Here is a 72089-nt window from a genome sequence, read left to right as displayed (position 1 = left end):
AATTTGGTTGTGAGACAACTATTACCACCGTTTTTTCTCTTGGCAGAGAAATGACAGAAATGCACTGTGGGAGAGCTTCTCTCTCAGCCTATTCTTTTGCCCTTTGTCCCACTGTGCTCCCTCCCAATCCTGTTTGGACATTATTTGTACTGTTTCTGAGAAGAGGATTCAGAAGTGTCCCAACTAATGAGAACATTTTGTCAGGGTATCTACTTCCCTGTGTGCCATGACTGAAGAGACAGAGGGAAGGAACAATACACAATACCCCTGTATTTCACCATGGTGAACCGCAGAGTAAATTTAGCCCCTTGTAATATAGCAAGGGTGCTATGGCTTGAATATTTGTATCCCCCCCTACCCCACTCCCCAAATTCATATAGTGTAATCCTAACCCCCAAAGGTGGTGGTAATAGGAGGTGGTGGGTGTGTGTGTGTGATTAGATTAGATTAGATTACGAGGGTGGGGCCCTCATGAATGGGATTAGTGGTGCTATAAAAGAGATCCCCCGGAGCTCCTTCTGCTCTGTGAGGACACAACGAGAAGTCTGCGACCTGTGATTTTACCCAACCTTGCTGGCACCCTGATTGGACTTGCAGCCTCCAGAACTGTGAGCAATAAATTTCTGTTGCTTATAAGCTACCCAGCTGTGGTATTTTGTTATAGCAGCCCAAATGGACTAAGACAAAGGGTTCCTAACCTGGAGTCCTAACACACATTGAGTGTGTATATGAGTATATTTTCCTGGAGAGAGGACACATAGCTTGTATTACCTATTTATTCATTTAACAATATTTGTTATTATTTTTTATCTATTGAGGGCCTACTCTATAACCTCAGGCTCCAGGTTAGATGCTGGTAATGGAAACCAGAATAGCTTTTGCTCTCTTGTAGCTTATAGGCTGATGATGGAGACTGACATCAATCAAAGAATCACACAGATGGCTGTACAATTGCAACTGTGAAAGTGCTGTCAAGGAATGGTACCAGTTCTATGAGAACATGTAATGGGGGAAATTAGCTGGTTAAAGGGAGTTGGGAGGCTTCTTGAGGAAGTGTTTCATCCTTTCAAACAAATAGCTCCTACTATGTGCCAAGCACTGTTCCTGCTCTGGTGATTCAGCAGTGAAGAAAACAAGCCCCTGCACTCATAGAGCTCACATTCTGGTGGAGAAGACAGTCAATGGACACATACTATGTGTGGAAGAATGGTTGCTATTTACCGAATTGGAGAAGATTGTGGGTGGAGCACTTCTGGGGAGGAAGATCAGGAGTTTTATTTTGGACATCTTAAATTTGAGATGCCAGTTCAATGTCTAAGAGGAGATGTCAGATAGGAGTTGGATAAAGGAGACTGGGATTCAGGGGAGATGTTCAGGCTGGGAATATGAAATGGGGAGACCTCAGTTAATAGACGGTATTTAAAGGCACAGGACTTAGTAAGATCACTGAGAGAATGAGTGAAGACAGAGAAGAAGTAGGGGGACATAGCTCTGGGAGCTTTTATGTTTACAGGTCAGGAGATGAAGAGACACCAGAAGGAGGACAGAGGGAGGGGTTGGTCAGGGAGGGAAGAGAAGACAAGGAAAGCTCGGAGAAGAAAGTGATTCAGCAGGGAGAGAGGGCTCTGACACATCACATGTTGATGATCAGTTCAGTAAGCTGAGGACTGAGATGACCGTTGGCTTCGGCAGTGTCTTCAGAGGTCTTCAGAGCAAGTTCAGAGGAGTGATGGGGATGAAAGCCTACTTGAAATGGTTCAGGAGGGAAAGGGAAGAAGGAGGCAGAGTGGTATGGTAAAAGGAACAGAGAAGTGGGGCAGTACTGGAGGGGGACGTGGGTCAAGGGGGACAGCTCTGAACCTGGCCATCACCCAGTTCTTCCTTTATAATGAACAAATTTACCATTTCTAGCCCTCCAGAGAGACTTCTAGGGACATCAAAGACCTGTCCTCCAGGCCCGTTGTTCTCATGCAGGGCAAACACTGCTCCGTTCTTGACTAGATGCATCCCTTGGTTCATGCAGCCTTCCTCAGCATTGACATGGAAGAAAGAAAGCTGGATACCCCCAGAGGTATAGTCATCTCTTGGTACCTGTGGGGGATTGGTTCCAGGATCCCCCACGGATACCACGCTCCATGGTTGCTCAAGTACCTTATGTAAAATGGGACAATGCAGTCGGCCCTCAGTAACCATGGGTTCCATATCAGTGGACTCAACCAACCATGGATGGAAAACTGCAGATTGAAATCCACAGATGCGGAACCTGTGGATAGCGGGCCGGCTGTATTTCATCAATGCAATTCCTATCAAATTACCAATGGCATTCTTCACAGAACTAAAACCAAAAAAAATCTTAAAATTTGTATGGAGACATAAAAGACCCCGAATAGCCAAAGCAATCTTGAGGAAAAAAAAATGGAGCTGGAGGGATCAGGCTCCATTACTTCAGACTGTACTACAAAGCTACAGTAATCAAGACAGTATGGTACGGGCACAAAAACAGAAATATAGATCAGTGGAACAGGATAGAAAGCCCAGGGATAAACCCACGCACCTGTGGTCAACTAATCTATGACAAAGGAGGCAAGAATATACAATGGAGAAAAGACAGTCTCTTCAATAAGTGGTGCTGGGAAAACTGGACAGCTACATGTAAAAGAATGAAATTAGAACACTCCCTAACACCATTTGTAAAAATAAACTCAAAATGGATTAAAGACCTGTATGTAAGGCCAGACACTATAAAACTCTTAGAGGAAAACAGGAAGAACCCTCTCTGACATACATTACAGCGAGATCTTTTTTGACCCATTTTCTAGAGTAATGGAAATAAAAATAAGCAAATGGGACCTAATGAAACTTAAAAGCTTTTGCACAGCAAAGGAAACCATAAGATGAAAAGACAAACCTCAGAATGGGAGAAAATATTTGTGAACGAATCACTGGACAAAGGATTAATCTTCAAAATTTACAAGCAGCTTATGCAGCTCAATATCAAAAAAACAACCCAATCCAAAAATGGGCAGAAGACCTAAATATACATTTCTCCAAAGAAGATATACAGATGGCCAACAAACACATGAAAGGATGCTCAACATCACTAATCATTAGAGAAATGCAAATCAAAACTACAATGAGGTATCACCTCACTCCGGTCAGAATGGCCATCATCAAAAAATCTACAAACAGCAAATGCTGGAGAGGATGTGGAGAAAAGGGAACCCTCTTGCACTGTTGGTGGGAATGTGAATTGATATAGCTACTATGGAGAACAGTATGGAGGTTCCTTAAAAAACTAAAAATAGAATTACCATATGACCCAGCAATCCCGCTACTGGTCATATATCCAGAGAAAACCATAACTTAAAAAGACACATGCACCCCAGTGTTCATTGCGGCACTATTTACAATAGCCAGGTCATGGAAGCAACCTAAATGCCCATTGACAGGCGAATGGATAAAGATGTGGTACATATATACAATGGAATATTACTCAGCCTTAAAAAATGGGTCATTTGTAGAGATGCAGATGGACCTAGAGGCTGTCATACAGAGTGAAGTAAGTCAGAGAAAAATGTATCGTCTATTAACGCATATATGTGGAATTTAGAAAAATGGTACAGGTGAACCTGTTTGCAAGGCAGAAATAGAGACACAGACGTAGAGAACAAATGTATGGACACCAAGCGGGGAAAGGGGGCGGGATGAATTGAGAGATTGGGATTGACATATATACACTAGTATGTATAAAATAGATGACTAATGAGAATCCGCTGTATAGCACAGGGAACTCCACTTTGCTGTACGGTGGAAACTAACACAACATTGTGAAACGACTATACCCCAATTAAAAAATAAATAAAAATAACTTAAGGAAAAAAAAAAAGTGCACAGATGTGGAACCGGTGGAGAGCGGGCCGGCTGTGTTTCATCCGGGTCGTGGAGAAGCCTTGCCACAACCACTAATAGGCTCCCTGCTTTTTTCCTTGTCCCCTTCCCACCTTTCAGTGTTTTTTGCACAAAGCAGCCAGAGTGATCTTTTAAAAATGTAAACCAGATCATCTCACTTCCCTTCTTTAAAACCACCAGCACCACCACTTCACACTGGCTTCAACATGTACTTAAGGTAAAATCCGCTGTTCTTACTCTGGCCCACAAGGCCCTGCGTGGTCTGAATTGGCTGCCTCTGTGATTCCAGCTCCACCACTCCCAGCCATTCCCCGTCCTGCCTCTCCTGTGAGGTTTCTGTCTCTGAGCAGGATGAACTCATTCCTTCCTTAAGGACCTCACATTCCATTTGCTCTGATTTGACCCTTTCCCCCCATATTTTTTCTTGGCTGTTAGCTCCCTGACAGGTCAACTAATCCTTCCCTGCTCATGTGTCGGAAGCTGCCTGCCCCAGTCAGCGTCAGGCTACTTCACCACTTTTTTCCTTCATAGCAATTATCACTATCTGAAATGATTTTGTGTATTTATTTGTGTAAAGTCTGTTTTCAATTTCTTTTCACTAGCCTGGGAGCTCTCTCTGCCTTGCCTAGTACAGTGTCTGCCACAGTGTAGGCACTCAACAAACGTGCCTCAAATATTTAGTGAAGAAACAATTCCTGTTACTGCAGGGGTCTGGAAGGTCAGGTCTCCTCCCATCCCCCGCAGGATCTCTGGGTAATGCTGGAAAAGTGCTGCTAAATTCTTGCTCTTTGCATTTTCCCCTTTGACTGGATTCTGTTCTTTTTTCAGATTATACTGTCCTTTTGCAAACAGTACTGTTTAGAAAAGGTATATAATTCTCGTTTAGGTTGTACTGTCCTTTTTCTTTAGCAGTCTCGCAGGCCTCCACTCCAAGCCCTACTATTCTTTCACCTTTTGGTCTAGAAAGCACATTACAGATGACTTCCAGAGATAGCAGAGATTATCACGAGTTGATTGAATCATTGTCACTGTCACACTCTTGGTGGGTTCCTCACTCTAGTCACCTGTTGCAAACATATATTGAAAGCACCTTGTCCTGTGTGTCTCGTCGTGACAGTTGGGGATCACATTACTTTTTCCTTCTTTCTTCTAAGCTGACCACATAGCCTGGCATCAGAGAATTAACTATTTCTTTCACCCTCTCAGTCCAAGGAGAGCATGGCTTTCACCATGAGCTATGGCAGGCATCTGTTAGAGCCAGGCTTTTAATAACATCCATTTGTTATCAAGGGAGCAGTTGTAGCAGAATTTCACTTAGAGTCAGTAGGCAGTCTTTCCTGTGGTTTCCATGGGGATCTGGTATTTTAGAGCAATTTCTGGGAAGAACATTGGAAAGAAATTGAGGGGCAAAATGTTAATAACGTTACTGTTCTGGCACACACCATTTCTAGAACCACGGGCAATGGATGAGTCACTTCCCACCCAAGGCCCACAGGGTGCAGAGCTGCGTGTGACCTCCTCGGGGCCAGGTGTGGAGGAGACCTAGTGCCTGCACTCAGAATACAGGAAAAATCAGATTTGAGTCCTTAGTCCCCATTGTAGCTGTGCTTTTGTTAGTCACTTGCTGTGTGACCTTGAGGAAGTCACTTAACCTCTCTGGGCCTTCATTGCTTCACTTAAGAAAGAGTTGAGGCTCAGATGAGATTGTGTGTGTGTGTCTGAGAGAGGGAGAGGGAATTTTTCATAACCCTGAAGGTAACATGTTTTTGAATAGCTAACACTTACTGTGTGCCTAGTAGGTGCTAGATAGGCCTTCTAAGTCCTGTATGTGTATTAACCCATTTAATCCTTAAAACAACAATGTAAGGTAGATAACTGTTACTTTCCCCATGTTGCAGATGGGGAAACCAAGGCACAGTGAGTTAAAGTAACTTACCCAAAGCCACATAGCTAGTGAGTGGCAGAGGCAAGATTTGAATCCAGATAATCCCACGTTAGGACCAGGCTGCCATCATCTTTACCCAGTTCCCAGTTCACCTCCACATTCTGTAAGCAAATTCCAGTCGCTAGAGAGGTGTTCTCTATCGTGGGGCAGGAATGGGGCATCCAGTTTCCCCGTGGCCTGGGCAAAGTGTCTTTCAAAGCTATCTACCTGAATTAACCAATTTTGTAGTTACTGCAAACAATGTTTATCAATTAATTTCAAACTTTTTGAGCTTAAGATTTGTTGGAGAGTTTGTTAAAAATAAAAAAAAGGCAGATGCTCAGAACCCTCCCTGAGGGATGCTGATTCAGTAAGCATACCAGTCAGGCTTCAGTTGCAGGTAACAGAAGTCACTCTTGCTGCTTGAAGCTGAAAAGGATTTGATTCAGAGTCACAGAGAAGGGAAACAAACATTTGGAGAGCAGGGTCATTGGGTGTAGCAGCCAGAGATGCTTCACTACTCTCCCTTGGTGCCTGGACCCATGAATTCTGGCAGCACCGTCATGGCTTACTGCATTCTTGAGGACAGGACCTCAATATCACCAGGTGGTGTCTCCCAGCTGGTACTGTGCCTCAGCCTTCGATAGGTCATTTATTCTACCATCCAAAAGATCACCTACTTCTGGGTTATGGGGAGCGTTGTAAAACCGGAGAATCCTGGGGGCACCACTTCATTGACTTACTTCTTTTGCTGTAAATGGATTCGTGATTAGAAGTAATGTTGGCTTTGAGTAAGTCACTTTAACTCACTGTACTTACTTACATGAATCTCCAATGCCACATTCCAGAGGCTGTGACATTCCATTTCATAGTTTCCTATAATCTGACAGTGGTTGTATTTCCAGATAAATACTTTAGTTAATAGTCATCCTGCTTGTTCCTGATGCTATTGAATGTCAAGAGAACTTATATATCACAGGGATTTTTATTTCAAAATTTGGAACCCAAGATGTACTTCTTAAATATCTAAGGCATTAGGCTTTTTTTTTTTTAATTAAAAAAATTTTTTTAAATTTTTGGCTGTGTTGGGTCTTCGTTGCTGCCCGCGGGCTTTCTCTAGTTGTAGCGAGCGGGGGCTACTCTTCATTGAGGTGCGCAGGCTTCTCATTGCGATGGCTTCTCTTGTGGAGCACAGGCTCCAGGTGTGAGGGCTTCAGTAGCTGTGGCTCGTGGGCTCTAGAGCACAGGCTCAGTTGTTCTGGCGCCCGGGCTGAGTTGCTCCGCGGCATGTGGGATCTTCCCAGACCAGGGCTCGAACCCATGTCCCCTGCATTGGCAGGCGGATTCTTAACTACTGCGCCACCAGGGAAGCCCCTCATTAGGCATTTTTAAGTAAACAAAATTACAAAGAAGTGTTGCTGAACTTGATTACATAATTACCTCATTACGGGAAATAATTATTTTGGTCAGTTCTGAACAATATTAATCCTTACAGGAATTAAACCAGAATAAAGTATATACTTGGACTCTTTACTGAGTATTGAAGGAGAAGCCAGGACTTGTTTTATATGATTACCTCAGGGTGAAACAAAAAAGATATTTAGTGCATCCTTTAAAAAAAAAATGTCATTTTAAAGTGACCCTTTCGCTTTCCCATCCTCTTAGCTCTGTCACTTAAATGATGTTGGCACTTATTAAACTTCTAGGCATCTTGGAAATTTTCAAAAATAAAAAAATCAATTTGTTTCAAACTCTGGAAGGCAATCCAGATAATTTATTTGTAAAAATGACCTATGCGCATACCTTTGGCTTAGTAATTCCCCTTCTAGGAATTTATCTTACAGATATACTGTACATATGTAAGATGATGGATAAACAAGGTTACTCAGTGTAACAACAAAACATTGGAAACCACCTACCAGCTCACCCACTGGGGACTGATGAAATGAATTATAATATAGCTGTGGAAGAAAACATTATGAAGCTATGAAAACAAATGAGTAAGGTTATGTTTCTTAAGCTGAGTAGTGGTGTTTTTATTCTTTATCTTAAGCTTATGTTATATTCTTTTGCCTGTATTAGATATTTAGTAAAATTTAAAAAGCAAGTGAAAAAGTGTGTATTAAAAGAGAAAAAATATGTATTTGTGCAGAATATCTGAAAGAATATCCAACATCCAAAACAAACCGGTAATGTTAGTGGCCTCTGGACAGGAGAACTGGGTGGCTGGTGTCAGAGGAGGGAGGGAAACTTCATCGTATATCCCTTTGTGTTTTTAAGAGTCGTGAGCCCCGTGAATATATTACTCATTAAAAATAAAAAATATATAAACCACACCTTCCCTCACTCACACATTTACCCACATGACTAGTTTTTTAAAAAACAAACACAGCTTTTAACAGATAAAGCCTCAGGTGCTCTCTGTAGTGAAAGCTGCATCGACCAGCAGCACAAAAAGCCGGGATGTGTGACACACACAGAAATTGCCGGCAGTATTCACATGACGAGAGACTGAGGAACGAGGAAGAATTCCCCAAATTGTTTTTCTTTTATACTGCTCTTAGCCTTTTGTCCAGCGGTTCTAACCTTTGATTTGACTGCTGTGAGTAAAGGTGAGACCTTTAAATGACTGGCTGACAAGCTGTTTGTGCACTGGTGAGGGGTGTTTCGGTGCCTTATATGGCTTTGAGCTGCAGTTTGGGTGCAGGAAGGCTCAGGAAGCTTGAGCTCATGCAGAGAGAAAACCTTCTTAGTAGATGTCTCTTGATTTCTCTTAAGAATCTTAAAATTACCCCTTGCGGGAACCCATAATGATAGCCAACATTTATTGGGCACTCATTTTGTAGCAGGCACTGGTCAAAGTTACTGATTGTGTATAAAATGATTAATCCTTGGACTTCTCTGGTGGCACAGTGGTTAAGAATCCGCCTGCTAATGCAGGGGACACGGGTTTGAGCCCTGGTCGGGGAAGATCCCACATGCTGCGGAGCAACTAAGCCCGTGCGCCACAACTACTGAGCCTGTGTGCCTAGAGCCCACGAGCCACAACTACTGAGCCCACGTGCCACAACTACTGAAGCCCACGTGCTTAGAGCCCGTGCTCCACAACAAGAGAAGCCACTGCAATGAGAAGCCCACGCACCACAACAGTAGCCCCCGCTCACCACAACTAGAGAAAGCCCACGTGCAGCAACGAAGACCCAACACAGCCAAAATTAAATAAAGAAAGAAATTTATATTAAAAAAAATTAATCCTTACAACAGCCTTATGAAGTAGGGATTATTATTATCTCTGTTTCTCAGATGAGGAAACAGGCGTGGACAATGTTTCCAAAGGAGCACAGTTACTACTCAGACGAACGTGATCTGAACCTGGGTCTGACGCCAAAATTACTACCTCCTAAGGTGACAGTCCAGTCACATTGGAATAAATCCAAAGGTGAAATTAGGGCATTGCTTCTCAAGCTGGTCTCTGGACTGAGATGCTGGGTGGATTATAGAAGTGAGAGCCTAGGGAAGTGATGGGGTGGCCTGTCTTTGGAATGTGGGGTGTCTTTACTGCATGAGAGCCTCGAACCTCAAGATGAGATTCAGGGCTTAATCTTGTAGGAAAAAAAGGGGCCACGGGGACAAGCTGTTAAACAGGGGAGAGATGTGGGGAAACTAGCATTTTGTAGGGTGTCCTTGAACTGTGATTGTCAGGTGGGGGCTGGCAGAGGGGAGACCAGAGGGAAGAGGCCTCCGCATGCAAACAGATGGGGGTCAGGACTATGGAGACCGTCATGGAAATGGGAGGAAGGATGGGTCTGGGAGATTTTGTTTTGAGGATTTGGTCAGGCTCACAGCAGCTGAAGGTTGATGAGGAAGCAAGGAGATAAGTGCATGCTTAAGATGCCCTATCATGCAGGGGTGCGTAGAGGAGATGCTTCATCGTACTTTTACATTCGGGTGCGTTTAATGCATCTGCCACATACTCTGCTCAGGGCTTCCCGAGTCTCGCATTTGTCCGCCACAACAGTTCTTCTAGAAGGTGTAGCAGATGCTGTCAATCCCTCCCTCCCCTATAGTGCCCATCTCCCCTTACTCTTCCTCACCCGAGTGAAGCCCTTGTGCGTCCGTGAAGGGCTTTCCCTGGTCCTAATGCACTTGGCCCTGGCTCAGGCAGGCTGGAAGCAGGCAGGACTTAACACGCCCGGAGCAGCCTTCAACTGCTGATGTGCTGGAGCTGGTGGATAAATGCTTCTGCTTTTTTTCTCCTCAAAGGGTAGAGCTCTGAGTGGGGTGCTGCACCCTCTCCCAGGGGTCGCCAGCAGGGTCGAGCCCCCGCTACCCACTCAACACCTGCTCAGCAACCTGCTTCCTTGCCTCTCCTGACTCACTTCCCCACTCCTTGCTGGTGCTTCCTGGGATCCCCCGTCTCAAGGTCTGCTTTGGGGGAACCCAGCCTAAGGCAGTTGACAGATGATACTAGCTAGGCCCAGAGAGGTTATTTCACTTCTTCAAGCTTACAAATCCAGTCTGTAGGAAATCTAGGATTTTAATTCAGCTCTCCTAAACCCAGTGGGCTCCTGATGTTATTTTCTGCTAACCATGTTTTGTATCTGCTGTAACAACTCCCTGAGTCTTTTTACATGTCTGGCTTTCCTACTAGAGTCTGGCCAGTTAGACTCCAGTATAAACTAATAAAAGGCAGAAACTATGATCCCGATCATTTTGTAACCAAGATCAACAAGAACAGTGTCTTTCACAGATAGATGCTCAGTGAGGATTTGTTGAAAGGAAGAGATGGAGCAAGAGGAAGGAGGAGGCAAAGGCAGTTGGGTGCATGACACTGAAGCGAGGATGAGAGTCTCCAGGCGTCTTGGTCTGGGGCCTGAGGGTGACTTGCCTCGAAGGAGACCATGGTGAGAGGGTCAAAAGCAGAAGACCCAGAGGAGGCACAGCGGTGAGCAGAAAAATTGGTGGAGAACTAAAAAAATACTTTTTCTGGAAATCACTTATGAGGAAAGATAAACCTAACGAAATAGTCCTTTTCAGTGCATGTAAGGGGAGTTTCTTTTTTTTAATTTATTTTTTGTTTTTAATATGAGATGAGTAATCTTAGCTTTGTAGGAAAATCATAAGATGGGTTCTCACCCAAGAGTAAATTCTACAAATGAGATACTCCAGTGCAGTATTTTTCAAACTGTGCTTTACAAGGCAGTAGGACTTCTAAGGATCTCTCAAGAAGAGGTTAGTAGATCATAAAAATTGATTAATACTTACTGAACTTTAATTAGACCATGGGCCAAGCCCTAGGCTATGTCTTGGGCTGCATTATGGCATTTAATCCTCCCAGTTGCCCTTTGGTAGGTACTGCTGTCATCCCTGCCTCACAGATGAGGAAGCTGATGCTCAAAGCGGTCACCCAGCTAGGAAGTGAACCAAGTGGGATTTAGCCCCCGGGTTATTTGACTCTGGAGCCCATGACCTTCACAGGCAAGGCTGCAGGTACCCTCCTCCCCACCCCTTGGCCAACCACACTCTCCCTCCACCAGAACTGAAGCTCAGATTTTGACACGTGGACAGCAAACTGGGGAATGGGAATTACACTATTGGTTAGGGGTTTGGAGAGAGTGCATTAAAATGTGCCCCACTTTGATTGCCTTCTCTAGAAGTCTTGGAGTTTTGCCTTCCCACTGTGCAGGGGCGTTTTAAAATGCATTTTGATGAATGCATTCTGCTCTCTTGGTACACAAGGGGGAGCGTTGAGCACAGGAATGGGAATAACACTGCTACAGGGAGTGAGTTCTTGCTCTTCACTGGAAAGAGCTTCTCTCTCTTTCTCTTTCTCTCTCAATAGGATTTCCTAAGAACAAAACCAGTTTTCTGCCTAATCACAATACTATTATTATCATGTCCAAGAAGTTAATATTGATGAAACCGTATTATCTAATACATTGTCTATATTCAGATTTCCCCGAATATCGCCAAGATGTCCTTTATTGCTTTTTCTTTTTCTTTTCTTTTGATCCAGAATCAATTTTGTATTCTCTTAATATTAGGTCATGGTCATTTTTCTGAAATATTTTGGTACAAAATGTTCATAATTTTTACTGGCTATTTACTATCCCATGAAGCTGATTTGTCATGATTTATTAATAAATTTCTCTTTGGTTATTCCTGTTATAAGCATAACATGGTGTTAAGCGGGGCTTTTCCTTTCTCAATTTTGACTCAGGCACCAATTCAATAGATATCAGATTGCAAAGTGAGAGTGAGACTGATAATCATATATGGCATTCACCACGTGTCACAGGTCAGGTTCCCCGGAAAAGCCTCCTGATGGAGATTTTTGTACAGGAGGTTAATTGAAGAGTGTTTGGGGATCAACACCTATGGAGGAATAAAGGAAGTAGTGCTGGAAGAAGGAATAGTTGAACTTTGATGCAGTCACTACAAAGGCTTCAGCTGGCCCTCTGTTAGCTCTGGAGCTGAGATGGTCTTGCAGAATTGTTCCCTATTGGGGCAAGGAGATTGGGTCTTTTTACCTCTACACAGACCAGTCATTGGATGCAGATTGCCCCTGGGAAGTGGCCATGACCTTGGGTGAGATAGCTAGCTTAGACCAATTTTCAAAGAGACTCAGGGTGGCAGTGAGGGCCTCAGTCCTGTGGGGAGATCTGGGCAGAGAACACAGCATCCACTACACCAGGGGAATTCTCATGGACCTGTCGTCTAAGTCCTGGATCCCTGCAGCCAGACTGAATACACAAGTGGGCGTGTGGAAACGGGTGGAGGGTGGAGAGATGCTGTTGGAGAGAGCATTGCATGTTGGGACTCCTCCCTCCCTCCCCAGGGGAAAGGCCAGGGTGCTACCTCCTTATCTGAAGGTGTATGATGGGGGCTTCCTCAGGACCACATATTGAGCTTGATATATTTTTTTCTACTGTTGGGGGCAAAGAGAAGTGGCTAGACTGGCCTGTGGCAGCAGGACACAGAGGGTGGTGTTTGGTTCTGCCCTCCCAGGGTTTGTTGGGGCAAAGGATGAGAGAGTGTTTCTTAGGACTCAAATGTGAGTCACTTGGGAGAGAGAGTACTAGGCTAGAGCTATTTTAAAAAATATATTAAAAAAAAATCCTCTAAGACTCACAAGAAGTTGCAAAAATAAAAGAGTTCCCGTGTGCCCTTCACCCAGCTTTCCCCAATGATAACATCTTATATAACCATAGTGCATTTTCAAAACTAGGGAATTGACATTGACATCGGTACAGTGTCTTGGTTTTAATCATTTTTTACATGCACGTGTGTATGTGTTACTATGAAATTTTATCACGTGTATAGATTTGTAGATTTATGTAATTACCACCACAGTCAGGATACATAGTTGCCCCATAACTAGGAAGAAACTCCCTCACACTCCATCTTTGCAGTCAGACCCTCCAGTGGACCCTATTCCCTGGCAATGACTAATCTCTTCTCCATCACTATAATTTTATCATTTCAAGAGTGTTACATAGCAGAATTATGCAGTGTGTAACCTTTTGAGATTGGCTTTTTTCACTCAGCAGAAATAACTGCCTTGAGTTCCAGCCATGTTGTTGCGCATATCAATAGTTCATTCTTTTTTATAGCTTAGTAGTATTTAATCGTATACCTATATATAGTTTATCCAGTCCCAGTGGGAGTCATTTTAAGTCCTGCCCAGCAGACTTTCTGGGAGGGTGAGAGGAAATCAAATGATGAAGTCTGAATGGAGAGGATTGCCAGGGAGCCCGGGGCAGAGGGGGTAGTGGCAGCTGGGAGGGAATGCTTCTCCTTTGTCCTGAGAATTAAAACTGGAGAGGTCCCCAGAGATGGGGATCTCCAAAGATCCGATGAAAAGTGCACAAGCAAGAGGCAGTTTTTTATAGCTTCGAAGCCCAGAGAGCACGAAGTCGGCTTAACGACGGTGCCAGTCACAAGCCAATTAAAGTATTTCCAGACGTAACCATTTACCTCTACACCATTGGTACTTTGACACGGGGTCCAAAACAGCAGCTAGTGAGTGGGGGAGGGAATGTGAAAGAGTAGTGGAAGAGAGAAGAAATTGCATATGAGACCCCCTTCCCCCCGACACCTGTCACTGAACTGCTGGCTCTAGCTGGGAAGGGGGAGGAAAGCGTTGGGATGACACTGAATTGTTGATTAATATAATGACCTGACACATTGAATTACTCTCTTAAGACCATGTTTGTGACTTGATGTGACATCAGACTGTCATGACTTGGAAGCGACCAGAGCAGGCAGGGTCCTGCAATAGTTGTCATCTGGAGTCAAGGACAAGCTCCTTTTTTCCTCCTACTGGCACTCCCCCTCAAATGAATAAATTTTTGGAGGGATGGTGGGAGAAAAACAAAGTATGTTTTGATTATGTCCACCAGCAGTTACATAAATAACTTGGAAATAAACATCTTTTATACATAAGCCTTTTTTTTCTTTTATAGAATACTTTCCTTCGAGCAAATTCCTGGAAATGGGGTTAATAGGTTAAAGGGCATGGATATTTTTATGATTCTCAAAACATATTGCCAAGTTACTTTTCTAAAGGTTTGTACCAATTTACATTCCCACCAGATAATGCGTGGAAGTTAATATCATAAGATTGTTAGTATAATGGAGTTTAAATGCTATTTCATGTTTGGAATAATTTTTAAAGTGCTTTCGTAATATGGCACTTTTTGCATTAGGTGTTTTATCAGTCTCTTTAAACTTGACATTAATATCTTGAATCCAGAATATTGTTAAGGGTCTGATTTAATAAGTTGATTACTGGCTATTCACATTCAGCTTCCAGGGGGTTCCCGGGCGTACTTAGAAGAAGACCAAATCCTGTAGGATTTGTGGGCAAGAAAGAAAGGGAGAGGTGAAGGCCAGATGATCAGTGAATACAAGAGACAGGTTCAAGGGCTATGAGTGAGAGGTAAACAAATGAAGCAAGGGACCAGGAGCAAGGAGATGGCCATGAGGTCAAGAGATGATGTGGAAATGGACCTTGGGAGACAAAGATTCTAGCACAGGCCCCAAACAAGGAAATATGCCTTCCCCCCAACCCCCAAATATCAATGAATTCAAAATTTATTTTTTTAAAAAACCATAACATTTACTATCTTAACCATTTTAAGTATACAGTTCAGTAGTGTTAAGTATATTCACACTGATGTGAAATAGATTTGTAGAGCCTTTTCATCTTGCAAAATGGACATTTTTACCCATTGAAGAACAACACCCTTTTCCTTTCTCTCCCCAGCCCCTGGTAGCCACCATTTATTTATTGTTTCTGTGAGTTTGACTACTTTAGATATCTGATATAAGTGGAATCATGCTGTATTTGTCTTCTTTTGTGACTGGCTTATTTCACTTAGCATAGTGCCCTTGAGGTTCATCCATGTTGTATAGCACTTGACAGGATCTCCCTCCTTTTTAAGGCTGAATAATATGTTGTATAGCACTTGACAGGATCTCCCTCCTTTTTAAGGCTGAATAATATTCCATTGTATGTATATACCACATTTTGTTCATCCATTCATCTATCAATTGATATTTGGGTTGCTTCCATTTTTGGCTATTATGAATAGTGCTGAAGCATGGGTGTGCAAATACTTCTTCAAGAACCTGATTTCAATTCTTTTTTTTTTTAATTTCAATTCTTTTGAATATATATCCAGGTGTAGGTTGCTGGGTCCCATGGTAGTTCTATTTTTAATTTTTTGAGGACCTGCCATAACTTTTTTATGGTGTTTTACATGTTTTTTACCATTTACAATCCCATCAGCAGTGCACAAGTGTTCCAATTTCTCCACATTCTCACCAACACTTGTTATTTTCTGGTTGTTGTTTTTTTTTTAATAGTAGCCATCCTAATGGGTGTGAGGTGGTATCTCTCTATGATTTTGACTTGCGTTTCCCTTAAGATTAGTGATGTTAAGCATCTTTTCATATGCTTGTTGGCTGTTTGCGTATCATCTTTGGAGAAATGTTTATTCAAGTCCTTTGCTCATTTTAAAATCAGGTTATTTGATTTTTTGTTGTTGAGTTGTAGGAGTTCTTTATATATTCCGGATATTAACTCCTTATCAGATTCATGATTTGCAAACATTTTCTCTCATTCCATAGGTTGGCTTTTAACTCTATTGATTGTGTCTTTTTCTTTTTTTTTTTTTTCTTTTTTCTTGTTTTTGGCCACACGGCTTGTGGGATCTTAGTTCCCTGACCAGGGATAGAACCCAGGCCCTTAGCAGTGAGAGTGCAGAATCTTAACCACTGGACCATCAGGGAATTCCGATTGTGTCTTTTTTAAATATTTATTTATTTATTTATTTATTTATTTATTTATGGCTGTGTTGGGTCGTCGTTTCTGTGCGAGGGCTTTCTCTAGTTGTGGCAAGCGGGGGCCACTCTTCATCGTGGTGCGCGGGCCTCTCACTATCGTGGCCTCTCTTGTTGCGGAGCACAGGCTCCAGATGCGCAGGCTCAGTAATTGTGGCTCACGGGCCTAGTTGCTCCGTGGCATGTGGGATCCTCCCAGACCAGGGCTCGAACCCGTGTCCCCTGCATTGGCAGGCGGATTCTCAACCACTGCACCACCAGGGAAGCCCCCGATTGTGTCTTTTAATGCACAAAATTTTAAAGTTTGATGTAATCCCATTTGTCTGCTTTTGCTTTTTGTTGCCTGTGCTTTTGCTGTCATATCCAAGAAATCATTGCCAAGTCCAATGTCATAAAGCTTTCCCCCTGTGTTTTCTTCTAGGAGTTTTACAGTTTTAGATTTTTAAGTCTTTAATCCATTTTGAGTTAGTTTTTGTGTATGGTGTAAGATAAGGTTCTAACTTCATTCTTTTCGCTTTGGATATCTAGTTTTCCCAACACCATTTGTTGAAGAGACTATTCTTTCCCCTTTGATATTAGCAACGTTGTCAAAAATCATCAATTGTTATTATTTTTTAATCAATGGAAAAATAACAAGATCACGGAATTCTTTTGTGATGTATATTTGGGGCATATAGTGACTTTTTGAATGAGGTGGAGAGGTCCAAATAAAAAACATAAAAATGTGAATAAAACTTTGCGACTGTTGGATGGGGACCTTGTAACACCTTTTCTTAAGATGTCATCAGTGCCAAGGGGCAGCAGTTGATTGATAAACTAATTAATTCACCAAATAAATGATTATTGTGTGCCTACTATACAGACACTAACCAGGCCAAGGGAATACAGGTGTATATAGGAGACAAGTCCCTGCTATGTGTGTTTCTGTGTAGAATCTCATTTTCTGTTAGCAGCATCAACAAAAATGTGTGTGCTGGCCCCACCTCTGCTAGGAATTTGGAGAGGTAAAAGAGACTGTGAGATGCTGTCCATGCTCTGAAGGGCCCGTGTGAGCTTATTCTTACCGTGGCCCCAGATACCCTTCATGCCCACTGCTCTTTGCTAAGGGTTAATACCTGATGAGATGGACCCATTTTGTAGCTTGGAGAATGAAAGGGATGAGGGCTTAAGGCTGGGGCTTACGTCCAGATGTCTGAAGGAGTCTGTGTTCCATCTGAAGCTGCTCTCCGTAGGGCTATTTCTCAGGGTCTCCCCAGACGTATCTCACTCTGGTTGAAACCAAAGGTTCATTTCAATAACCTAAGTGCTCCATTCAAGAAACACAGAAAATAGAGTAATGTCCCTTTTCTGTTCTACAGTTCAGTTTAGGATACCACCACATTGAATTAGTTGTTGTGTCTCTTTAGTCTCCTCTAGTCTGTGACAGTTTCTCAATCTTTGTTTGTTTTTCATGACCTTAACAGTTTTGAGGAGAATTGGGCATGTATTTTGTAGAGTGTTGGGCCCAGTCACTTTTTAAAAAAATTTTTGTTGGCATATAGTTGATTTACAATGTTATAATCATTTTTAATGCATTATTTTGTGGTCTTCCTAGAGCCCAGAGTTAAAGCACTTCTCGAGTTATTCATAAGGGTAGTTTTCTAGGTTGGATGGACCTGAGTGGACCCTTGTAACTCATACAATAATTTAAAAAATCCATTGCCCAGAAGGGAAAACTGCAGGTATGAGTCACCCTGACAAGAGTCCAGCATTGGCCAGGTTTATATCTGTTTGGTTTTACATTATGGCCGATCTGTTAGTCAGGGTCTTGGAAGGAAAATCTAAGGTACACTCAGCCAGGATTTTGAAGACAATTTAATGAAGGGACTGTTAACCCAGGTGAGTCAGTGTCTTAGCTTGAGCGTCTATAAAAGTATCATAGATTAAGTGGCTGAAAGTACAGATGTTTATTTCTCACAGTTCTGGAGGCTGGGAAGTCTAAGACCAGAGCCTTGGTGAGGGCTCTTTTCCTGGCTTGCAGATGACTGCCCTCTTTCTCCTTGCATGGAGGCAGAGGAAAGCTCTGGTCTCTCTCTTTTTTTAAAAAATACTTATTTATTTATTTTGGTCGTGCCGGGTCTTAGTTGCGGCACATGGGATCTTCGTTGCGGCATGCGGTATCTTTTAGTTGCAGCATGCAGACTTCTTAGTTGTGGCATGCAGACTCTTAGTTGCAGCATGCATGTGGGATCTAATTCCCTGACCAGGGATCAAACCCGGACCCCCTGCATTGGGAGTGTGGAGTCTTACCCACTGGATCACCAGGGAAGTCCCTCTGGTTTTTCTTGCTCTGCTTAAAAGGGCAGTTATCCCACTATGCGGACCCCAGCCTCATGACCTAATCTACACCTAAGTACCTCCCAAATGTCCCACCTCCAAATACCATCACATTGTGGGTTAGAGCTTCAACATATGAAATTTGGGGGGGGGGACAGAAAGAAGCAGCCCGTAATAGGCAGGGATAAAAGGAACCAATAGGGGTGTTGAGGCTCTCAGGGGCTGGCAGCAGAGGGAAGCTGTTCCACGCCAAGGCCTGAAGGAGCAGGGGAGGAAGTTGTATCATGGATCTCAGAGCTGCAGGTGGCAGTTGTGAGTTGGGCAGGGGGCCCAGCAGGAGCTGTAGTAGTAGAGAGATGAAGACATTGCCAGAACACTGAGGCAGGGAGAGAGCAGGAAATATCCAACCTTCCATATCCTTTCCTCCAGTTCCCAGTTGTTGTCACCCTTTGGCCAAACCCAACCAGAAGCTAAGGGCAAAGGAGCCTGGACACTGCAGTCCTTCAGAATCAGCCCCTCCAGGCCACACAGAAAGGTAGGGAATGGAGGAGAGTGTGTGTAAATGGTGAATAACCAGCACAGATACTTAAAAGTGTACCTATGTTGACTGTATCCGTTTATTTAGTAATGCAAACTTTTGGAGGGCAGAAACATGACCTTTTTGTAAACTTAGCCTTGTTAAAGCAATTGTATACATTTCCTAGGGCTGCATGCATAACAAAGTACCACAAACTCAGTGGCTTAAAATAACAGACACAAATTCTAACAATTCTGGAAGCTCGAAGTCTGAAATCAAGGTGTCATCAGGGCCACACTCCCTCTGAAACCGGTAGGGGAGAATCCTTTCTTGGCTTTTCTAGCTTCTGGTGGTTACATTCCTTGGTGTGTAGATGCATCATTCTAGTCTCTGTCTCCAAAGTCACATTGTTGTCCTCTCCCTGTGTGTTTCTGCTTCCTCTTCTTCTAAGGAGACTAGCCATATTGGGTTAAGGGCCACCCTACTCCAGTATGACCTCATCTTTTTCTTTAAAATTTTTTTTTTATAGTTTATGATGAGCACATCTCATCATATGTATAGAGAATTCCTATATATGCTTCACTAGCTTTCCCTAATGTTAACATCTTAATTAACCACAGTATGATGATCAAAACCAGGAAATTAAGATTGATATAATACTATTAAGTAAATTACAGATCTTACTTGAAATTGCTTGTTTTCCTGTTTAACTTTCCAATTTCCTATAGCAATACAGTGAATTTATGAGACGAGACTAGCTTAGTCTTCTCTAATGTAGTTTTTTATTGTGTTTCATGATCTTGACACTTGAAAAGAACTCATCAGTTACTTTGTGGAATGTCCTTCAATTTGGGTTTGTCTGTGTTTTCTTTGATTAAACTGAGGTAATGCAGTTTCGGCAAGGATACCTCAGAAGTAATGTTACATCTTCCACCATGTACCATATCAGGAGGTACATGACACCAATATATTTTATAACTGGTGTTGCTAACCTTGACCTCTTGGTTAAAGTGATACTTGTCAGGTTTCTCCATTTTAAGTTACTGTTTTACCTTTTGTAAATAACAAATATCTTGGGGAGATACTTTGAGACTATGAATATATTCTGTTTCTCGTACTTTTGCACACTAGTTTTAGCATCTGTGGAGGATTCTTGCCAGCAACAATTACTAATGTGGTATTTGCTTACTGGAGATTTTCTATTTCCTTCATGACTATATTTATTAATTGGAATTCCTCTCTAGGGAAGAGTTGTTCCTTCTCCCCCACTTATTTATATTAGAATGAGCTTATACACATTTTACTTTATGGGTTATAATCTAATACTATCATTATTAATTTTGTTGCTCAAATTGTTCCAGCTTTGGCCACTAGGAGCATAATCAGGTTGGCTCCTCTATCCTTTCAACATACTCTATCATTTGTGTGTACCTTCTTACGTTCTGGCACTTCATTCTTTTTCTAAGCTCATCTTGCATTTTCCTTGCCCCAACCCTGGAATCAACCTTTTTTCCGAAAAGTACTAGTTCCTTCTATTGGAGAATGGATTTAGAAACCACGATCTTGGTGGTGGGTGTGCTCATTGCTACTGGGGTGTCATTGTTTCTAGGTCCTCTCAGTGGACAGAGCTAGGAAATATGTGTATGTATACTAACACACACACATCTACGTTTATTTCAGTATGAATCTGTATAAATATGAAAAGCCATAATGAATATTTTCATTCTAAAGTAAATGCATGAGTATCTGCAAGCTACGCTTCTATTCGTCTCCCCCAAATAAGGAGAACATTACAATATTGCTTGTTTACTTGAAATAAAGTCAGTAGTACTTGTTTACTTTCAGTTTTATGTTATGATTCACATAGCTGAGGTTATTAGAGAAGAGACCTAACCTCATAGAATTCTGAAAACAGAAAAAAAAATCATAGAGGTATCCAGTTCGTGTTTCCTAAACTGGTATTCCATGGGATACTGTTTTGGGAGGTGTTAATAGGCTCATCAGGATGCAAGGGCTCTGTGGTCCAGTGAATTTGGGAAACTTGTTACGGTAGATCCCCCCACACCTGTGTAGCACTGCTCAGGGATTATTAAAGGAGTTTTCTTAAAAATATGTTTTCCAGAAAAATTATATTTTATAAACAAAATATCAGACAAACTTTATAGAAGCAGAAGATATAAAATAAGAAGAAAACGTCAAATTTATATGCAATGTTGTATAAATTTATTTGGGACTAAATGTTGGTCTGCACAATAACATGAAATTTTTAAAGTAAGTGTGACCGCATTCCTTGTTAAGAGAAGCTGCTATAAGGTATGTCTTCAGATGGCTTTTAAAAATCTATGGGGAAAATTACATTTTCTTCAACAAGGGGCAGATATATTCTTTAGAAAAAAGGTGTTCTCCACTCCTGCTTATTGAAATACAGCTCAACAGAACTTATGGAAAAACTAACAACAAAGACAAAATATCCTGTTTCAAAGTAGTCATTTTGCGGATGAAGGTAGAAACCTACAATCTTTCCCCTCAAGAGCATTTCATATTTAAACCTTCTATTTTTAACCTGATGGTGGGATTCATGGCTAATGCTTATGAGATCTGCGTCTAGACAGTTGAGAAAAACAGGAAATGAGTTACATTGTTGTAGCTTAAGATAATTTAACCTTTTGTCTTCTAGCTCCAAGCTGTGCCTGCTTTAAAAAAAAAAAAAGAACATTCCTTCTCTCCTGAGAATTTCAGGGCATTTAGGGAACTATAATAATCCAAGGCCTCTTCAGGGACCAGAGATAGCTATTTTGGTGGAAAAGGAAATGAGAACATGGGTTTACTGGGCTTGGCCTATGAAATGAACAGCCATTTGGAGGAACATGTTGCTCTCTTCTGAATTCTGAGTGTGTGCTCACAGCTGTCTCGGATGGTGTGCTTCTAAAGGGCAGGAACTCAGCCTGGCTAACCCAGTCTCCCTCCCTGTGTGCTGGTCGCATCGTGTGATGCTGTAGGACATACAGTGTTCCCCAGAAGAGCAAGTTAAGAAGAAGCAGCTGGCATCTGTAGAATGCTTTCTACGTGCCAGGCACTGAACTAAGCACATTCACATACGTGATCTCGTTTAATCCTCTCAACGACCCTAACAAGATGTGGCTATTACTATTAGCCCCATTTTACCCATGAAGAAATGGAAGCACAGAGAAGTTAAGGAACTTTGCAAGAGTAGCAAACCTGGCATTTGAACCCAAATCAATATGATTCTAGACCCTATGTTCTTAGTTGGTATGCTATACTGTAGTAGGGCTGTTTTGAAGATTAAATGAGATGATGTATATAACAAATTTATCATGGTTTCTGGCCCATAATAGGCATTGTAACTAATTCCTGCTATTATTTACATGTATAAGTAAAGTAATGCTATTCTTCATTACAAGTAGATGATGACAGGGGACTTCCCTGGTGGTCCAGTGGTTAAGACTCCGTGCTTCCAATGCAGGGGGCGCGTGTTCGATCCCTGGTCTGGGAACTAAGATCATGCATGCCCCGTGGCGTGGCCAGATAAACAACAGCAGTGACAACGGCAAAACAAACAGGGTTCGCTGCACTGAGAGGCAGGAGCCAGAACCTCGTGGCCATGAGCCCATTTGGCAGTTCGGAATTCTTTAATAGAAGAAATGTAAAATAACTCGATGATGGAGAAGATGAACACTCTGTTTTGCGGCCATGAAGTCCGCAGATGCGCGCTGGTTGATAGCAGAGGAGAGGCACCGAGTTACACTTGACCTTAAAGCAGCAGGATGGTCGGAACTAAGAGAGAGGCCATCTACAAAGAGTTCTCTTTCAAAAATTTTAATCAGGGAACACAGCACTTACCTCCTTATGCTGGTCATCGAGTCACACAGTGGGTCACACACATCACTGGTCCACCCTCTTCCTCCCATGTGAGGAAGCCAAGCCTGAGAAGGAGGAGTAACTATCCAAGGCATTTGGCTTTATGTCCTGAGTTGCCCTACAAACAGAGAAGATGAATCATCACCTGGAGTGGTTCAATGTGTACAACAAGGTCCAGATAACTCTCAAATCACATGACTGTGGTGGACTGACGAAAAGAGATGTGAAACTGGCCAAGTTTTTATTGAAAAAGGCAGCTGCTTCTGTGTGATTTCTTCCAAAACACATGTAAAATCTTATATACACATCTAGCTCCAGTGTATTTTGAAGGCAATTTACATGAACAAATTAAGTTGTAAATTTAGTTCACCCTTTGAACTATCTATCACATTTTGTAAAATCAGTGCTCAAATAAAAATTATTTAAACTTGAAAAACCCAACAAAAAACAAGTAGATGATGACACTCACCCTCACCCTTCTCCTTGTAAGATACACAGTGTGTAGTGCTTCTAAGTAGCTGTTGAATCGAGTGAATTGAATAGTGATGGTAAGGATTTTTATTTAATGTATTTATTACCTGCAGCATTATAGTGGGGCTGGGGATACAATGATGGCATCAGCTGGTCAGGTTAGAGAGTTCGTAAACAAGTAAAGGAAACTGGCTCACACAGCAATAAAGTCTACAATTTTGGCTTTATTAACCATTGCTTCTTAGAGTCTGAGAAATGGCCGTATACCACACACAGCAAATATTACATTAAGGGTCTGCTTTGTCACACTCAAGATGTTAGGGATACAATATTAGGTAAGACATAATCCTTGTGCTCATGGATTTACAATCTAGTAGAGAATACATTAAAAAGACAAACAGGGACTTCCCCGGTGGTCCAGTGGTTAAGACTCCGCACTCCCAATGCAGGGGGGCCCGGGTTCGATCTCTGGTCAGGGAACTAGATCCCGCATGCCGCAACTAAAGAGCCTGCATGCCAGAATGAAGATCCCACACGTGGCAATGGAGATCCTGCGTGCTGCAACTAAGACCCGACCCAGCCAGATAAATAAATAAATATTTTAAAAAAGCAAGTGAAATCATTACAAATTGTAATAGGCACCACCAAGGAAATAATCGAAGGGTTGAAATACAGAATAATGGAGTTGGGATGGGGGAGGAAGGTCAGACCCTACTTTGCATGGTGAACTAAAGGAAGGCTTCCTTGAGTACGTGACATTTAAGCCCTGATGATAAGAAAGAGCCTAGGAAGAAGAAACAGTACAAAGACTTTGAAGTGGGGAAATAACTTGACAAGTTCAAGGGCTTGACAGAGAGTGAGTGTGGCTGGAGTATAACAAGGAGAGTGGGATGAGATGAGTCTAGAAAGATAGGCGGGACAGATCATGGAGGGCCTTACCAGCCCTTGGTAAGAAATTAGGTTTTATTCTAAGTGTAACGGAAACCCACCAAAGGGTCCTAAATACACAAGTGACATGATCTGATTTGCTGCTGCGTGGAGAATGAGCTAGACAGGATGAGAGTGCCGTTGGGACCAAGCATCCTTTCTAGGGTGGAGGATGGACACTCAGAGGCAGAAAAGGAAGTGCGACGGTGGAAGCAGAGGTCAGAGAGATGTGGGGCTAAGAGCCTAGGAAAGCAGGCAGCCTCTGGAAGCTGGAAAAGGCAAAGGAGTGGATTCTCCCTTAGAGCCTCCAGGAGGAACCAGCGCTGCCAACCCATTCTAGACTTGTGACCTGCAGAACACTGTAAAATAATAAATGTGTGCTGCTCTACGCCTCTAGGGTTGTGGTAGTTAATTACCACAGGGAGGTGTTGGCAGGAATAAATAACCTGCCTTCCACCCTGCCTCCGCCTCCAGATCTCTGTCTTCCTTCCATTGGCCGGATCTAACTAGAAGCCACAGGCAAGAGATCCACAGATGCCGTTTGCACGGGTCAGCCTTTCAGGTGACAAAGAGGGTGGAGAGGAGTGGAGAGTGGATCTGGAGCAGCAAATGGAAAATATCCAGCCCAGTACAGGTTGTCAAGCTGAGTGATTTGCTCCTAATCTGGAGCTTATAATAAAGTAGGACGTTTGGCATGCTGCCCTTGCTTATCTCAGCCCTCTCTTTTGTGAGTTCTCTCTGGCGTAGCCTTCAAAAACTTCTTTGGTTTTGCCTCATATCTTTATAGTGCAGATAAATGATGTCAATGCACCTGTTTCTAATATCTGATTTGCCCCTCAGTGGGATGCAGCAAGTTTCCAAAGCAAATGATGTGAATTAAAAGTTAGTCCACGGCTTCCCTGGTGGTGCAGTGGTTAAGAATCCGCCTGCCAATGCAGGGGACACAGGTTTGAGCCCTGGTCCGGGAAGATCCCACATGCTGCGGAGCAACTAAGCCTGTGCGCCACAACTACTGAGCCTGTGCTCTAGAGACCGTGAGCCACAACTACTGAGTCCACGTGCCACAACTACTGAAGCCCGCACGCCTAGAGCCCGTGCTCCACAAGAGAAGCCACCGCAATGAGAAGCCCGCACACTGCAAGGAAGAGTAGCCTCCACTCGCCACAACTAGAGAAAGCCCGCGTGCAGCAACGAAGACCCGACGTAGCCAAAAATAAAAAAATAAATGAATAATAAATAAATAAATAAATAAATGTATTTAAAAAAAAAAGAGTGAAAGTCCCCTTTCACTGCTCTCTTCTGGGTCCATTGAAATCACGCTCACCCACCGCCGTTCCCCCCATCCCGAGGTAGCCATTGTTAATAGTCTGGGTGATGCATTACAAATTTTATTATGTATGTTTTCAAACCTACTGCAATGGGCTGGATTGTGTCCCCCCCCTGAAATTCACATGTTGCAGCCCTAACCCCCAACATGACTGTATTCGGAGATAGGGTCTTTAGGAGGAAATTAAGATTAAATGAGGTCAAGTGTCTGTCATCCAAGGCCACAGTGAGAAGATGGGTGTCTGCAAGTTTGGAAGAGAGCACTCACCAGAAACTGGACCCTACCAGACCTTGATCTCGGACCTTCCAGGCTCTGGAAATGTGAAAAAATTAATTTTTGTTGTTAAAGGCCCCAGACTGTGTTATTTTGTTATGGCAGCCTGAGACTAAGACCCCTACCTAAAATCAGAAGAAGTGGCAAAAAGAATCTTCATTTACCTATTATTCAGATTCGACAATTACCTATTGAATGATTATAAACAGGGAAGTGCTATGATTAGATAATGTGTTCTAGAAAGATCTCTTGGGCAGCAAGGTAGATATGTTGGAGGGGTTCAGGCTGGAGATGGGGAGACAAGTTAAGCACCTCTTGTAAATTTCCAGGCAAGCGATGCTGAGGGCCCTAGTCGGGGGGAAGGCAGTGGAGAAGGAGAGGAGGGGCTGACCAGGGAGAGATTTAAAAGTAGACTTGATGGGCTACATGTTTTTCAATCATGAGTCTGTGTTTCATTATATCGAAGATGCCGTGGATTGTAAGATGCAGCCTGAATTCAAAGATATGAAAAATGAAAAGAATGTTAATCTTAGGATTGATGAAATGCAGTAGAATTGAAAGCTGGGATCGCCAACCCCTCATGGGAACAGTGAACACGAGCTCACAATTTAGTGCGTAAAAGAGAAACAAGATTTCGATATCTGGAATCCTGATGCATAGTGTGGGTTAATGAACTTTTTTTTTTTTTTAATACTTCTCAAGTTGAACTCTTTTCTTGCTGTTCTTGATTAAAGAACATGTTTGAGGGGTGGGTTTTGTGGCTAGGAACTTTTATCGGAGCCTCTCAATTTTAACAAAATGCTACCCAGATGAGATGATATCATTTACAATGCTACAGCCATGCTCAGTTTTGGGGCAGCCAAATTCTGTTTATTTAATAAAAAAGGATGTTTTGAATGGTGGTGCTATTTCATGGAGCTTTTCATGGAGCTTTCTTAGGCTTCCAGACAGAGTTTGGATCCCACAGGCAGATGGAGCTATAACCCATGTTTTCTCTCCCCAGTGAGAGGCCTGCAAGCCTGTAATTACAGAGTACCGGCATCTCTTGTTTTGGAGCTGGGATGGTTATATAAACATGGAGAGCAAGCCTAGCTTGTCCAGGCTGCATTTTGAGGACCTGAAATTCCCCTTTGGAGGGCTTGGCACCCAAATCACAACAGGCACCTGGCCGAGGGGCAGCATGCAGCTGCAGCAGAGCCAGAGGCAGTGTTGACAGATCAGCATGCCAGGAGGGGCTCCAGCCATATCGACCAGCGAACTCATGTCTGCATGCACAGGACCCCATGATAATTTTTGCCTTTTCAAATTTAAAATTGGATTAAAAATTTGTGCGAATGTTTTTAAAGAGTCCAGAGCCAGACTTTTTTCGTTGCAAGTTATTTTAGGACTACATTTTATCGGTTGCTGTTTTGGAAAAAGTACTTTCGCCTTTGCATTCTTGGAAGTGCCCAGCAAAATCGGCCAGTCTTAACTCCTGTGTTACACAGTGAGTGCGGGTTCTGGATTTAGACAGCCTAAGTTTGAATTCCAGTTCCACTGTGTGTCCTTGGGCAAGCTGCTCATCCTCCTTTGCCTCAGTTCTCTCTGTAAAATGGGAATAATAAGTAGTACCTGTTTCATAGAATTGTTGAGATTAAGCAACCATTTAGCACGCTTAGAACAGTGCCTTGCTATTCAGTATAAAAGTAACAACAATAACTACAGTATTGACTACTAACAAGTGTTCAACTTACTCTGTGCTAGGCACTTTTCTACATAAAATAGCTCATTTAATCCAACCAACCATCCTATGAGGTAGGTGCTGTCACTGTTCCTGTTTTATAGATGAGGAAATTGAAACACAGAAAAGCCTATTCAATATAAATATTCTTGTGTCTTTGCTGAACCTCATGTATACCTGGCTGTAGAATATTAAAATTACTGGTTTGTATGCCGGCTCTCCCCTGTAAGTATGTGGGCTCCTCAAATACAATGACTCTAGCTGTCTTTTTTGCCTCAATAGACCTAGTACCAGGCATACAGTAGGCGATAATATTGAATACATTGGAAGTAGCTTAATGAGAAGTGTCACTTTGGGGCATCAACATGAAAATACATATTTTTTCAGTATTGGCTCCCAACTGTTTTATATGGCTCTTTCTGAGGCTTCATGGGAACAGCTTCCTTGATGACCTTCAGGCCAAATTCTGCAGCTTTTCAGTTCCTGCTGGTTATTAGCAGTTTCAGTCCGGTCCTGAGCCTCAGCCTGGTTTATTTGATAACGTCTCTCTCAGACTCCCTGCGTAGCTCCCCTCCCCTCCCCGCCAGTGCAGGGGAGGCTGTGGGTGCAGCGGCTGCTTGTTTCCCCATGGCTATTTCTCCTCCTGGAGCTTAGGTGGGGGGGTAGGAGGGTGGCATTGGGGAGTAGGCAGAGATTTCTCCTTACTTAGCAGTCCAGGACGAGGTTTCCGTCCTCTCTACACGGGTTGTTGCTGTATCTCCAGCTGATTTGCAGCTGGTCCTCTCTGGGGCAGGTGCCCGAAGCTGGGGCTCCCGTGGCTTGTGAGAGCCAGTCCTTTGGAATTCCATTTGGGAGTCTGTCGCCCCCCACTTCCCGGTGTGGAGAGCTGCCTCCTGTGCAACCTCTTCCCCTGACCCCGCTTCAGTCCCCGCCCCCTCAGTGGCTGCTGCAGGCACTGACATGGGAGACACCCTCTTAACGAGTTGCAGAGGAGATGGCTCAAGCCCAGCTACCTTCTTAGTGTCCACTCCACCCAGGGGAAACTTGCACACCCTTGTATGCTGCTGGGGACATGGCAAGGTGCCTCGCTGCCCTTTCATCTCCCAGGCCAGTGTCCTCTCCAAGTCTCTCTTCTGCTGCCCAGGTAACAGTTGCAAGCCTGTTGCCCAAGCAGCCATCTGTAGGGGAATGAAATGCCAGTCTTGCAGATCACTGGAACTCCTGGGCTTTATGGATGATTCTCTTGGAGTCCCTGCTGTGATGTAGGCGAGGGGATAGGCTCTTTCCATGAGCACTGTCCTCCCTTCTCTTCACTCCTCCTATTACACTGATTCAGAGGATGGAGGGAGTCGAGTTGATTTTGGTCTCTCCATAAGCCCTTCAGGTTGGTGGCTGGCTCCAGCTCTTGAACTTAGAATGTCAGGATACTCGGCACCATTTGTCCTCTGCACTGGGTTTTATCCCAAGTTCTGGGACTTCATTGCAGGATTGTTCACAATAGCCAAGACACGGAAGCAGACTAAGTGTCCATCAACATACGAATGGATAAAGAATATGTGATATATAAATATATACATATATAATATATATATTACATATGAAATATATATTTTAATATAATATATTTAAAAATATGTAATGGAATGTTATTCAGCCACGAAAAAGAAGGAAATCTTGCCATTGGTGACAACATGGATGGACCTTGAGGGCATTATGCTAAGTAAAATAAGTAGACAAAGAAAGACAAATGCTATATGATCTCACTTATGTGGAATCTAAAAAAGCCAAACTCATAGAAACACACAGGGGCTGGGAGGTGGAGGAAATGGGGAGCTGTTGGTCAAAGGGTACAAACTTTCAGTTATAAGATGAATAAGTTCTGGGGCTCTAATGTACAGCCTGGTGACTCTAGTTAACAATGTATTATATACTTGAAAGTTGCTCAGAGAGTAGATCTTAAATGTTTTCACCACAGACACCAAAAAATGGTAATTAAGTGAGATGATCAACTTAATTGTGGTATCATTTAGCAATACATGTGTGTATCAATTCATCATGTTGTTTTACCTTAACCTTACATGATGCTATATGTTAGTTATATCTAAAAAAAGCTGGGAAAAAACCAAAACAAAAGTAGGGACATTTCCAACTTAAAAAAAATCTTCCAGGGATAATATAGGAGACACAACACTTTATGTCATAAGTGATTCTGTGAAATAGACCACAAAGTTTAATGTGTTTCTTTAATGTATGTCCCTTTACCCCTGTACCTATGACTCTGTGAACTGTGTTCAGAAATTAAAAAAGAGTGACTAGAGTTTCTTCCTCAATTATATGCCCAGGCAACTGCTCTTTGAGTTAAGGAATGTGGCCCCTGTGAGAAGTACTTGAAAAAAACAGTTGTCCCCTGAACTAGGAAGTGAGGTAACCTGTGATAGTTAAACTAGTTAAAATTAACACATAATGGGAAAAAAAAACCCACAACAAAGTTCTGGGACAAGAGATACTCAACATCCTGTTACTGTAATTAGCAAATTACAGAGTAGGGTCCTGTTTTCAGCAGATAATTAGCATTTCTAACCCTTAGTTGTCTCATCTGTAAAGCCTTAGGAAGGTGGTAGAAGCGGGACCAGATCACATCTTGAGATCTCTGTTAGGTTTAATGTCCTTAAATCTATGAAGTTCATGCTTTTAGGGTTGCCTGAATTCAGGGTTTCTCCCGTCTCTGTTTTTTTCAAGTTAAAATTATATTAATTAGGCACAAAAAATAATGAAATATTGCCATTTGCAGCAACATGGATGGACCCAGAGATTATCACACTAAGTGAAGTAAGTCAGAAAGAGAAAGGCAAATATCATATAATATCACTTTTGATAATACAACTGAACTTATTTACAAAGCAGAAACAGACTCACAGACATAGAAAGTGAGCTTATGGTTACCAAAGAAGAAGCAATGGGGGAGTATAAATTAGGAGTATGGGATTAACAGATGCACACCACTATACATAAAATAGATAAACCACAAGGATTTACTGTACAGCACAGGGAACTATATATTCAATATCTTGTCATAACCTATAATAGAAAAGAACCTGAAAAAGAATATATATATATTTATATGCATAACTGAATCACTTTGCGGTATACCTGAAACTAACACAATATTGTAAATCAATTAGAGTTCAAAAAAAATTGCACTCATGTCGAAGCCCTTCAGAGTTGTGAAATGCCCGACCTAGAAAGAGGGACGCATCCTAACTGGGAGAGGGGAAGAGGGGGCTGTGTTCGTACATAGGAGGGAAACGGATGCAGGGCTGTGCTCTGTACGTGATCTCTTCCCGTCTGCTAGGGCCAGGGTTATGAACACAAGCCAAGCAGTCTTTCAGCTATTTGCTGGCAAGTCTTCCTCTAAAAGAAAGACCATTTGGATGGCAAGGCTAATGAGGGTTTAGCCTGGAGACCCCGGGGCACCTGGTGCAGGAAATATGTATTTCACAAAGACTCTTCACGAGATATCGTACTAGAGGCTGTGTGGGAAAGACAGCTGTAGAGTCATAAAAGGACACCAGGTTTAGGATCAGATCTGAGCTTAAAACCTACCTCTGTGGTTTAGTAACTGTGTGTCGAGAGTGGGTGATAGTAAATGTTTAAAAATCAGCTCTCTCTCAAAAAAAAAAAAAACAAAACTCTGATTTGTAGCTCTTGCTGATTTCTGAGGTATAAATATCCCCACTATGGCTGATTTTAATTTACCAACATGCCACTGAGTGTGAGGTTGGAAAAAGATGAATCCATTCAGCTCAGCTCTCATGAGCCAGCTCCAGCCTGCCGCACTGTGTGGTATTGAACACATCATATAATTTCTCTGAGCATCCCCAGTTTCCACATTTGTCGAGTGAGGATGATACTTGTATCTACCTTACAGGGTTGCTATGGCAGTTAAAAATGTATTTGAAAGCATTTGGGAAAGAGTAGGATTCAATTTATTATTGATGTTGCAGCTGGGCTTCCTTTATTTCTTATTACCTTGGAGTTTATAAAATTTAAAGGACTTTCACCCAAGAAAAATTCTAACTGATAAAGCGTGTATATGTGCCTGTTGTGGGAGTTGGGAGGGGATGGAGAGAGTGTTGAAGGAAAAATAACAAGAAATAAAAAGACAAAATAACATCGTTTCCTCTGAACTATTATATGATTTCCTAAAATCACGAAAGGCTATATGAGCTAAAAGGGACCTAGAGACTAGCTAATCCAACCCACCTGCCTGTTAAAGATGAGGAAACTGAGTTAAGAGAACAGAAGTGACTTCCCTGAGGTTCAGCCCTGCTGTGACAGCCCTGAGTAGAAGCTGAGTCTGCTGACCGGCTGTCCGGGGCTCATCTTGTGAGCCCACCTCTTTTCAGCCTGCATTTGTTGGCTTGAGCAAAGAGTGATGGGAATCTAAGGCTTCCATTCACATTGGTCAGGAAAAGTGATTTGGCTCAGTCATCAAAATAGCTCTTTAAACCAGTGGTCTCCAAAGTGAGGTGCTGGAAGGAAAAAAAAAAAGAAAACTTCCATTGATTTCTCTGTTAAAGAGTAAGAAGTAAAGAAATTATCTGTGAGGCTTCTGGCAGGAAATAATCTCATGTAATTCCATTGAAGGGACTACTCAGACAGGTGTGGGGAGGGTTAAGGGAACACAAAAGATGCTGAGGCCCCCAGAGATGAGCAACAAGGAAAATTACTTCTCCCAGGTTTGAGGAGGGGCCTCGTGATGGCAGGAGCCATAAGGAGGGTTTATGTGGAGAAGGGCTGCAGCTTCTGCCAGAGACCAGGGGCCAGTCAGGAGAGAGCAGGCAAGAAGGACCCTGAACTCTTTCTCTTTCTGCCCTGGTCTCTGCCAGCACCTCCCATTGGACAAACCCAACCAGATGCCAACTGGCAAGAGAGTCTGGGGGACGCAGCCCTTTGTGGTCAGTCTTCTAGGGTGCTGAGCTAGGCAGAGGAGCGGAGAATGGATCTTCGGGGACAAGCAGAGAACAACCAGCACAAAAGCTTTACAAATGTTTAATGTCTGGATTGACAGTGGTCCTTTGTGTCCATCCATCAGAGGTCAGTCAGTACCCAAGGCACCTTGGCCTCAGTGGGGAGCGGAGGCCAGTGGTACCCAAAGTTGATCGTTTGTTTTCAGTGTACTGTGACATATTGTAACTTCTGTATGCCTGACTAAATGGATTTATGGATTACAGTATCTAGTTTTAAATAAACAAAATCTCACAAAATGGACAAATGCTTTAAGAAGTTTCCTAGTTTCTCGCAAAGAAACAGCAGAATGACGATACTACTATTGCAGATGCAAAGGAACAGACAAATGTGAGCACTAATATGGCTCTTCACTGGCTGCATTAGCTTAATGATAAGCTAATGAGATCTGACTAAAAATTGGCCAAAAAGTTCATAATGATCACAACTACTTGAAATATCGATTTACGTCCATTATTACTCATGATGACTGTCCTCCTATGTGTGCATTATGCTTTGAAATATTAGTTAATGATAGTAGTGCCTGCCAATACTTCAGAGATAGATAAATAAATACACATTTATTGGGTTTATGCTTAAAAAATGTTTATTGATGGGATGGTTGGAGACCACTGGTTTTAAACAATAAGCAAAGGCTAGAATTGTGGGGGTCATTGATTTAGTTATTATGTTTCTCTTTAGAGACAGTGAAGGCTACATGGTTTTTCTGCCTACAGCACATAATGCAAAAAAAAAAAAAAAAGAAAGTGGGCTTGTGAATAATAACAAATGTTTATGTAAAGCTTCTTATGTGTTAAGCACTGCTCTGACCACACAAAAGGTATTAATCATGTAAAATGCAGCAACTCAGTTACTCCTCACAACAATTCCATGATGTAGGTACTGTCATTATCCCCATTTTACAGATAAGAGGACTGAGGCAGGTCAAGGTTTAGTACAGTGCCTGGTACAGCCAGGAAGAGGCAGGGCAGGGTTCAGACTCAGGCAGGTTGGCTTCAGATTCTTTGCTCACTATGCCTTGCTGCCTCTCTGAAGGAAGTAGGGGCTCCTTGGAGTAATTTTGAAATTAAGAAAAAACGAAATTGCAAAGTAAAATTAAAACAATTGAATACAAGTTTAAAAAGTACAAAGAAAGGGGAGTCACTCAAGTACTCTTATGTGGGTTAAGAGTGACTGTTTCCTTGCACTCTTTGGCATCTGCCAAATGTTATTTCTCACAATGTGGTAGCTGGCTAACTGCCTCTTGTAGCCACTAGATTCCGCTCTCCCTCTGGTTTTTCTCCCTTGCCCTCTAAAGCCTTCCTCTAGACTTTCCTTGCCCTTGTTCTCTTTCTAGGAGCTTGTATTTATTAGTCAGGGTTCTCCAGAGGAATAGAACCAATAGGATGTCTCTCTCTCTCTCTCTCTCTCCATCTCTGTATAGATATATATAGTACCCCCCTACCCCAGATATAGATATATAGATGTTGCAGGAAAGGGGACCCCTTCCAGGCCCTGAGAGTGGGCTCTTGTCTGACACTCAGAAATGAATTGTCCGAGGAGACACATGTGCTGACAAAGCAAGAGACGTTATTGGGAAGGGGCACCCGGGTGGAGAGCAGCAGGGTAAGGGAACCCAGGAGAACTGCTGGGCCACGTGGCTCGCAGTCTCGGGTTTTATGGGAATGGGGTTAGTTTCCAGGTTGTCTCAGGCCAGTCATTCTGACTCAGGGTCCTTCCTGGTGGCGCTTGTGTCACTCAGCCAAGATGGATTCCAGCGAGGAGGATTCTGGGAGGTTGGTAGGACATGTGGGCTGGCGTCTCCTCTCTCCTTGAGACCTTTCCCGAATTCTTCCGGTTGATGGTAGCTTGTTAGTTCTGCGTTCCTTACCAGGACCTCCTGTTGTAAGATGACTCATGCAAGTGGCTACTATCTTGCCTGGCCAGGGCGGGCGGCTTCGGTCAGTGTTTCCCCTAACATAGAGTAGCTGTTCAATAAATGTCTGTTGATGAGTAAATTAATACTGACTTTAAAGTTCATTATTCCCAAAGCATTCTATTATATGAATAGTAAGTGGAAATACCCCATTTGAGCATAATACTGTATTTCTGATTCAGGTTGGTACTCAGCAGCAAGCTTAGTTTTCTATGTATTCCTAGAAAATTTTACAACGATGATAAGTTCCTGGGAGAAGGAATATAACTCTCACTCAGCAAAAGATAAACATACTCAGTTCGATAAAAAACCAACTTGAATTGACATGCACCAAAAATGCACCAGTGTGTGTTGTTGGAAAAACATTTATTGCAATTCAGTGTCAAAAAATTTTTACAAAAATACGCCACCGTCTGGTACAAACAACTATAAAAAAAGAAATCAGTTCATCATGCAAGAAAAGAGTGCAAATAATTTATACAGAAGGACTCAGCTCACACAATATTAAATAAACATCTTTGCATGTAATTGGTCTAACCTTAAACTTTTAGTTAAAATGTTCAATCCCCTATTGTATTTTTAATTAAAAAAGTACTTTAAAGCTTCTAAAGCTTAGGATATGGACTTTAATATGCACCCCCTCTGGCTAGGGTGATTGGCACTTGGTAGAATAAAGATGGCGCCAAGTGTTCTCAAGTGTAGAGCACTGCTTGGAGCCTTCTGTTTAACAGACTTGTGTATCATTAGTTAAACAAACATTTCTACACTCAAAGACAGAAAATGTCATGTTCAAACTCCAGAAGTAATGTTGTAGCAGATGGAGTTTCAAGAAGTTCAGAGTTTTGAAGCAGCCATCCACTTTTGGCCAGACGGAGCAGGGCCTGAGTTTTGAGAGATCTCTCAGAAAGCTTTGTTTGCTGAGTTCAAGGACACTTTGAAAAATGTCTAGCAGACAAAGTCATGAATATCGTGGTCCCTTGCTCCTTGCTGCCTCATGGAACAATCCCCCTTTGCTTGTGAGGTTTAGCAGAGAGTGATCTTCCACTGGGTAGAAGCTTATTGGATCTCACAGCAGGTACCAGGGAGATGGAAGGGATGGATTAAATGTACCTTTTAGTCTAAGGGGAGAGGAAATACCTGCTTGGTTACCATCAGAACCTCAGTTTCTAGAAAGCAAGCCAGCTGCTCAGCCATTATCTGTCTCAGGGGCCACCTTTATAATTAAAATCTAATTATCCAGGGAAAAATAAATTTGTCAAAATATGCTGCTTACTTTGTGGCAAGCAGATTGTACTCACTAGTATGCCGTACTCACAGCAGAGTCAGAGGTCTGTAACAATGTTAAGCAACTCCTTAACTTCTCCAGGAAGAATCAGGGACTTAAAATGCCTTTAAAAGTTAACGGCCAGACACCGAACACTGGACACGAACGTGCCTTCCACAGCGACGGTCTTGAGAAGAATCAGCTCAGCTGTCACGTGTGTCCAGCCACAACAAAAGGTGCTGGGGCAGGGGGTACAAAGTCAAGGCCTCAGAAAGTCCCAAGTTTACGCTCAGGTCCACTGCTGAGCGCCAGGTGGGTTGAGGCATGTCACCTGAATATTCTGGACCCACTACCTCATTTTGAAAGGCAGAAGAAATGCCAGACTCCAGCGTTTCTAACCTCCCTCCCAGCGCTCAAGTCTGGGGGAGGAGTTTCCTTCCTTTGGAAAACCACGAGGGTTGACTCTCCTTAACAAAACGGATAAGAAAGCATCTACAGAAAACATTGAGTTTAAAGGAATTACGATCTTGTTTGTTGAAGACATCAAGGGCCCAAGATATATCAAAGAGCTCCATCTCTGCGTTTGCCTAGAGGTTCAGGGTATTTCTGAGGTCTGTTTAAACACTAATAGGATTTTAGGCCAGCATCCAGTCAGAGGATGGTTCACAGACTCGGAGAGTTGGAAACAGATTAAAACAAAAAAACACGAAAAACAACAGATGTCAACATAGAAAATGATGATAGAGTTTAGTTTAAAAAAAATTCACACATAAAATTACTGTTAAAAAAATTCACACGTAAAATAGCGTGTTTGCATAGCAAGACATAATTGCCCTTCAGCCTGGCAGGAATATATAAACTCAGGTGCCTATTTTATGATAAACATTGTATTGAACACTAAGAATGATATACTTTTGAAATGATTGAACTTCTTGTAAATCACACCACTTGCTTAGACAAATGAAGTATCAAGCTCTTTCTCTTCTCCCACATAAAAACAACTGGAAACAAGGAGCCTCTGTTAATTGCAAGCTCCCAAACAGTTTTTGAAGAGAGAACTGTGGCAATAAGGCAATACACACTTACTACCTTCCTTCACCATTGCCAAGTGAAGCCCGTTCTTGCCTTGACAGTTTTGCAGCCCATCTAAAATATCCATATCTCCTCTGAGCCACTTCAATATAAAATGGATCATCACTAAACATAGGTCATCTTACAGCTGACCCTTTTGATCTCAAAACTGGGGATGTTTTCACATTGTAGTTTCTGCCACAATCCTCCCACATGACTGGTCCATCCACTAAAAGTAACAGCGTTGAGTAATAACACCATCTAGTTTAAAATGTCTGATCTTGTTATAAGTTGAGCCCTCCTAAGCTTCGCATATTCTCCTTTCCTCAAATGCTGTGCATTCGTCTCAAGAAACTCTAGGATCGTTGCTCGGAAACCTGCGTGTTGAACCAAAGCATAACATCCCCGTGGCTCGGCTTCCACTGTCCTGGACAAAACTCTTTCCTTCTCTGGAAGTCCAGATTACTTTCATATTTGACATCAATTTTAAATTCTCCTCTACAGAGTTGGGGTGGGGGTAGGTAGGTACAGCAAAGACAGTAGAGCATTCTGTCTCTTCCAGCACTTTCCATTATCATGTCCCTTCTGGCTTTTAGAACAGCAGTTCTGAGACAGAGATTCTTTGTTTTTGTTTTTTAGGTCACTTTGTCCTGGGAGGGTTTGCCAATAGAAATTCTATAGACGATTAGTGCCCAGGGAACAAGCATTTTCTTTTTAACTCGCTTTACTTATACGTGAGGCTCTGGCCATGCTTCACAGCCACCCAGTGGCACCAACACAGATGCTCACACCCGCTGTGCTCTTTTTCCCCACTGCCCTCCCACAAACCACAGCATCAAAGACACGCCACTTCTATTCCTTCCCCTCTCCCTCTCCACCTGCCATTTCCTTCCTTATTCTCCTCTTCCAATGAAAGGGAACCACAAATGTTGGTTTCTTCTTTTCTTTTCCTTAAAAATTTTCCTTGACTCTGTCACACACCATCTCCAATTATGCCAAAGGAGATGGGGAGAGCCCCGAGTCACCATCTGGGTAGACATTTCAGAAGACCGTTAAGCCTATCCCTTGTGGTAGGGTCGTTTTGCACAGACGCTCCTGCTGCCTGGGGCACGCTATGCGGTCGTGAGCACCACGGACAGTCCAAGTGACGCTGGTTCGCCAGTTTCGTGCTGACAGTCAAAGCGGGCGACATTTCTGGGACTGCAAACCTGAAGGAGCCGCAGAGTCTCCATCTGCTCCATCAACATGGAGGGTGGAGCTCATGAGTTGGGGGGACGATGTGGAAGGCCATGAACGCCAAAAAATGCCAGAGTCAAAGGTTCCAGAGCCCTCACAGCAACGACAATCCCAGCTCCACTCGCATCGTTAAGGAAGCTGAGACCTTTGCGAGAACCTGCCTGAATTATGGAAGACAGAGCTTTTTATTCCATGGTCTGGACCCTGCATTCTCAGTGTGACCTTGACTCGGGGGGAGAAGAGGTGTTACAGTAGTTTGTGGCCCTCCGAAGCTCAACCTGACCCAACAAAATCTTATTCTTCAGTATTTACTTTTGCTCAGAATTGAAATAAACAATTTACTTTTTTCTTCTTCGGGGGGGGTGGTGATGAAAAAAGATATTAAGAAATCCTGGTGTAGGCACAGACCTTGCAAAGTGAGGAACATCAACTAGTGGTCGAGTTCCCTTCCGGATGCTGGTACTTGGGTTGTGCTTTGAGGGAAGGGCGTGAAGGGGTCCTACATCACTAGTTGGTCCCTTGGCTTGTCTCTGTACATTCTTAACCATCTCTCCCCATTTCAGGTCACCCCAAATTCAACCGCTAAGAATACACTGCTCCTCAACGTAAATGTGAACCAAGTTCCTATTTCTGCTTCACTTATGTGCCAAGGTCATGCTGGGTGGCCACTTTATTTACCAGAAAAAAAGGAAAGCAAATACAATTGCAAAAATATGTACATTGTTGTAGATAAGCAAAGTTCTATAAAAAGTAAAAAACAAAAACATCCCCCATTCCCTCCCAGGAATATTGACTCCTTAAGTCCTGAGATTTCCTTCTTCCACATAGTTACCTGCTGGTATTGGCCTAGCAAGTTCCCCTGGGGTTTGGAGCAAGTTTAGGATGAACTCATAGTACCTCTGGCTCCCCATCTGGCTGGAACGCCAGGCTTTACTTTATCATCCTTACCAGAAGCCCTACCTCAGGTTGACTAAATTTTGGTGTTGCATGTAAAGAAAACTCCTCAACTCGTCACCCACCAAGAGGAACAGCAGCTGATATGTAAAACCTGTTTTACAAGCCTTTATCAGTACTCTGGCTCCAAACAGTCCCCAGGGATAGGCTTATCCGTGAAGATACCCCAGGAAGCCCAGACAAGCCAAGAAGTTAAACAGGAATAAGAAAGTCTTCACAGCTATTGGGTGACTAATTCCATCTTTTCTGTGGCAGGATTTCCTCTTGAACTGTTTTTAATTGGCCTTATGTTGTCCCGAATGAGCTACAACATGGAAGGAAAAAAGGCATCGATGCTTTGGGGTTGTTCTAGAAAAGAGGCAACCCCAAAGAGTGTCCCATTCGTCTAAAAAGGAAGCCTGAAGCATGATGAGGATTGCCTCCAATATCTCTTCCTGTTTTAAATCACTTTTTATATGATGAAGAAACAAGAAAAACAGAGACTGCCTACTGGACCACGTGCTTTGTCAGAGCGAGTATTGTAGCTTTCCGAGGTAGACTATTGTGTGGTATCTTCAGAAGATAAGGCCCTATACCCATGCGGGTTTAAGATGAGTGGTGCTTCCTTTGCCTTTTCAAAACAAACCCCAGATCAAAACCCAAAGCCCAGGGATTTCTCATATGTAGTTTTTCTTCTTTTTTCTTTTTTTCAACACATTTTCACATTGTAAACAAAGAGCATTCTATCTTGTATTTGAGTTTTGCCCCTTTCTCCCACATCTCTAGGGAACTATACAGGAGTCTCAGTGAACGTCAAGAGAATTCCATTTTCACTGATGAAATAGAATTCCTGCCGTATAGTCTTGCTGGCAAATCATTAGGAAAAATAGTTTATTTACAGTATTTCTGCTTTTCCATACCAATTCTAATGAGAAGTCCGTATGCTTAAATTCGCAGCCAGCAACTGCATCTCTCCCCTCCAACGTCCTCTCAATGGCTTATCTCAGAAGTTTTGAGCCAGTGTCTAAAATGTACACTATTTACAAATGAAGCATCCAAACTCTGTATTTCCAACCATCCAATCAGCAGGGGAACCCTTCTGAAGTGTTGTCATGTGCTGGGATTCAGAACTTGAACAAGTTGATAAAGTCCTGGGGTGAAAGTGAAACGGAGCAGCTCTCTGGGTTATTGGCTGTGCACGGGTGATCGGTGCCCTAGAAAGGAACATCATGGTTAGGTGGGCATTCTCGGCAGCATCTCATTGGCTTGTAGCACCCTAAGTAAGGCATTGCCCAACCTCAAAACAACATTCCTCTGTCAAGAATGCCCTGTGTTATGGAAAAACTAAAGAGCTGTGTGTGTGTGTGTGTGTGTGTGTGTGTGTGTGTGCGCGCACCTGTGCACAGAGTGATGGGGGAGTTTTGGGGGGGGGGTTGCAGAAAAAAATAAACACAGCGGGGTGAAGGAAATGAAGGTCTTTGAAAGTTTCTTTCCCCAGGGGCTGAATCAGTTCTACCTTCACCTTCAGCTGGGGGCTACAACAGTGAAGAGCAGGAAAGCATTTGGCGACACAGTGCTGGCGCCATTGGCTCTTAGGGGCTGGGCTGGGGATGTGTGGCAACGACCTCCAAGACATATACCTTCCAGGAAAGAATATGGCAGTGTCTGCAAAGCTGAAGGGTGTCTCCATACTGCTCTTTCCGTGGGTAACAGCGCACAAGTTTAAAATACATCTTCTTCCAATCCAGCTGTCCTTTATCTGACAAAATTAATCGCTTGCGGATCTAAATATCAAACAAATAAAAGTAGTTCAGAAAAGTTCTGCTCCTGCCCCCTTTCCACCTTTTTCATCTATACCCTGGCAACAGCTAGGGAAAAAGTAGCAAAGATATAAAGAAGTAGCTTCTGAGCTCTACCTAGTGAAGGAAACAACAGATTTTAACCAGTCCTTAAAAGAAACAGGTGGCTGATGACGCCTGACTGGTGACCTGTACTAAATTGCATTTGGATGGTCTTGAAAGTTTAGGTGATCTCAGTAAACCACTTCAATCTTTTCTTTGCTGTAGACTTGAGTGATTATTTCCAGGGAGATGCAGTGACTGCTCGGCACAATGGCTCTATTTTATATCGAAATATTAGTGGTTTCGTGAACAGAACTTGTTGAGCTCACACTTCTGTATAAAGAAGTTGGAAAAAAAATCTGAGGCAGTGTGCGGAGGGGAAAGAGGTCTAGAGCTGGTGTCAGAAGGCCCAAATTCAAATCCAAGGCCAGTTTCCCCACCTAGAGAGCGCTCTACTAATTTGGATATGTCACTTAGTCACTTGTGGCCTTAGTCCCTCCATCCGTTTGAAGTGGGCATAATGATATCTACTCTTCCCTGGGCCATTAACACAAAATGAAATAACATCAGTAAAAGTCCTTTAGCTGTAAAATCTCATAAAAATGTAAGTTATTGTGTTAGAGAAAAGAAGGACTGGTGCCAATTTATGAATTTTTTTTGGAGCAAGTTGTAACATGGGACTAGGTTAAGAATATAAGGTGGTTTTTTTTTTTTCCTATTGAAACACATAAACAAAATCTCACAGATATTATTTAGAAACTCCTTGAACTGTTTTCTAGTCAAACCAGGGAGCCCTGGAGAGTGGGTTTGAGAAGGATGCCAAGGCAGCTTGAGGGTGGCGGGCAGAGAGGAAGAGAAGGAAGAACGGCCACTGGGCTGCACCGACCTGCCGCTCGGAGAAGTGGTACTGGCAGAGCTTCTTCCATAAGAGCCGGTCCTCGCTGAGCACGTGCAGGTCGGGGGCCGCCTGGCCCAGGCTGACCAGGTCTCGCCCGTCGCTCAGCCTTTGCATGATGTTCAGTTGTAAGCACAAAGGCAGGTCAGTGAAGGTGAGGCCTTTGAAGGGAGGCTGTGGGGAGAAGGGTTATGTTAAGTTGCAGGGCAGAGAGTAGCTATGCACCAGGTGACACCCAGGATGCAGCTGTCCCCTCATCCTCCAGCCTCAAGGTGGTGTATTGATCAGAGATCAAAGCAGCAATTCTCTCTACTCTAAGTACAGACACAGGACCCATGACTGAGACCCGCAAAGAACAGTCTGGAGCGGCTCCAGCAGATGGTGCCAGAGGGATTTTCCTAAGTTGCACAAGGCTTTACGCTTTCAAAAAAATGGAACTGTAGTTGACATACAGTATTATATTAGTTTCAGGTGTACTGCATAGTGATTTGACATTTGCGTGCATTATGAAATGATCACCACGATAAGTCTAGTAACCATGTGTCCCCATATAAAGTGATTACAGTTTTACTGACCATATTCTTTATATTGTATATTACAGCCCCAATGGCTCATTTATTTTATACCTGGAGGTTTGTACCTCTGAATCCCCTTCATCTATTTACACTTTTGCTCTGAAAGATTCCCCTAATAGCGCACGTTGGATTCCTGTGCTTCACTCAATTACAATATTCGCTACCTTCCCAAAGGACTCACTACCCTGGACAGAGCACCTCCAGCCTCGGGTCTCACTGCCCGCCTCCTTGTGACCACTGATCTCCCCAAGTAGGTTTTCTCACCGGCCCCGAAACACGCTGCCCACAAGGCCCTCACTCTGCCCGGGCCTCTGCTTGTCCATATGTGACTCTTCTTCACATCCAGTTCAAACTCACTTCCTCTGAAAGGCCTTTTCTACTTTGGTGACTCCCTCAAGCCTTAGCCACTACATCTTCCTAGAATTCCTAGGATCTCTTTCAGGTGCCTTTTGCAACAACTTCTTATTGTCATGTCACGTAACCCATCTGCAGAAGGAAGCTTGAATGGAACACTCCTGCTAGGATCTAAGCTCCACGGAGGCAGAAATTTTTGTGTGTTTTCGTTGCTATGTCTAGAAGAGTCTAGAAGTGTGCTAGCATATAGTAGGCACTCCATAAATATTTGTGGAATGATGAAAGTCAAATAATTCAATAGGTACAAACAGCAACAACAGAAAGACTCTATACTGGTGTGTGTGTGTGTGTGTGTGTGTGTGTACACACGTGTATGCACGCTTTGGGAATGGCTGGTCAAGAACCTTTCAGCCTAAGATCCATCATCCATTGAGGCATCTCTATTCAAACCTAGGGCTGCACGGAACATTTTGATAACTATTGGTCTGTGGAGAACACACTGGCAGTTAATCGTGAGCTTCTGCAGAAGTTGCTTCTACATATCCTTGAATTTATATTTAAGCCCTTTAATGTTTAAATTCTGATGAGCTCATGTTATTCCACCCAGACCCAGATCCTCGAAGGCAAGGTCTAAGCTTGTATCCCTTGCAGACTAGCCCAGCACAAAACCCCTCTCCTGAGTACCTATTATGCCTGGCACCGGAGCTGCTGCAATGGGCGAGAGACCCAGAAATATAAGCAAGTCATTAGAGGACAAAGGTTAAATGCCATCAAGGATGTAAGCGCCAAGTGCTATGGGAACAATCTGTACAGAAGGTCCTCAGTAGTATTTGTTGCTATTTCTTGAACAGCAACTGGCTGCTGCCATCTGGATAAGAAGTCAGCACAAATCGCTCGAGACCATGGTTCTTTGTCCTTCCCATGCTAGTCCTGGGTGAGCTCTTGAATTTGAACTACTGACATTTTTAGCTCAGTGTTCTATCACCTCTGGAGGTCACACAAAAAAACAAAAAAAACAAAACAGGATGAAGAAACCCTTCCTTAGCTGAGGGGAAAATATCCTGGGAATGAGTACTGAGCTCCCTCCTCGAAATTTTAGGGAAACTAAACTCTGTACAAGGCACATCAAGGCTGGAACACACAGGATTCCAGGGGGACACACAGTCTCAGCAGTTCCCTCCCGCGTCTCCGCAGAGCAGGACAGGCGTGCAGAGGGAAGGTGGGCAGCGGCAGGGCGGCTTGGGAAGTTGGACGATGGAGAAGAATGGGAGGTGGCATGGGAGGGACACGGGATGCACGAGCAGCAGATCCGGATCCCAAGTGCCCTTGGGAAATCTGGGTCTCAGTTTCCCTGTGTCCAAAATGAATTGGCTTAGTAGAAGTCTCTGAAGATCCCTTCCAGCTCCAACAATCTCAGACTTGGAGTAGCTTCAGCCTCCTAACTCGTCAGAAGTGTCTATGACTCGACAATTTACATTGTTCAGGCTGCTGGGCTGAACTTTCAATTGTTTGCAAAATTCAGGACTTTGCCGGACTGCAGAAGGTCCTAGACCTATTTGTCATTTATCATCTGCTGCTGATCGTATGAGCCAATAAAACTGCCATGAGATTTTCTTTTTGTTTCCAGCACTTCAAAGCATCTACTTTTTTGGTTAAAACTCCCAGGCCAATTATTACATGAACTCCTATTAAAGTCCACTTGGCAGAATTCACTCTCAAATTTTCAAACCTGAACTTTTCCAAAATCCTTGCCCAGACCCCATGCTGAGTCCTTACTCCTGATAAATGATTAACTGCTTGCATGCCTTCTTCTATTTGAATATAAACATATAAAAGAAAAAGAAGTTACTCTTGCTCCCCCTATCAAGTGTTTTGCTGAAAATCTTTTTATATTCATCCTGCCCACCCCCCATGCTTCCAAACTCTCTCTGCCTTGCTCACAGGACACTATGATTCTATTTGATTTTTTTCCCCTACAAGCCAGTTCTCTTAGTTTTTTTCCCCCTTCATTCTTTATTATATAAATTATTTTTGCCAATAAAAATTGGCTCCATAGAACTAGATAGGAAATTTTGAAGGAAAACAAGATTATCTGCTGGGAAAATACTGATAGAACTTTGGCAAATAGAAAGCAATTACTGTAAATGTCACCTTAACATTTTCACGTTAATAACGTACTTCTCTTTGGTCCAAACTGTTAAAAAGTAAGTTTTAAAATACCGTCCAGACTGAAGTAATTAAGTTCCTTCTCTCTCTCTCAATCTTTCCTTCCAGCACTGCTCTCAAAATAATGTAGCTCAGAGCCAAGGAGGGTTGGGAAGGAGGGCATGAGGGAGTAGAGTGTCATGGGTAAAAGTAGAGCCGCTGCAGACAGGCCTGGGTTCAACCCACATCTTATTGGTGGGGAGGGCCCGGCCAGATTGTTCTTAACCACTCAGTGTGATTTTTCTCATGAGACAATGCCTGGAAGTACTGAGCACAGTGGCCAGTAAATATTAGCTATTATGATGACTCCTACTTACAATTAGTCACTAGATGAGTTAATGAATACATTAGAGGACTTAGAAGAGTGCCTGCCACAGAGTGAGCCCTTCATAATAGTAACAGCTGACGCATTTACAATACTTACTATGTGTCAGGCACTGTTCTAAGTGCTTTCTATATATTACCTGATTAAATCTCACACCAGGGCATTGAGATAGGCATGACTGCCCCCATTTTCCAAATGAGGAAATTGAGGCACAGAGAATTTGAATCCTAGTCCCAGACCCTGCAGTTGGTAAATCTTCATGCTCATCTGTAAATACAGGGCAATATTTTCCAACTGTATTCCTCTGAACATTGAACAAGTTTTAAGGTAGGTGGTGGGAGGAGCGTCCCCTTCAATCATTTATTTATTCAACTAAAACTTACTGACTGCCATCTGCTCTGGTCCAGGGACAAGGAATAGAGCAGGGAACAAGACGGTGATGTCCTTTCTTTGTGGAGTTTATAAGCCAGTGGAGGAGACAGGGAAGTGAATATACAGATGCGATGATTTCAGATCATAATAGCGGCTCTGAAGAAGGTAAGATGATAGTGGCTTCAGGAGATTGGATGGTCAGGGAGGGAGGTGTCTTAAAAACCCTGAGGCAGGCCCAAGCTTAGAGTGTGCAGAGAATAGCTTGGTCTGGCTGGGGTGCCGTGAGCAGAGGGGAGGATGAGATGAACTTCAGTGTTTGGTCTGTCCTGCATAGGATTTCACTGGATTTAAAAGGTTTGCAAAAGGCTGGGTCATTGAATAAATAGTTGGAAGAAAGCTAGATTGAAAAAAAGTTTGGAAACCACTGATGTTAAAAGCTTTGCTGTTTTAGGAATAAGAAGCCCAGGGTTCTGGCCTCAGCTCTGGCCCCGATTGCTGTGTCACTTGGGGAGAGTCACTGGGCTTCTCTGATCCCCCTTTACCCTCACTCCATGAAGAGTTATAGCAACTACAATGGGTACCTCCCAAGAGAGCTTGTAGATCAATAGAGGGGGGCTTCGGGGAAGTAAGCCCATGGAAGTGCAAGGTATGTGGGCAGATGTGGCCAAGGGGGGCCTCCTGTGAGGTGGACAGAGAGAACAGAGGCAAGTTCTGGGCAAGTGTGACCATCTAAATGGGTGCTCGAAGTTGCTGGAGGGAAGATGCCCTTGGGACTAATGGGACTTGCTCATTTATATCGCTGGTTGGGTATCACTGGGGTGTGTGTGTGTGTGTGTGTGTACTGTAGCCTAAGTGATTCTAAGGAAGTCACAGAACTCTGAGACTTCTAATTATTCCCTGTTTCAGAGTTAAGAAAAAAACAACTAAGGCACAGAGAGGTTATTAACAGTAAAGTCAAGGACACTGCATTTTGCAAACTTCATATAGTGAAATATTTAAAAGAGGTCAAAGAAGTTTTTTCATGTTTCTTTCTCGAGAGACGGGGCAGACCCAAACTTTATCAGCCTGGGTCCCGGAACCACTTAAAACAGCCATGGTCAGTGATTAGATAAGTCAGCCAAGTGCTACGTGAGCTGCCTAAGTGTGTCTGTCCATTAGGGAGCCTTGAGAGATTACACCAGCGTCTTTCTCACATTTTTTGTGTGCCTTAGTCCTCCTGCTCACTCTTAAGAGGCCAAGAGCTGGGGGCCAACTTACGTTTTAAAAGCCAAAAGAAACTACTGGTAGTAGTTTAGCTGGTAATGTGGGGTTTTTTGGGTTTGTTTGTTTGCTTTGAGTGAGAATTGCTCATGTCTTTTCCTACCTGTATGTTTACAGCCTTTACTCAAAGCCTTCCTTTATCATAACTATTAATAATTGGAACTAGAGTTTTAAAAGGTTGGTGCCAGTTCTCCAAGCCACTGCCATCACAGCTCTGTTGTATACAAGGCAGCATCCTAAACTCGTACTTTAAGAGGAAATGGGCAGAGATCTCCAGATCCCACTAAAGATTTCAGTGAAATAGCCTACATCGGCCCCAAGGTCAAGTTTCTAGTTTTCCCACCACGTTTCCATTGGCTGTCATTGTTCATATACTCTGATCCTGCTCTGCCAAGTTCTTCTTCCCACCCTCCCTGTATCGGAAAGTCCCCCAGCCCACCCTCAGCACCCAACGGAAAGCATCCAATCAGAACTGTCCAGACTCTTCCATCACCAGAGAGGATTTAAAGTCCTGGCGAGGCTGCCCAGCATCCCAGCAGAGGAACCAACTGCAGCCGTTCCTGCTAGGAGGAGGCTGGGGTGCTCCAGCTTACCCTGGTGATTTGGATGTTGTTCAGCTGCTGCTGCCAGTGTAGAATTGTCTCCATTCGATACACCCACATGTTAATGTTCCCGACCAGCACAGACTTGCCGACTCTTTGGACCAGTGTACATAAGGACGTGTAGAGGGTCTGGAGTAGTTCCCTTATTAGTCTAATGTTTTGTTGGTCTTCCAGGACTTGAGTGGGGAAGAAAAAAAGCAGTAACGTTTATGAGACTAGAACACTCCATAGTTTACAAGTGGTTCTTTCTTCTTCTCTACTCTGCTCGTGTTACCTGGGTACACCCACTGGGGATATGGTTTTCTTTCTCACTGGTGTTTATTCTACACTTGGCCAAGCTTCTGCACTCGAGGTTATTGGGTAGAGTTTCCATTATCTAGGTCCCTCTTTGTTCTCTTCTCCCCGTTTTCTACAAAGACTCTTTCTCTTTTCATTGTCCTACCAGCACCAATAGCTCACCTGATCTGAAAGCAGCTTCTTTTGCCCAGCAGTGATGTCTCTTTTAGATGATCAGTGGCAGAAGCACAGGTCTGGGGGTCAGGAGCTTGGATTCTCATCCAGTCTGGCTGACTCTTTGTGTGATTATGGATAAATCACTCTTTCTCCCATATACACAATGAGTCAGTTGAGCCAGAGACGTAAAGTTCTTTCTAGCTCAGAGAGTCTATGGATCTATTCTGCCTTGTACACAGCTCAATTTTCTAGGAATTTGGAATCTAGAGGTTCGGCAGCCAAGGTTGGGACACGTGCCTATGCCAAGAAGCTTGAGAGGCTTAGAGCAGGACAAATGGATGATCCCAACACAAGGACAGGAGGGTGATGGTCTCACCCTTTGTCATGAGCATGAATGGCCCTCCTTTCTAAACTGGAATCCAGCACCCCTGAAATGCATCTGGAGTCATTCATTTCCATCCGCTCACATTTCCCTTAAATCCAATGACATGTCCACTGCATTGGAAAATCCATCTGCCCGGCCCCAGGTCTATAAAAAGGGGCGAGAGAGTGAGAGAGAGAGCTCACCTTTCAGTACCACTTTTTCCAAAATGTTCATGAAGTTCTTTTGGGCAATGCCACTCAGGGATGTGAGCTGTGACTTTGCTATCAGTTCCAACAGCTGTGGATAAAAATAGAAGTTGCCAGGCTTAGACTACAGAGATATTTTTCTCCTCTAATCTTCACTTTTGAGTCACATGACACGTAGATACAGACTGACGGGGAGAGATAAATGGCAGGCAGGGCCACAATGCAATAAAAAGCAGATGCTCTGAGTAAAAGACAAATGGGGGTAATTCAAAACCTAGGCATCAGGCTGAATATTTAATTGCTTTTTTTCTTTTAAATATAAAGAGGTTGGCTTCAGCCAGGGCTAATTCATTCTACTTGTCCTACTTCAGCAAGTGAAGCTGAGGTTCTCCAAAGGGAACAAAACCTCCTATGACCTGTGATGTTGGAGTTGTACATAATCACTCCCAGCGGGAATTCTTTACCCCTACTTGAACTTCTCCCCACTGGCTGGGACTGCTCTCAAGGCACCTAAAAGCTCAAGTTCAGCAACGATGGGCACTTTTCAAGGAAGTGGCAATTCTTATCCAGATATCTCCTGCTTATGTAGCATTCAATAAAAATGTCTGTTAATTAGAATCTTTCACTGCACTTAACTTTCTGTAGAAAGAAGCCAATAACAGGAAGAAAGAGACACTCAGGGATGTACAGTGTATACTCATATTTCTACTTAGAGGCTAGGAACCTTGTAGCTCTTAGACTTATGTGCAAGTTTTGCTTTGACCACTTATCAGCTCTGTGACTCTGGGTAAATTCCTGAATGTCTTGGTGCCCCAGTTTCTTCATCTCTACTTGTAATACTTAGAGTCTCCAAGATTGGTGAGACCGTTAAATGAGGGAATGCACATAAAACTCTTAGCACAGTGCCTGGCATAAATTAGGTAGAAAGTAAAGGTTGGTTGGTTTACTGAAGGAGTATGTCCCATTCCCCACCACCCATGTTATCACCAAAGAAAAAGAAATAAAGATAATAATTTAAGTTGGTGCACCCTTAGCATAATCTTTCTTCCCTTCAAAAGCAAAATTCTTTATAGATGTGGCAAGATTTAAAAAAAAAAAATCAAAGATTCTATTATTGAAAAAATGAAACTTTAGACTGGAATGGTGTCTTAGAGATCATGTGGTTCAACCCAGTTAACAGATGAGCAAAGTGAGGCTCAAGAAACTAAACTTTACCAACTATGCCACAAGGAGTGACAGGGCTCAGCGGGATCCTTCTTAACACACTTCATGCTTTCACAGAGTTATCGAACAAAAGAGGTTGATATAAAGTGAAAATAATTAATTGCACCAGAACCCACCAGGCTAAGTAAAACTCACTAGCCTTAGAGCCAGTAAACTAGATTTAGAGACCCAGGACCTCCCTTTATGTTAAAGCTTGTATCTCTGCTCCTAGGAAACCTTCCAAGGGAGTTTCATCTCCTGGCCAGGCGCCAGCCCAACTTCACTTCAGGTCAGTAAACACCAAGTATGACACTGTGCTGGATGCTGGAGTCAAGGCTGAGGGAACTAGCAAAGTGACATTTTAAAAATTGGGCTGCAGAGAAGAACTGAAACTTTTGGACCAAAGCCCCAGGCAATTCAAAGAACCTCTGCTTCCAAGGCATTTGTTTAAAAATTTTGTCCCCATAGAGCCCCTTAGGAGCCTGTCAAACCACGGACAGACTTTTAATTTCCTGAACATAATTTTACTCTAAGTTAAAAAAAAAAAAAGACCCCAAATCTTTTCCTGCCTGGCTTATGTATCTCTCTCACACACAGGGAGAGATGCTGTCATCAGGCTGGGGGAAGGTGGCAAAGAAAGACTGAGGCTGGTTTTTAAGATTAGTACTGGTGATCCAAGGCTGGACGTCAGGAACTGACCAAATGCCCACAAAGAGAGGCAAGAAGTCAAAACATCAGCAGAGGCCACGTCCACAGGCGGTGACCAGACGCGTTGTCCTCTGCCTTTCCAGTTCAGCTCTGTCACCAACCAGCGCGTGACAGTCAAGAGAGGAGTGAAAAATGGCACAAAGGGACTGGCCAAACCGTTCATTTATCTTCTTGACCAACAACAAGATTCAGAAGGCCAAGCCCAGGGTCTATTAATACCCTGAGCCTCACATGACCAGCACAAAGCAAGATGAAAGAAAACAAAAGTCTTGAGTCGGCTCTGGGAAGGGTAGTGACTCATCATGGGGTGGGAGGAGGGCGGGCAGAGCTCTGCCTGAAATCCATCCAAAACCCCCATTTCATGTGACTACCATCTCACGAGGGCATCAGTTTCAATCTTGTCTAAAAATGCACCAATCACAAGGACACAAAAATTCTCAAGGCTGTGACTATGCATTTGAGGGGAAACAAAAAAGCCCTTTGGTCTGACTGAGATGATCTTTGACTAAGGAAGAGAAAGATACAGAAGCAAAACTCGATCAACTGTCAGGAGAATGACACGTCAACCACCTTCTGTTTATTCCGGTGTCAAGAGAAAGTCCTTCTTTTCACTGTCCGGCAGACTTGGGGTCAGGAGAGAGAACCCCAGAATAGGAGGAGACCCGGATGCTCTAGCTGGGTGACCTTTACAGTTGTCATTCACTTAGCAAGTATTTTCTGCATGCCCATTCTATCCTAGTGTTGTGATAGGTGATGCGGATAAGGACACACGATCCCTAGACTCACTGAGTTTACCATCTAGTCTGTGGTGTAAGTCATTTAACCTCCCAGAACCCCAGTTTCTTCATTTCTAAAGTGGAAATAAAAAAAGACTACCTACTTCACAGGGTTGTTATGAGAATTAAATGAGATCAGTATGTAAAAACCCACTGGAAATACCAAATACAAGGCATTATTATTATAAGGTATTATTTCTTCCCCTTCCGAACCCCAATCTTTTAGTGAAGTTTAAAGTGGATATCAAGGGTTATCTTTTCTGTAAAGCTTTTTCTGTAAAGGGCTAGATAGTAAATATTTTAACCTTTGGAGGTCATAAGGTCTCTGTTGCAACTAATTAACTCAGCAACTGTAGTACAAAAGCAGCCTTGGACAGTATGTAAATGAATAAGTGTGGCTGTGTTCCAATAAAACTTTATTTACAAAAACAGGCATGGGGGGCAGATTTGGCCCTTGGGCCATAATTTGTCAATTTCTGATAGAGAGAGTGTGTGTGTGTGTGTGTGTGTGTGTGTGTGTGTGTGTGTGTATATGATAGGGTTCAAGAGTGAGGGCTCCAGAGCCAAACTGCCTGCCTCAGTTTCCCCATCTGTAAAACATACATAATAATAGTACCTACTTTAGAGTTGCTGTGAAGATGAAATGCATTCATAAAGCACTCAGAACAGTGCCTGATAGCAAGAATATACTCAATAAATTATTATCATTCATTTTAATCATAGTACAGAGACTATTACTAGGTAGAATTACTGCCAGGGAAGGCATAGTGAATAGTAGGGTAAAGTACAGCTGGTTTAGAGACCTTTAGAATCCCTGTATTTCACTTTTATGTATTGTCAACCAAATGCTTAAATGCTTTCAAATTTTCATATTCCTCTCTGTCATTTTTATTATGTTTCTGATATATTTAGTAGCTCCCTGTCTGTTGATAAAAGTTAATGTTGATACATTCTGTGGCTTACATAGTTGCATCTACCATGAAGTCTAACTTTGCTAGCAATAATGGGTGTTTACTACATGCTACGCATTTTACATGTGTCATCTTGTTTAATCTTCAGAGGCAACCCACTGAAGTGGGTTCTCCACTAGTCAAAAGAGGATTTTGTGGCTCAGAGAAGTTAAGCAACTCACCTGAAGACATATAGCAGTAGCAAGTGGTGGAGCCAGGACTTGGACCAAGATATGTCTAACGGAGAACATATATTTTGATAGTTAAAGGACTTCAGTTTGTCAAGGCCAATCAAATTTGCACCTAGGTCCAAACTTTACTCTAAAAATAGTAGCAATACCATGTAGTGTTATGTTCTAGGAAAGAGTCTGGAAATCTTAAATCAGTATTACACTGGGACCGGTAATCAGCTTTTCACATTAAGGGAGAAATAATACCCAGAAAGGGTTAATAACGCATTTAGGATGAGGCAGTTGCTTTGGGTAAATCATTTAGGTCTACTTTCCACATCAGCATAACTCTACAGACCCAGAACCAGTATTGTGTGGAACTAGTGGTAAAGAAGACAGAATTTATTAATTTTACTTCAGTGTCAAGAGAGCTGTGTGCCTAGGGGGAGTAGGGCTGTATCTAGCAATTTATTTACCAAGATGACTTAGCCAGTTGGATTCTTTGCCTCTAGCCACACGAGAAAAAGCAGAGGGAAAACGGATTGTTTGAAAATGGCTGTTTGTTTTCTGCTGGGCAAAGTTTAGCCCAGGTGCCAGTAATTTGTGGCTGTGTTTAAGGAGAGGCGGGGTGGGGGACTGGGCTAGGGGTTGGAGAAGAGGGTTCTCAGCTCCTCCTGAATTCCAGGCTATCATTACCGTGGGGGCCGCCTGGGGATCCAGCACGACCCGATCCGCAGTGACTAGCTGTGCAGTAACAGGACCGGTTCTGGGCCACGGGAGGAAGGGCTGGTGGTTGCCGCCTGCTGAAACCACATCCTGCCCTTCAGCTTTGGCTCGTGCTAGTCTTAGACATACTGAGTAGAGGAAAAGTCTCGTTGCAAGCAATATCCTACAGTCAGTCTCGGAGAGATATCAACCTCAGCTTGAAGTGGTGCGTGGAAGATGAATGGGGAGAGGAGACTGCCCTCTTGCCTCACTTTGCCCGCAGAAAATGCGCGTTTCCTGTCATCTCTTCCCTTCGTCATAGCATTCAGACTTTAAAAAATAAATTAGCTCACGTCACTTCTCTGCTTGAAACCCTCAAATGGCTTCCCTTTGCCCTTAGAAAAAAAATCCGGACTCCTTACCATGACTGGCAAGGTCCTCCCTGACCTGGTCTTCGCCCCTCGTCCAGCTTCATTTTGCCCAGTGCTTCCCTAGCTCGCCCTGCTCTGTCCACACAGCCCGCCTTTGGTTCCCGGAGCAGGCTCAGCTCATTCCCACCTCCCAGCCTTTGTCCTGCCACGTCTTCACATGCCAGCTGCATCCCACCCCTCAGGTCTCAGTTCAAATGTCACCTGTTCAGAGAGCCCTTTGCGGACCATCCTAGATCTTACTATGGTTTCAGTGTTCTTCACTGTTTCATTTATACATGTCTGAAATGATCTTGTTTACTTGCTTGCTGACTGTCTAATTGGGATGGAAACCTCAAGACAGAAGGGGTTATCTTGTTTACCACTCTACCCCAACCTGGCACACGGCAGGCACTTAACAAATACATATATTTATATCTCTATATATATGTAGATATATATATACACACACACACACATACACACACATATTTAAAGAGATTTAAAGGGACACTAAGCAACTGGGGCTTCAGAAGCATCAACAAAAACAGCAGCTACTCTCCCTGTTAGTTCAAGGTTGCCCATGCAGCTGTTGCCCAAGCATACTCTATCTTGCATAGAATATTGTTAAGAATGTAACTTATCCCTGATTCTTCTATCTCCTATGACAGTGAGCTCTGCAGTTTAAGGTATATGTCTGATTAGAAAACAAGCCATAGGATTATCAAAGGTAGGAAAAAACTTCAAGAAGCCCCTGCCATTTCTCACATGCTCGATATGCCATCTGGGTGCCCATAGGAAAATTATGTCTTTTGCAATAAACCTTTGGTTACATCAGGCAGTGCCTCTGCCTGCACTGAGTGCCACGTACTTCCAAGACCCTTATTTACTCAATGGATAACTCAGATTAAAACCTGGAAAGTTTTGTCCTGACTTTGAGCCTGAACACTGACAGGTTGAAAGAGGGAACATTTCTGCTACATTAATAATCTCCAGGCATGTCAAGATTGGGTAAATATTATTTGCAAGTGAAACATCCCTCTAACTGAGGGCCAAGTTTACACAAATTAATTGTATTCTTAGCCGAGAACAACTTGCCTGTCTTCCATCCATTCCAGAAAATTCTGAACTTAGAATGATGCCCTATTCCCTGTTGCATTGATCTGAGCAGCTCTGTCTGCCTCAATGAGGCTGCTTAAATTGGGCTCCCTGTCTGCTCTAGCCTCCTTACCCCCACCCTACACTTCTACAAGGTTGGATGTCACATTGCCCTTGGCCCCTGGCCCACCATCACTCCCCTCCACTTCTGTTCTTTCCAGCTGCAGGTTTCTGCTCACGCCATTTGTCCCTGCAAAGCCTTCTACCTGCCTCTCCACCTGGCCAAATCCTGGCCATCCTTCAAGGAAGGGGAATCTCAGGTTCTACCTCTTCCAAGAAGCTGCCTCCAGTGCTTCTTCTTCCGTTCTCCTAGACAGGACCAAACCCAGTTTGCTACTGCAGTACCTTGTACCTTGTCTCCCAGAGTAGCCCAGAAACTCCTGGCCAGCAGAGGCCAGGTCTTAGTTGATTCTCAAGTGACTGTGGCAACACTAGGTATATGGTATGGACTTAATATAGAAAACACCTGCTTAGGGATTTGAAAACATTCACCTGAAGCAATATTGATGTATGGGGACCTAGCAGAGGACGTTGTCACCTCCTTGCCTTTGGAAAGCCCTTCCTTTAGAAGACTCGAGGGGCCTTCGGATCCTAGCTCACAAATACTTAAACCTCTGTCTCACCCTCAACCAGAGCAACTTAGAGCAATGTCACATGCTCTCAGGAACATCCCTCCTTGGATGGGAAAAAAGTCTGCTGAACTGGCAATTAAAACGCAGCTCACCTATCCAATTTAGCATATCCCCTGTATAATAAGCACCTAACTTAGCCTAGAAACAAGGTAGAGTTTTAGTATAAAATGTATTTCTGGGCTCATGGTGGGATATATTTAAATTCTGAATCCTCAAGAAAAAAATTTATACAAAATGGGCACATTTTTGATCTTCTGGTCTCCCAAGTCAGATGGGAAAGAAAATCAGGTAGAAAAGTGGTAAAGTAATCAATCTCTATATTTTATTTCATCTTTAATTTCTATTTTCATATATTTTCTAATTCCTGTAATTAGGACCCTAAAGATGACAATAGTTACAGCAACAACTGATGCTCACCATATACCAGGCACTGTCTAAAAGCATTTCATGTGTTTCAACTCAGTTTAATTCTATAGCAACACGATGGGGTAGGTACCATTATCAGCACCTTTTATAGGTATATGATTTACAAATGAATTCATGAATATACATAAATTGAGAACACATGCTTAAATTATTAACATACTGTCAGGTGTCCATGGTCGAAAATACCACTATTCTGGTCTCTCAGCCTTCCTCCATTTTTTTGGGTACCCCCTACTTCTGCAAGCACTCCCCCAATCCTGTGGTCACACCCTCAAGGTCTGTGAGTGTCCCCCACTTCTGTGGGCACCCAGAAATTGCAGGATCTGCTGCTTGCCTAAAGGCTTAGTGTGACTGAGAAGGCTCGGAATTCCAAGAGCTGCAGCATTTCTTCGGTAAAATCACTAGCAGCCTAATCACCATTCATTTCAGGGACCTGCTCAGGGCCCTCACTGTTAATACCCCACAGTGAATTCTCACAATTCCCAACCATTTCTGCCAATCACTTTCAAATGGGCTTGCGCCCTGTTCTTTTGATTTTGTTGCCATTGGAATGGCTGGCCGCCTTCCCTCCACCCCAGCTTCTTAGTGTCAATGGAAAAAGATACCCACCAGTTTTAAGACCCAGGTGGCAGGGGCCGCATTCCATCAGAGGAAAGCTGTGCAGCACCAAATTAATCCAAGGTCACTGCGGCAGAGGGACCTGGTGAAGGGGCCAGGCAGCCCATACACATCACAACCCATCAGGGGCTTGGCAACAGCACGCCCTTAATTTAAGGCATTGGGTTTGAATTTGAGTCATCGTGCCATATTTCAGCCTTTCATTTGCCAAACCACCAGTCAACTTAAACTAAAACATGTTTTTGGAAAAGACTTTTAGGGGTGGTAGGAATGCAGTATCTTGCTGGAAACATTCAAATGGACTTAGGGTGGTAATGCAGAAAAAAATGAAAATGTGCACTGGTTTAGGTTGTGGATGTTCTTCTTTGCTGCAGAGGGACAGAGAGAGTGGGGTTGAAAACTTCTGTTTGTCCTTCCTGATCTGATGCACACAGGGGTCACTTCATTCAGGTCAGGAAACGGCTATTCAAGGTTCTTCCTGGTCTGAAGACAGCATCTACAGTTACCACGTACTTGGCCACATTCTCATCCCATAGAGAGAGCCGCTGGGAGGACCAGATCAAAGAGCATTCTGGCATTAAAGCGTTAAAGCCCTCTCTTGCACTTGTGCCTCGGTGTGTCTTGTTTAAAAACTCATTATGCAAAATACAACATTTGGGCTCCCAAGTAGTTTCTGAGCTGGTTTACAAACTTGAAAACACACTGGGATCACCTGGTGGATAAATTTAAGTAGCAGTGCCTGGGCATCACCTTCAACTAATGAACTCGGATGCTCTAGAGGTGGGCTTCCTTAGAGGAACAAGCTTCACAGGTGATTCTACTGTGCAGATGTGATTCTAATGTGTTTACTGGAGACCCACTCTCTCCGCTGGCCTGTCTCTGCCCTGGGTGGGTTAGTCAGCACTTGCTTTCTTGTGGTTACGGTTCTAACCCCACCACTGGCCCAGCCCCTGGAATCCTCGCTGGCTCCCCAGGGGACTTTCCAAAATGTGCTGGTCTTGAGGCATGGTGTAAACCCATTTTTTAAACATGGCCTTTCATAAGTTACTGCTTTTAAAGATTTAAAATCATCTTTAAAACCCAGTTAAAACTATGTTTAAGCCATTGGAGGTGTGTAGAGAAGCAGGTAGAGGCAATGAGTGTAGCCTGAAGCCAATTAAAAAAAGGTACAAAGGCTGTATAAAAACCTCTCCAGTTTATATTCAGATTTTTATTCCAAAAGTTCCACAAAATTTTCATGCTGATAAAACATCATAACATTGAGATAGGAGTGTTGGCTATCCCTTTTATTCCCTCTACATGTCTCTTTTATTAACATTGACAGCTAGCATGAACATGACACTTTTTAAAAAATGTACTTTGTCTTTAAAGAGGTTAAACAGATTTTAAGGCTTCAAAGTTAGTTCGGTTTCTTACTGGGACTGAGGAATCATTGTAGTATTAAAAAACCATTAAGCTGAAGTAGTAAGATGAGGATAACATACTGGCAAGCTACTTTGCAAAGTTGGTTTAAGGATAAGAAGAATATTTGAGAAGTGTCTTAAGTTCCTTAGAAGAAAACCCTCAAAACGTGGTGCCTATCATTAAAATGTTTGAAGCTCTTTATAAAAATGACATTTCTCAAATTACAGAGGACTCTTAACAGTGAAGGGGAAAAAAAGATTGTTCTTTCCAAAATGGAAATATCCCCCCTCTTTCTGAACCTAATAACTGAAAGCATTCAGTAGTTTCTTAAAGGTTAGGAGAATGTGCTCAGGATGTATTTTACAATCAGATACTGTCAGACACAAGTCCTCTATGCTGAGTTTTAATCAAGGGCAAAGGGCATGATTCCCCAGGTAATTTTTCTTTTTTTAAGTAGAAAAACATTTTTTATCAACCAAATTGAAAAGACTTTTTAGGGAGAATAAACAACAATTTTGATAAGTAGGTAATAATAAGTATTAGTAGCTGACTTTGAATAACATATTCTGGTCTGCAGAGTTATTTCCATACACGTTACTGAGTTTCACAGATACCCTGTGAAGTTAGGTTATTCTAAGTCCATCTTACACCCAGGAACGTGAGTGTTGGAGAGGCTGAAACAGCATGAAAGCCGTGGAGCTGGGATCTGACCTCAGGCCATTTTACTTTCAATCCTCTGCTTATATGGAACTCATTGTAGCAGCTAGAGTGTGGACTTTAGACTGCCCAGGTTTCAGATCCGGATTTCTTCCCTTCTGTAGCTTCGTGACCTTGGACAGGTCATTTTTAGCTCACTGTACCTCTGTTTATGTAAACAGAGATGATAAAAGTACCTACACTTTACAGGGTTAATGGAAGGCTAAAAGGTGTTAGTGCACATAATTGCATGAAACAGATTTTCACTATCTGAATCCTTGTTCCTTTGCTTTACTTCTTGTGAGAAGGAGAACAGGTAGGAAGGAGAACCGTCTTAAAACTGACCAAATGCTGATCAGTTTGGAATCAAGACATCAGATCTGGGTGTCTTCCTCTAACACCTAGAGGATGGAAACTATTCATAGTCTTAGCAACAAGTTTCCAGATCTTCCCGGGCTTGACTCCAAACAGCCTGCACTGGGTGGCTGGCCACAGTGACCTCCCAGAAGCGGCAGAGTCTTGATGAAATGACATGAACATTTCATCAAGAAGGTCTCTTATTTTCATCCCTTTTGGACTGGAATAAGGGCTCAGCTGAAGACTAGACAGCTCTGGTCATGGGCTCAGCTCAGAGCTTCTAACCTACAAGAGGCCTGGATTTTTTATCAGGTCAGTTGGGACGGCCAGCCCTGCATCTGCCCAGATGACAGGTGAATGATCCAGGCCTCAAGGGGGCTTGAATGTCATCGCTCTGGCTGAGCCTTCGCAATCATCTGACTCAATGACATGGCACCGAGAAGCACAACCCAGGAAAAAGAAAATAAAAACCCAACCAACTAACACCCACAGCGGGTAAATTCCCTCCTACTTCTGATCCTAAAACCCAAACAGCTGCTACCCCCCCAGGTGGAACCACTGACAAAAACACACAAGGGAGCTTAGGGAGAAAAACAACCACCAACCAACTAAATAGAATCAGTGACTTGAAGGTCATGGTTTGACTTCCTTACTTTACTACCTTCATCATTAATATTTTGCTAAAGCTCATTAAAAAATTATTTTTTTCCAACATAGGGTTTAAAATGGGAAGCAACTGAGCCAAACAGGTAGTTTCAAGCTTTAAGTGAACCTGGGACTGAATATTGTTACTACATGCGGGTGGGGGAAGGGGGTCACGAGGAAGAAGTTCTGGGGTGCTTTGAACTCATCCAGTTTTGAGGCTTAAACCAAGAATGGCTTAGGGTCACCTAGAGTCAGCTAAAGCCGGGCAAGAAGAACAGTGAGAACAATCAGAGGTGCACAGAGTTTTTAAAACAAGCCAAGGTGCTTTACAACTTGCTTTCTGCTGAATTCTCTGTTGCTGATCTCACTGCCAGAGCCTGTGCTGCCTGCACTGTGGCCCACGTGAGGTATTACGGCAGCCCCTGTCTGCGGGGGCCAGTCTCAGGGACATCCATATGGATGGATCCATCCTATGTGGCTCTCAGTATCCATATAGGAACCTGCAGTACATCGGGGGAGGGGGGAGTTGAGGAATCCATTTTCTGCTTTCCTTAAAATCCCCAGGGTCCTAAAAAGTTGTTTGTTCGTTTGTTTTTCTTGGTGGGGCGGGGAACTACTTCAAGACAACCTGAAAGGACAATTCAACTTGAGAGTCTGGATAATCTACAGAGACTTACCCGTACGACGTAGTTAAATCTTCTGGAATCCAGAATGGCAGTTGAGAAGTCCAGCCTGTTGAAGGCTTCCCCCAAAGTGCAATATCCATGGCGCTGAATGTGAAAACAGGGGGTGCAGAGGTCATTTTCCAGAAAAATCTGCCTGGACCCTGCTGACAAGCTTGGTGGCTGTGTTAGGTAACCTATGGCCATCTGCTGCTTTCCTGTGCCATGATCAGCCCTTTCTGGGCCCCTGGGCCCCTGGTGCCCTGCCCCACCATGAGCCACAAAGATGGGTAGTACAGCCGACAGCTGCTTTAGTCAGTGACTAAAGTCGTGACGTGTACCATTTGGGCCCTTGTTCTCTGCACGCACTTGTACTTGCCTGTCAAGGAAAGGTTGGGAGCTGGGTATGTGATGTGTATTGGTCACTGTAACATACTCCTGGGGGAAGAATTAGCCCCACGTGTGTCAACTGTGTCTGCCACATCTCTAGTGCTTTTCTCTCTGTGATCATCAGAAGCGTTTTTAAGGCTTCATGAGGAAGCCAAAGAAGTTTTGGTCTTTTCTCTGTGAACACACAAGGCACTGGGTGTAGAGAGCCCTGACTCAGTCCCAGCTCTGCTCCTAGTACCTGGGTGGTCTCGGGTGTATCCCTGGCCCTCTCAGGGCCTCAAGTCACAGAGCGAACTAGATGTTCTCCAAGGTCCCTGACAGCAATAGAAATTCTATCAATCTGTCATACTGCCTGTATCCTAGTCATCTGAGCAAATGCCTGTGCAGCGGGAAAACGTACATAAAAGGGTTTTATAAGGTGCCATGCAAATTTAGATATTACAGTGTCTTGTTCTCTTCTGCATCTAGCTCATGCAGCCTCACACTGGGTGAGCACGAAAACTTCTCCTGTATTTAGTGATTAACCCTTCCAGGGCTAAAATGAATTGAGTTGAAGTCTAAAAGAGGTCTTAGAACAAAAGGGAGGCACTGTCCTGAGGGAAAGGCTAGAGCTTTATAATAGTGTGTTTGAGATGGGAATATTAATCTTTATAAAGCACTTCTACATACATCATCTCACTGAATGATTGGGGAGCCCACCTAGTGACTTTTGCATCTCTCTCTGTAGCCCCAAACTCTGATGCCTGGCTAGGTAGTGGGCTGCAGGCCTCCACCACCCACATCCAAGAAGACAGTCATGATGTGAAGTCGTTTCCCAGTCTCGCCCCTACCCTGTCAGGGGAGGCATAAAGCTAAGCATACTCCTTAATAAACTGATGGGTGCTCACCTCTTTAGTACTTCCTTTGTGAACATAGATCCATTTTTCTTGGTGGAAATCTACAAAGACAAAATAAAAACAACCCAAAACCCCACAGCTTTAAAATTTATAACATGCCCAAGATTTTAAACTTGTTTTGTTTTCATTTATCCAAAGTGTAAAAAAGTTTTGACAAAAAAGTACAAAGACTCTACTGACAATCTAAGGGGAGGCAAATGCCTAACTTCTGCAGTGTATAAATACTGGAGTTGTAATTTACTTTGTCAGAAGCACTTCAAGTCTTTGATACTCAGATTGAGTATACCAAAGCTCCAAATTAAAGAAAAAAATCTAATACCCAAGTACGAGTTTGTGTTAAATGCCAAGCTTACAAGTTAAACAAGGCCATAAAAAGTAGAAATAAAACAGATAATATGAAGAAACCATGCAGTACAGATGGAATAAACTAAGAATCAGTAATTCCTGCTTATTAATAGAACTTTATACTCTCTGTTCATACTTACATCCAGCATCTAGAAATGTTACTAGTATTTATACAAGGGAAGAGGGAGAAACAAATCTATGTTCAAAGCCTCAAAACACAGTTCCAAACGAAAGCACACACTGGAACTGGTTCAGCTGACCATACCAGTGAATAGTAACTAAATTAACTATGTCAAATATAAGTGACAAGCAGGGAAAAAACACCCCAACTAGCAACTGACTTATAAACACGACTGTAAAGAATACATTAATCTCACTCATAAAATGCACAGCCAGGTTTCTGAGTGCAAAGATCCGGGTAACCTCTGTGAATGACACAGTCAACATGAAAGCGGATGCCAAACATGTGAGGTGTGATTTGTTCCCCTGCCAAAACCCAATCATAATGATATTCAAACAGCTTTCTTCTCAAGTTCACAACAAACGGCTTACATTGAGTTTTGGTTTTGCTATTCAGCATGTCCTTCTTTCTCTTCTTGGCTGCAACATCATAGTTCAGGCTGTTGAAAAGATTCTCCTTATTGTATACTTCCTTGCTGCAGTAACTAGGAATAACAGACAAGAGGGGATGAGCTCTAACAACTAGACTTTAACATGAGCTGTTTCTATAAATAGCTTACTGCGTTATAAAACACAAACATACATGCTCCTCAAACAAAACAATGAAGTAACCACTCAAAAGAAGTCTGTACGGGCCCAGTCTTCCCTCTTCGGGGATGAAATAGTGTCACATCTCTGTGGAAGGCAGGGACGGGGGCTTCTGCTTCTTTTGAATTCCCAACAGTGTCCGCCATTGTATTTGACACACAGCCCTGCACTCTTTAGGAGCCGTGCAGGGTACAACAACATTATTTTAAGCAAAAATGATGAATGGATGGGGAGGGAGGGAGGGAGAGGAATGGTTACTGGTATCACTATAATACACAATACTTTCATTTTGCAAAAACATCCACCCCAAGCTGCTTTTCAAAAATACCGCTTTATGGAGATATAATTCACATACCATACAATTCACCTATTTACAGTGTACCCAAGCTGCTTTTAACTAGCATGCTCCCGTGTCTTTAAAACATTTACAAAAATCTGACTTACAGACTGCATTTCTAGGAGATGTTTAGTGTACAGTACTAGTTGTTTAGGTTTTATATAATTCCTTGACTAACACTAGGCATCATGCTGTGAGGTGAAGACCTTGAGTCCTAAATGAAACAAGCTGTATTTACACTTATACTTTATAAGAGCTGAAAAGACAGAACTGGCCAATTCACAGGTCACTAAAGATGTGCAGTTCAACTTGGGTCAGGGGCATATTTCCTTCAGTAGGCTGAGCTGAGCTGTCATTTGGGGGGCTGACTGAGTTCTATTCTATTATGCAATGAGACTTCAGAGTAAATCTCTGAAGAGCTTCCACAGAAGGAATGCAGGAGAAATACTGAGGTACAATGAGAAGATAGGTTCCCCGATCCTCCCAACCCCCGTGGGCATGCGCCAGGCAGGATTTATAATGCCAACCAGTAAAACATCAATTAGGGTTTGTTTCCCCTTACATCAGCCATATATTAGAGGCCTTTAATTTTCTGAGTTCTTCTGCTGAACTTAAAATATGATTTAATTTATATCTTTTTTGGACCTACATCTGTTGGATAAGATGAGGTACACCTGCACTTCTCCATTGTATGGATATTATGTAAAAGAAAAAAGAGGGGTTGAGACAGTTTCCAGTATTCTGTTGCTACAATGGTCTCTCCAGTAGCACTTCAATAAGTACAATAAGTATCTTGCTAACATGCTTACACGTGACATTACCAACAATATACTCAGTGTTTCTGGACCCATAGGGATAGGCTTGATAGATAATCAGTCATTTGTTAATCTTGCCTCAGAAGGCCATGCTTAATACCATTTACTGAGTTTCCTAATATCATTAGCCTTCTCCTTTTCATTGAGGGAAACAGGATATTTTTAGGTTTCAGGAGCGATTACTGCAGAAATGCGCTCTCTTAGAGGCACTTTCTTAAGTGAGCCCAGGGTGAATGTTTTGGGTCCAGCTTTGTGTCACACGTGAGTGTGTGTTTGTCTGCTTGCACAGCTATAGAGGCACAAAACCACTGACCAATCAGTTGACTTGCACCAAGGTCAGCAGGAAAAGAGGGGCAGAAGAAAGGGAGAGCAGAACTCTGAGCCCTTAGAGCTAATTTAAGAAATTTCAATCAACGCTGAGGAGAAGGGAGAACGATGGAAAGTCACTTGATTGGTCCATGATGTACCAAAGCTGAGAACAGCTTTAGAAAACAAAGTTAGGCCATTTTGTGTAAAAATACCACACGAAGCCTTATTTTTAAAGGAAACTCGCACATGCACCATGAACAAAAGCCTACAGCCTGAGTTCCACATAGAGAGAACCATAAAATGAAGCTGCCTTATTCTCAATCACACATTTAAGGTTTAGCAGAACGTTTTCGGAGCCTGGGCCATAGATTGTGACCATTCCTTAGCAATGTTAAATATTTATATTTCATCTTATTCTTTTCTAATTGAAAACATTCCTCAAAGGAATTTGAGCACTTGCTTTCCTCACAGAAACAACAATAACCTGCTTTAAGCCCAAGTGACTCATTTCCAAAGCTAGTTGAAGAAGAATTTGACATAATTGATGATGCTCTCCCACTGGAGAATGTAGAAAAGCTTTAACCAAAGAGAAACCCTGCACTTTTCACTTAGACAATAGGTTTTGGACTTCAGAGGTAGGGCCTGGAAGGAAGGGCTATGGGGTTTATTTGTGTTGCCTGCTTATATGTTTTCTTTTAAGCAATAATATATTTCAGTTAGAGGCTATTTTGAGAGTTCAATTATGTCCATTTCAAGGAAATGCAAAGCCAGTGGAAAATTACAACTGAAATTTTGAACAAGAAAAGCCACCACCATTTAGGAACCACGACATTTTTTTTTTTTTCCAAATAAGCAAAACCATTTAAAGAGGCTGCTTTCTTCATTAAATTCAATAATAACCAGAAAGTTGCTATATTATAGTCAGTTCTTACTAATCTTGATTTTTATAGGCACAGGCCTAGAATAAGAAAAAAGACTTCGTCCAGCCCCGTACTGTCATCACACACATACGAAGCTACTTAAAGACAACTTTAGAAAAAGGGAAAGATTTCAAAATAAGCCCATTTGGCAGCAGAGATAAAGGGAGGGAAGGGAAAAAAAAAAAGAAAGCCCTATTTCTCATTTCATTTGTAATAACAGGCCATTTAAGAAAGCTGTGGCCTACCCCAAAGGGCTTAGTTGTAGATTAAGGCCAATGAGTTCTATGCTAATTCGCTCCAATACATACCCAATTTGTCAAGCTCACATGGCTAGTAACCAGATTGTTCTGGCAAAACAAACAGCCTAGTGTATGTAGCTCTTAGAACAGTGCCTTGCACACAGTAAGCACTCATAAAATCTTAACTATTATTTTTATTTGCTTATGCACTAACTCATCCAGGGCACTGAAGTAAACTTCCTGCTTCCTGGTTCAGCCTTAGCTGTACTGGAAAGCAACATTGGAGTTTTCAACTGCAGGCTTGCAGAAGAGTGGCCCAGGCTCAGGGAGCTGAGATTACTCATCCTGGAGGTGGGCTGGGGCGGGATTGGGGGTTGTTGGTGAGGAAGACTGCATGTGAGGTGGCTCAACCTTCACTTCCTTGAAGCATTCTTGGATCACTCCAATTCATGCCGAACTCTTTCCTCGAATGTAACACTTGCCATTCCTCTTCCATCTTATGTAGTTTCAACTTTTTCACAAGGGGCCCTGCTTGAAGCTTATCTGAAATCCTCCCACGATCTCAGTTCAGGGCACTTAGCTGTGATGGGGTTTTGTAACATTCTGCTGCTGGAAGAGGACAGGGCCCTGGACCACAGAGAGAATGGCCAGCAGAGTCCAGAGAAGGTACGCTGGGCAGACAAACTGTGGTCAACACAAAAACACTGTCCCCAGGCTGCACTACACCAAGTGCACCCTCATCCCTCTCTCCTGTTCAGGCAGCTCACAGAATGGTAGGTGGAATCAGAGTAAGTGCATGAGGCCCCTGCAGGCCTCTGTTTTACATCCACCCGCTCCCTCCCTTTCAAAAGGGCCTGCCTTCTTTGCTCCTAACAGGGGAGGCATTCAACTTCACCTGAGTAGGCAGGCGCTCAGCCCAAACCTGACATCACAGGGAAACATCACCAAGACTGAAAACAGTGGGGATATTCGAGACTACAAACCCAGGTCTCAGAAGGCCAACTGCTTTTAAGAAGTTGGCAGACTTCTCATGCTAAGTAGGGAAGGAATTGTTTACAATTGCTGGGGGAAAAAAACACTCTGCAAACAAACAGCCAGCTGCTTTGCTAGGAGCTACCAAATGATTCCTCAAATGACTCATCAAAGAGCCACAGGTGGTCACTATATCGATCACCGTTTGTGATGATGGTGGTGGTGACAGTTCTAGCTCAGAAAGTGTGAAAATGGAGGAAAGAAAGGAGATTCAAGAAGGGGAGAGGGGGTGGGAAGCTACCTGATTCCAGCCTGGGTTAAACTTTTGTGGTAAGGTAAAACCTTCTCCAGGTCTCCCCTACTGTGGAGGGAGAGGCACCACTATTTACTTGGAAATAGGAGTGATACCCGCTTATCTCCTGGAGCAGATACAGTGTGAATGTTTATGCGAACCAGAGGCTCTGCATTTTGAGCCTCTCCTGCTGAACCCCATGGTCTGTTTCCTGCTGAGGAGCATCCTACAGTTGTATCTGGGTGGGCCACTGTGACACAGCTCAGCAGATCATGACTGCACCTCTCTAGAAAGAATCCAAACTGTTACACAAAAATAAAGCACTAAAATATTAGATCCTCATTTCTTAGGAATGAGGAGGAAGGAAGGAAGTTTCTACTCTACTAAAATAAAAATAAGCTTTTAGTCTAGGGAGAATAATTTAGGCCTAATTGGTAACTAGAGTCCCTTAAAAGAGTCTAGTGACAGCAGTTGGTCTTTTTATTTTCCTGTAAATTATCCGGTTTTCCATAAATAAGATTTCTTTATAGTGCTCCCCAAACACCCCAGGGACTGCTTCAAAGTGTCTTTAACATAAAGGTCAATGTGCTCTTGTCTCTCCTGGCAGACGCACAAGATTAAATATTTTTTTCCCATTGGAAGACAAAAGGTGATGCTTTACAAATCACAAACAGGTGTGGGGCTCTGGAGGTCAGGACGGGGCAATAACGATTTTTCCTTGATAGTTTTCGTGTGAGTGCCAGGGGCTCAGCCAAACAACCACTGGTAAATCTGAGTGGGAAGCTGGCCCAGGTACAGAACTCTCCACTGAAGTCAATTTAAGGTCTGGGGGTGTGGAGCAGTGGTTTTCAGCAAAGGCCCGGGATAAAGGCACCCAAGGGTAAGCGGTCTGCACTGATCCCCTCTGGGCCAAATGGCAGCGATCCGGAAGCCATCTGTGGAGATCATGACAGACGGACTCCAGACCACCTAACTCATTAGTCGCTGCTTCCCTGTGTTATTAACGAAGCGGAGCATCAGGCACGGTGGACTTCGAATTTTCCACCAGACTGACAGAGCTCAGGTGGAACTTGAGTCCAGAGGCTCACCTAAGCCAGGTGGGCTTTCTGCAGGTGATAGGCATCACTTGAAATGGGGGCGCACTCAACTATACACAGAAAACTGACCGAAAGGGCCACCGAGGAAACAGGTGCAAAGACGCCGTCCTTCCAGAAGTAGAAGGCTTGTGGGATCCATGCCCCGCCTCCCTTCCCTCCTCCGCGGCTCTGTCTCTGAGTCCTTACCATGGCTCCGCAAGTCCGCCCGCAAGCGCTGGTGCCCCAGGGACCATCTGGCCGCCCCTTCCTGGTTACTCATCCTCTCTGCCCACTCTGTGGTCGCCTGTGCGTGGGAAGAGCCTGGAGGTGCTCCGGACGGGACCCGTGTGCAATCCCGTCTCCAGACTTGTGCTCGGAGCCCCGCCACCCCAGAGTGAAAGCTGTGCAGCCCACTCGCCGGCGCCCCGACCCGCAAACCGCGCGATACCGGTGTCCTTCAAGGCAGGGGACCCCTGAAGTTGTGTGCTTAAGCTTTAGCGTTTGGGGACTAGATTCGCGTTTGTCGTCAGATTCTCAGAGGGACACGGGGTTCTGTAAAGAGTCGTGCCCACTTGGAGACTCTGACCTTGAACCATAAGAGAAACCAAATACCCCGAATCCCGTTCTCTGGCGATCTCTGCAGAAACCCGGGCAATTCACTTCCATCCTTCTGGTCAGGGGCTCCCTCCTCACCCTGTTCCAGCCCGGCCTGCGTCCCAGTCACCCGACCCGCTCCCGGAGACCAACCGGGTCAGTTCTGCGCAGCTGAAATTAGTGGCGATCCCCTCACCTGCTGAGGTCGCTCACGAAGCTGCCGCTCTTCTCATCCAGGAAGCGCTTCCAGCCATCGGCCGTCTTCACCCAGTTCTGCCCGGGGGACCGCCAGTCCTGCCCGAGGAATGGCATGGCACTGCCAACGGACGCGACGGATGGACGCGACGGACTGATGGACGGGACTGGCCCGGCGGCCTTGGGGACGCGCCGGCCTGGGCGGATGCTCGGGGTGCCGGGGCCGGTGAGGGCGCGGCTGCAGGGAAACCGAGTGGAGGGCTGCAGGATCGGGGGTGCGGACCGGGGTACCTGCGCTCGCGGGGGGCGCTGTGGAGGGTCGCCGGGCGCGCGGGGCTCGCTGGAGTGCTGCGCTGCTCTCCCGGCCGCCGTATTTATCCCGGGCCGCTGGCCGCGGCTCTTTGTTGCCGGAAGAGGCGCCTGCTCTTAGCCCGGCCCCCCCAGCCCGGAGGCCACGTGGCTTTGTTTATAGGCTCGGCTTGTTTTCCGAGGCGCCCTCGGCTCCTGGTCTTCTGGCTGTTGCACAACCGCTTGCTGGTGGAAACTTGAAGCCGCGCCGCGGGGCCGGGGCTCCCACTGCCCCTTCGCCTCTGGCCCTTCTGCGCTCCCACCCCGCCCCCAGGGCGCAGCTTCTGCGGCCGCGAGATTGAGGCCGGGTACTCGGGAAACTGCGCCCCGTCGTCCTGCAGCTCCCGGCCTGGCGAGGTGCAGGGAGGAGGAGGCCCGAGTGGCGTCTGGATCGCTGCGGGGCGGGGGGTGGGAAGAAAGGACGGCACCCTTCCCAACCGCGAGCTGTCACAATCGAGCCCCGCGATCCAGAGCACCCCTGCAGGAGCCGGGGCCCGGCACAGCGCGGCCCGGAGCCGGGTAGGAGGGCGCAGCCTCCTTGGCCTCTCTCGCTGCCTAGACCCGCTCTTGGGCGAAGGAGGGGACCCACCGCGAGGCGGGAATGGGGCGGGGGGACAGCCCCCCCACATCACCCTGCCCCAGGACTGTTAAAGAGTCGGCTGTCAGGCCTGTCTCCGAGGTGGCAAAGGGAGGAGAAGGAGGCCAGGCGGCAGCTGGTCCCCGCGCGGTGGGAGTGGAGAGCAGGGACAGTCCTCCACCCCACTGTGGGCACCCTAAGGGAGCAGCGCTGGCGCCTGGCCCGGGTCTAGGGCGCCGGGGAATGGGATTTTATTACGAAGAACCGCGAAGCCCCTTTACCCTTCCTGCTGTTCGGCATCCTCTGGGCTATTAGGCTCTCCTGGGAAAATAATCAAGCCAGGAGTTTTGTTTTAGTTTTGGTGAGCGTTTAGCGAGAGGGGCCCAGTATGCGCCTCCTCCCGACTGCTGGGGACTAAAGGAAGTTCGGTAAAAGTCCACAGTGAGGAGGCGATGCCCGGGAGTCCGAGGCCCTCACAGACCTCAGTTTATTAACCTAATCCTTGAAACCGCGGCGGGGGGCGGGGGCGGGAGGGGGGCCCAGTGTGGCAGTTCTGGTTTTCCAGATGAGGGCACCGAGGGCCCCTGAGAAGGGTTAAACCAGTGACTTACTCAGGGTCACAAGGCTAGTTTCTTCACAATCCACAGTACAATCGGAAATTATCCTGTTTGCTTTTTGGTAACAAGCTACCACTCTCTGCAGAATGTAATCTCCAGGAGAGATCAACCGTCTTGTTTTGGGGGTATCCCAGCTCCAGCACCTTGCAAGGCCCAGAGTAGGCCTTAGATAACTATTTGTCCAATGAGTAGGTGAATACATACGGGAAGCTGCTGACATCAGGGTATCTTCTTGTTCTTCATGACTTCTAGTTACGATGCTTTGCAGTCTGTTCCATTTGTCAATTAGATTGCAAAGAGTGGTCACAGCAGAGTAAAATCTGCATGTTCAATAATTAGCTTCCACTTGATTCCTTGATTCTTCCACACCCCTTCCTCTGCAGCCATCAACATTGTCCCACCGACTCTGTGCAATCTTTAAGGCTCAGAGTAGACAAAGAAATTGTGTGTGCCTTGGGAGGGTACATGTTGGAGGGGAAAGGAGGTGTTTTTAATAAAGTCTGTTTTCAAGTAGCCAGAGTTTTCTGATTCAGGTTTTCCACCATAAATAATTTATTAGCATAGTTATAGTAAAAATATCTTGTAAAAACACTGCAGAAGGTCCCAAATAAATGATAGTCACTAAGATCATGCTGACAGATGAGACAGTGTTGGGTCTGGCCTTTGTTGGAGAGAATTGATTCCTGTAAGGCAGCATAATTAAGAGATGTGATTATTAAAGATGCATGCTAGTTACATGTCAGCAAACTACATCTCTGTAGAAACTATAGAAGTCAGAAGATTTGAATTCTATTTCTGCTAGAGCAACATACTGTCTGTCTGACGTGCATGAATGACAAATTCTGGAGGCACAGTTTCCTCAGCTGTCAAGAAAGAGTAGAGCCTGTAAATGCCTACCTTTCAGGATTGTTTAGAAAGTGTGTTAAATGGGATTATTGTTACCAGTTCTTTCCTCTTTGGTAGTGTAGTGCACTCACATGGCCCATGGCCTCTTAGTAATATGTAACTCCCTGATTCTTTTTTTAAAATTGAAGTGTAGTTGACTTACAGTATTATATTAGTTTCAGTGTAATGATTCAATGTTTTCATAGATTATACTCCATTTAAAGTTATTATAAAATAATGGCTGTAATTCCCTGTGCTGTACAATATATCCTTGTTGCATATCTATTTTGTATATAGTAGTTTCTGTCTCTTAATCCCCTGCCCCTATCTTGGCCCCTCCCTCCCCACTAATATCTATTATTTTGTTCTCTGAGTCTGTTTCTGTTTTGCTATATACTGTATATTCATTTTTATTTTTTAGATTCCACATATAAGTGATAAAGTAAAATATTTGTCTTTGACTTATTTCACTAAGCATACTACTTTCTAGGTCTATCCACCTTTCTGCAAATGGCAGAATTTTATTCTTTTTTATGGCTGAGTAACATTCCATTTGTGTGTGTGTGTGTGTGTATCACATCTTCTTTATCCGTTTGTCTGCTGATGGACACTTGGGTTGCTTCCATATCTTGGCTATCGTAAATAGTGCTGCTATGAACATTGGGGTGCATGTATCTTTTCAAATTAGTGTTTTCATTTTTTTGGATATATTGCCAGGAGTGGGATTGCTGGATCATATGGTAACTCTATTTTTTAGTTTTTTGAGGAACCTCCATACTATTTTCCATAGTGGCTGCACCAGTTTACATTCCCACTAACAGTGTACATCCACAACCTCACCAACATTTGTTATTTGTAGACTTTTAGATAATAGCCATTCTGACAGTTGTGAGTGATATCTTATTGTTGTTTTGATTTACATGTCTCTAATAGTTAGTGATGTTGAGTATCTTTTCATGTTAGCCATCTGTATATCTTCTTTGGAAAAATGTCTACTCAGGTCTGCCCATTTTTTAATCAGGTTGTTTGTTTTTTTGATACTGAGTTGTATCAACTGTTTATATATATATTTTGGATATTAACCCCTTGTCGATTGTATCATTTGCAAATATTTTCTCCCACTCAGTAGGTAGTCTTTTCATTTTGTTGATGGTTTCCTTTGCTGTGAAAAAGCTTTTAAGTTTAATTAGGTCCCATTTGTTTATTTTTACTTTTATTTCTTTTGCCTTAGGAGATAGATACGAAAAATATTTTTACCATTTATGTCAAAGAGTGTTCTGCCTATGTTCTCTTCTAGAAGTTTTATGGTTTCAGGTCTTATATCTTTAATTTTGAGCTCATTTTTGTATATGGCATGAAGAAATGTTCTTTTCTCATTCTTTTACATGTAGCTATCCAGTTTTCCCAGCACCACTAATTATTGAAGAGACTGTCTTTTCTCCATTGTATATTCTTGCCTCCTTTGTTGTACATTAATTGACCATAGGT

General features: G+C 43.6%; 1 protein-coding gene and 1 long non-coding RNA gene across 3 annotated transcripts; one reads left to right on the top strand and one right to left on the bottom strand.

Moving 5' to 3' along the window:
* Positions 1-34902: 34902 nt before the first annotated feature.
* FBXO32 (F-box protein 32) lies at positions 34903-68547 on the bottom strand. Of its 2 annotated transcripts, XM_007188858.3 has the most exons (9): positions 68176-68536; positions 62210-62322; positions 61304-61353; positions 60042-60134; positions 48507-48600; positions 47478-47662; positions 41785-41967; positions 40698-40841; positions 34903-40271 (listed from the first exon to the last, which is right to left on the bottom strand). In XM_007188858.3, exons 1-9 carry the CDS (start codon positions 68289-68291, stop codon positions 40182-40184), a joined length of 1068 nt encoding a protein of 355 aa, XP_007188920.1. In that variant the 5' UTR covers positions 68292-68536; the 3' UTR covers positions 34903-40181. The 2 variants fall into 2 exon arrangements, with proteins under 2 accessions (XP_007188920.1, XP_057387963.1); XM_057531980.1 differs by lacking the exons at positions 47478-47662; positions 48507-48600 and having other exon boundaries at positions 68176-68547.
* LOC103008680 (uncharacterized) lies at positions 45642-51304 on the top strand. The gene is made up of 3 exons (XR_451609.2): positions 45642-45789; positions 49945-50001; positions 50310-51304. It is a non-coding gene; the product is annotated as an uncharacterized LOC103008680 (long non-coding RNA).
* Positions 68548-72089: the final 3542 nt, after the last annotated feature.

Source organism: Balaenoptera acutorostrata, chromosome 17, assembly GCF_949987535.1.
Source record: "Balaenoptera acutorostrata chromosome 17, mBalAcu1.1, whole genome shotgun sequence".
Classification (NCBI taxonomy): Eukaryota; Metazoa; Chordata; class Mammalia; order Artiodactyla; family Balaenopteridae; genus Balaenoptera; species Balaenoptera acutorostrata.
Note: the sequence above shows the minus strand (reverse complement) of the source record. Positions and strands in the feature narration are given on the sequence as shown.

Coding starts and splice junctions, on each gene's coding strand:
- FBXO32 (XM_007188858.3), bottom strand. CDS start 68,291: ATGCCATTCCTCGGGCAGGACTGGCGGTCCCCCGGGCAGAACTGGGTG. Junction 60,135..61,303: donor ACAAAGGAAGTACTAAAGAG/GTGAGCACCCAT, acceptor TTTCACATTCAG/CGCCATGGATATTGCACTTT. Junction 40,842..41,784: donor ACCACTTCTCCGAGCGGCAG/GTCGGTGCAGCC, acceptor TTTGATATTTAG/ATCCGCAAGCGATTAATTTT.